Source organism: Neopsephotus bourkii, unplaced genomic scaffold (genome assembly GCF_033783945.1).
Source record: "Neopsephotus bourkii isolate Nb327-2 ecotype Australia unplaced genomic scaffold, CSIRO-AGI_Nbou_v1 NB_1434, whole genome shotgun sequence".
NCBI lineage: Eukaryota > Metazoa > Chordata > Aves > Psittaciformes > Psittacidae > Neopsephotus > Neopsephotus bourkii.
The window spans coordinates 383,903-455,991 of NW_026901911.1; the positions used below are offsets into that span (position 1 = coordinate 383,903).

At 43.5% G+C, this 72,089-nt stretch overlaps 1 protein-coding gene across 1 annotated transcript; it reads left to right on the forward strand.

Moving 5' to 3' along the window:
• Window positions 1-9,025: 9,025 nt before the first annotated feature.
• Window positions 9,026-54,387, forward strand: PRKCQ (protein kinase C theta). Its single transcript, XM_061368640.1, has 18 exons — window positions 9,026-9,385; window positions 10,498-10,623; window positions 16,262-16,461; window positions 18,332-18,392; window positions 20,052-20,211; window positions 21,199-21,230; window positions 21,322-21,407; window positions 22,582-22,711; window positions 23,462-23,571; window positions 24,112-24,235; window positions 26,542-26,717; window positions 29,350-29,523; window positions 39,710-39,801; window positions 42,035-42,097; window positions 46,038-46,176; window positions 49,094-49,282; window positions 52,072-52,200; window positions 53,660-54,387. Exons 2-18 carry the CDS (start codon window positions 10,506-10,508, stop codon window positions 53,813-53,815), a joined length of 2,139 nt encoding a protein of 712 aa, XP_061224624.1. The 5' UTR covers window positions 9,026-9,385; window positions 10,498-10,505; the 3' UTR covers window positions 53,816-54,387.
• The last annotated feature ends 17,702 nt before the right edge of the window (window positions 54,388-72,089 follow it).

A 72,089-nucleotide genomic window follows, 5' to 3' on the forward strand; every position in this document is an offset into this window, starting at 1 on the left:
TTAGGGATGCTCAGGAACACCACAGCCAGCAACAGGATGGCTGTCCCATTAATGAAGAAGCCATCTAGCACCATAAATCCCAATGAACCTTCCTCCAGACTTCTGTGAGTGCGTTACGAGCAGAAACATCTATTTTATTTCAAAAGCTAAACTTACAGATGGTTATATTTTCAGTTGGATCCAAGCTTTTTCTTCTGAGGAGTTTTTTGATGTGGTCGTTTGATTTTGCTGTGGAGTTTGTATGCGCTGAGGAGCCTCCTCCTCTTCTGATGTAAACCACCAGTACAAGTTAGGAATAGCTGTGGTAGGGGAAGAATTGGTCTGAATGAAAGTGGAGGCATTTTGGGTCTGATACATTGAGAACAGAAAAAGCAGTTGAGGCTTGTAGAGATTTGTTCTGGCTTGGTTTGTGAATGGGATTCAGACAAGGTCATACCCTACTTATCCATGGAAACCAGTGAGACAAATGCTGATGTGGGAGTCACCACGATTTGTCTTGCAGGACAGTGTGCGTGTTGAGAGCTGAATTTACTCAGGTTTCCCCCTCCCACCCTTGCAGTAACACTTGCTATTTATGTTTTGATTTATAACATTGGTGAAATAGTAAAGAATGTACATCCTCCAGGTTTCGTTTTCAGCTCCCCCATCCCTTCCTCCCCCTTGTACAAGGGAGGGTATTAATTAAGGCAACTACAGATGTTGTTACTAAAACCTCAGAGCAAATAAGGTAGAGAAGGTCTCTTGAGAACAGCTCTGTCTGCCTGTCCCTGTCAAAGGAGGGCTGTTCTCTACCAGGTATTTTCTAGTAAAATTGGAAATGATGATGAATTACCATATCTCATCATTAGAAAATCTAGTTATACAGCTTATGTCAGTTTTGTCAGTTCATAGTTATTAACAGTCCTTCTGCTGTATTTATAGACCAGATGCAAACCCCACAGAAAGTAAAATAAAGGTTTCAGTGAGTTTTAGTTCAGAGAATGGTATACTTAGGCAAAGTTCTACACTAGGCTGGACAGAGCCTTGGGTGACATGGTCTAGTGTGAGGCATCCGTGCCCATTGCAGGGTTTGGAACTGGATGACCTTAAGGTCTTTCCAATCTGAACCATTCTGTGATTCTATGATCATGGTGTCCTCAGCTTATTTGTCTCTTTCTGTAATGCACGTGTTAGTTCATTCGTTCCTTGATGCAGATGAAGACCCATAAGCTGGTCTCTGAATTCACTTAGCTGCTGGCAGGTGAGGCACCATGTCTGGGAGCTATTCCCTCTTGTCTCAGAAGCCTAAACACCAAACAGACATCTCTACCTGAATTAGCTGCCTAGTTGCTGTGGGGAGAAAGAGGCATTGGAGGTCACCAGGCATTTGACCCATTTTAGTCAGCTATACAGAGATAATAGAAATTGAAAACCCAGCAGGTCTGTTTCTTCCTGTCTTTTGTGAAGAGTGTGGGGTGAATAGTCCACATGCAGATTTATACAGGGTGGGCAGTAGAGTGAATTTCTAAAGCTAGGTGTCAGGTATCCCAGCTGTACATTGGCTTGTTTGGGCAAAGAGAAGAGGGAAGGCGACTTCAGTGTGTCAAGATCAATAGATGGACCCATAGCTCTGTGGGATAAGTTCCCGTAGTGTGATTCCTGGGGACTGTGGTCCCTTTTGGGCAGAGGACTCCAGTAGCAGAAGCATCACCATCTACAGCCCCATATGTTCATGGATCTCTTTTGCTGTGTTGGTGAATGAGAACCAAGCACAGGGCAGTGGCATGGTAGACAAGGAGGATGTAGTGTTAACTGAATGAGCTTTGGACCACAGTACTGAGGTAAGCCTCTGAATTCAATCTTTTCAGAAAGATATGAAGATATAGATTGAAGGTGTCTCAGAAACCCACCTGAGGTTCTAATGCTATAAGCAGGAAGAAGGTTTTCAGCCTAAGTGAAGCGAGAGTTTATTTAAGTGTAGTTTTAAAATGAGCTTTAGTATGACTGAGGAAGAGGGAATTACATGTCAGAGATTATTGAAGAGGTGGCTGGAATCCAGAGTCACTGGGAGTGGGAAGGAAATAGAGGTTGGTGTTGTGATGGTGTTGATAAGAGGGGGCACAGATATGGCATTTGCAGAAGGGGCAGCTGAGACTGATGGGTGATTTTGGTGAAGCCATGGCAGCAAAGACTGAAGGAGCAGAGAATGAAGGCAGAAGCTGCAGGTCTGCCAGCTTCTGTTGTGCAAAATGAGTACTTCTGCTTTTAAGGTATTAGGCAGAATAAACATGGAGCTGTGAAGGTGTGGAGAAGGCTGAATTACCTGAAATATCTGTGGTACTGTTCATTATAAAATGTGGGCTGAGTGTTCACAGGGTAGATATTCTTGCAGACTTACTGGAAGGACTGAGGGCAAGGAGAAAGCTCTGGACCACAGCTGGGTTCATGCTGTTGGTGTGCCTAAAATGAAGTTATCTGGCAGTTCCTATCTGCTGAGCCTCACAGGAAATGTTGAGTGCTGCAGAGGAGGGTGGAGAAAACACTAATTCTCCTTAAAAACTAGTGCAAGCTCTGGAGAAACATGGCACAATCCTAAAGTCCTTTGTGCCACACAGATGGAAGGTGTGGGTGTCCAGTGTGGACTCCAGTTACAACGCAGGGCTCCTCTGTGACAGATTTGGCCACGTTTCTAAGGATTATGTGAAAACGCGAAGCACACAAGAAGCTTTATTCCTGACAGGTGGCTAGACTGACATGTCAAGGGTGATGTAGTCAGTGTGCCAGGAGGCAGAGGGATGAGCAAAACACTGTTTTCCAGTCCTTTTCCATGATTCAGGGTCCAAATACCTTTAGCAGATCTCTGAATTAAATAGTGACATTAAATACCTCTACTGCTGATTGAGGTTGACCATAGTCATGAAACAGCACCTGCGGAAGGAAGGATGTTAACATGCCCTGTTATGGTCCTGCCACCATCATTAAGACTTTTTCTTCCATAAGAGAAAGAAAATCAAAGATGGATGCAGATGTTGGCACTGGTGGGAAGTTCAGTGCATTATCAACCATCCTAATACAAGATGAAGTATTTGAGGCACACTCCACCTGTGGCATTGAAATAAAAAAGAAACCCAAACAAACCAAAAACCGAAGAGAAAGACCATAGCAAGAAGTCTGTGAACCAGTGCCAAAATCATACAGAAACGCAGGAACTCTGTGCTAACGAGTAAAGAGGCCAAAGGAAAGGAGATGTTGTTAGCTACATCTCAGTTCAAAATGGTTTTATTTCTCTCGTTGCATTGGAAAGCTCTTTGAAAGAATTTTGAGTGCACTGTTTGAAAAACTGAGTGCTGTTGCTTCAAGTTTGGTTTCTGTTTGTTAGAAACCAACTAAAAGCTCAGAAGAAAAGTTAGTAATAAAAACTGCAAATAAGTACAATGGGGATGGTTCTTTTGAAAACCTTTCTTTTGAGTTTGTGTGGCCCAAGTGTTGCAGAAATGGAGTGATGCAGGAAATTACAGTGACCAGAAGCCCTCCAGAAAAATAAGAAACTAACCTCACAAATTGCTTTTAATGTTCTAGACCTAAGCCAATGCAAACACACACACACATTTACAAAGGAAAGTAAACTGAATAACTGCGTCTTTCCAATGAGACAAGCAAGTGTGCAAGTTTGCTCTGTTTCAGGACCACACATGACAAGCATTCTTTAAATGGGATGAAATAAAGGGACAGGACCTGGAGGGTTTTGTTCCAAGTAGAGATTTCATGGGTCTGCTCTGCTTTTCTTTCCAGTTTACAGAAATAACAAGGGTTTTAGCTTTAGAAGTCTTGTGTCCCCAGAGAGGTGTAAGTTCATGTTGTCTACTAGAAAACAAAAGGTTTATCTGAAAGAGATTCTCCTTTTCATGTAAGACTTTGGATACTTCTATTTAAACGAATCAAGTGCTGAGGACTGGCCCTGGGCATTGGGACCCTCTTTCCATTTCTAGAGGGACTTTTGGAGCAGATAGTTTTGGCTCCAGCCAGGCAGGACATCCCCACCAGGCTGTATTTCACTATCTTGTCATGTTATTGTAACTGTTAGACACAAATGCATCTGCTCCTGGATCAAACCCTGTCCTTTTCACTGGACATTGGAACATCATGGTAGACTGATCTTGGCCATCTTTGGGATAGATGTAATCCCAGGGGAAACAACAATTCCAGTATGGGATTGACTTAACTTATTTGAAATGCCTTCTTTAGGATGGAGTAATGCGCCCCTACAAGTGCTTATATCCCTTTATTGGATATGACAGTAGCTGGGGTGATAGCCCATATGTGCACTGCAGTTGTCTGCATATATTCATGGGAATCCATCCTTCATTTCTTTACTGGCAGCGAGGCTACAATTTCCCAGTTTCTTTATCCGAGCCAAAATGCAGTTGCTGCATATCATCTCCTGTGTCATCATTCCTGCTTAAGACAGGTCCCTGCATCCATGATGGGTCGGTCAGCTCAGCGGCAAACTAGCTTGTCAAGCAAAGAAAGAAAGGGTTGCTTTTAGAGAAGTCTCTTCCCTGATTCCAAACCATACACAGACACCAGGATGTGCTGGAAGAGCTTGGGAACTGCATTGTCAGATGAGGTGGAAAGCTGTACCATGTCTTTGTACATAGCCTGCATTTAGGTCAGGTTAAAGCAATTGTTATGCAGAGACCTAAGGATAGCAAAGCACAGTTTCTCTCTTTTTAAGACCCAACTATACATGTATGTGCTAGAATGGTGTTAGATTCTGTCCTTGAATCCATGCATTTGTGCAATGACCACTGGCATTCCTAGCAGCAATTGTCTGCATCTTTGCCACTGGGATGAATACCAGCTCTTCCATAGCTGTAAATCTGTGTTATCTCTACTGTAGCTAAATCAGACATAAGATCTGAAAATAGTCCTGAGGTTCAGGTCTTGGCTTGTGCACAACAAATGCGACAGGAAGAAACCTCATGAATTCAGCAGAGTCCAAACAGACGTGTTTATAGGCTATATATAGGAGACCAGGTCCTGTTACAGGTACACGCAGCGTGCTCTAAACATGGCATCACAAGATGTCCCAGAGGCTTTTAAAGAGCCTATACCATTACTTTGAAAGACAGAAAAATAAATGGCTATACAAATTCCTTGCCTTCTCCTTCTTTGATCCACATCCTTGTAAAAGGAAAATGTTGGAAGTGTTGAGTGGAACTCAGTGGGGTTCTGAACTTCCTCCTTTGTGAACAGCCCAGCTTGATCTCCATTGACATAACAGGTGACACAGGCACCCAAAATGAAAGTAACTCAAAGGAGTTATTTAGATCCCTGATTCTTATCGTATAGTCTTGGGATATGAGGAGTCAGAGGGCAGAGACAGACTTCAGCCATCATTGCTGGCTTTCAGTGTTGCTCTTGAAATCGTCAGGAAGACCCTGAGATGTATTGAGTTATGCTCATGTGCAGGTCTCCATCAGCTATATAAACAGCTCTTTGCAGGGTCAGGATGTGCCTTTTTGGCTTGGAGATGCCTTTCAGGGGGTGAAAGGAAGTTCATCCCCTTCAGCTATAGCTCCTTGTTTCTTTCACTCTCAGTAATGCTGATCCTCAGATTATGAATTCATTTTGCATGCACAATTTTGCCTCAAAAAGGGGAGAGAGCTGGAAGGATTCCCTCTGGCCTGTGGAAAATGAGAGGTTGATGACATTAGGAAAGCAGCATCTCAGACCCAGAGCTACTTCCCCTCCCCTCAATTGGCCCTCATTCAGTAAACTGTGACCTTTGCTGCATCATTCATGCATCCATTTTCACTCGGGGGAACAAAAATCATAAATCCCACTAAAGGCATCTGTCCTCAACACAGTTCTTCCGCTGATCTAGGAGCAGGACCTCATTCCTTCCACTCTCCTTAACCATATTTCATTAAGGATATTAAGGAGTTTATTACTTCCTGATATCATGTGGGAATGATTTCCATATGTTGCATCATTCTCTGGAGTGGGCAGAGCTCCCTCTGCCAGAGAAACAGGCTGCAGTATGGCTGAGCCCCAATTAGTGTTTTACTGCAGGAGAGGTTGCATGTAGCCCTTTATAAAAAGATGCATTTCATCCTTAGTTTTTAGATAACTTACAGTATCCTTTCCGCTGAGAAATTAAGCAGACACTCTTCATATCCAGTGCAGCTGCTTCTAGTGCTAAGTTGAACTGCTGCTATTAGAGCAAGAGGTTGCTGGAGCTGAGTTGTGTTGTTCCTTAATTGTTTATGGCTGTGGATGCCAGCCAAGTAGCAGTCCTGTAGTAGCAAACAGTAGATATATGACCTGGAAAACAGATGTTTGGGCCAAAGCCAAGGTGATTTCAGGAAAGACAGTAAAAGAGAAGCAGGAAACCAGTTATCTGTCTGATTTATTGGGCAGGGTGAAGGAATTCACCCCAGGGCAGAACGCTCACGTGAGGCTGGTATAAGAGTAAACTGATTTTAGCTAGCTTTTATCCAGCCTTTCCATAGGCAAGACCTATTTGCTAGTGCCAGCACCAGGTGTGCCAAACCTACATGCTTTGCAGATAGGTAGAAACCAAAGTCTTTTAGATCTGATACAGTGCAGGGGATTTTTGGAAGTTTAATGGCTTGAAGAATATGATCAAAATCAGATCTCTACAGTGAGTACTGAGTACAGTGAGTACTGAGTAAACAGATCATCTCTAAAGGAGAGAAACGGGTTCATCACATGCTAATGCAGGGTCTAAAAAGGGTCCAGCTCATGATTTCTCTCTGTTTCTCTTTGGAGCCCAGGAAACTGCTGCACATGGAAACATGGATGCTGTAGACATTTAAGGTTAGGTGATATCTGTCCTACCCATGTTTTCACAGAATCACAGGCTGGTTGAGCTTGGAAGGGACCTCTGAAAGTCGTCTTGTCCAACTCTCCTTCTCAAGCAGGACCACATAGAGCTGATTGCTCAAGACCATGTCCGAACAGCTTTTTAGCTCCACAGCTTCTCTGGGAAGCATCTTTCATGAAGTGCTTGATTGCACAAAGCTAAAATGAAGTGTTGCACTGGAGAGGAAGGGGAGGTGTCCAGCATTAAAGGCTAAGAAAAGTTTCAAATGACACTGTTTAGGGGACAAATCCACAGATATGAACAAGAATCTTGTCACATCCAACCAGTGATTGTTGGAGCAGTGATTTAGCAGCACAAGATGCTTTCACTTTTAACTATGTTGTAACTCCCTTGATTTCATTGAAATGACATGATTTCCAACCCTAACCATTCTATGATGCTATGGTGCTATGATTCTATGAATGTCAAGCACAAAGTAGCACAAGACACAGTACTTGAGCTAATAATGTTACTACATATTAGTGCTGAAGAGTCATCAAAAAACCTTCCTTTTAAAAACACCCATGTTCTTAGATCTCCAACACATTGACCAGTGATTCTGATTGGTACTCTGAGTTTTTAAAAGTGAGTTTTGAAAGTCCTGGAAACGGAGTGCTTACGGGTCTCCTGTGCTTCCTCCTGCTCCTGTCTATGGAACAATAGGTTCTTAAAGCCAGGACTATGGGAACTGAGCATTTGGAAGAGGATACATAATCTAATCTTCCCTTGCCCAGAAGTCACCAGAAGTAATAGTGGAATATGTAAAAGCAGAGAGAATACATCTCCATTCACACAAATAGGCATAGTGCAGATGTAACTGTTGGGTTTTAGTCTTTGTCTCTTCTTAGCTTTCCACACATGCTACATTGTGCAGACAGAACATGCAACTTGGATTTCCCCTCTGCTCCAGAGGCCCTTTGATTTGTTTTTCCTTTTGTCTTTAGAGTAATGAATTGAAACAAAGGAAATGGCTAAATAATTGCATTAAACGGGGGGACATATATATACATATGGTTGTTCCTGTTAAAGAGGGTTTTTTACTTAACTTGATCAGATGTTTCTGCTTTTTTGTGCCATGAACCACTCATAAACCATTCACTGCACTAATACACAGTGCCACAAATGCACCTCTTAACGGAGCTACCTGTGCTAGAATACCTAAACACAAGGAGTCACACCGGAAAGTTGAGGCACAAGTTACTGCCAGGGAGATTCCAACTGGACACAAGAGGAAAGTTCTTCCCAATGACAACAATCAGGCATTGGAATAATCTCCCCAGGGAAGTGGTACATTCCCCAACACCGGACACTGTCAATATTCATCTGGACAGGGAGCTGGGACATCTAGTTTAGGCCATGCTTTGCCAAGAAAGGTTGGACCAGATGATCCTTGAGGTCCCTTCTAACCTGGGATTTTATGATTCTAAGTGGCTTTACAGAGTAAGTTCACCAGGCACTTGTCTAGCGTGCTTCTGAAACAGCCCTCAGAGAGATGCTGCCTTCATCCAGAGGAGAACAGGATTATCCTGATTACCTCCTGCATCCAGCCCCAGGTGGTGCTTTGCCTTCCCCAATAGCTTCTGTAAAATTCCAAAGCACTGATGTTTTCCCACTTGAGGGCAATGCCATACTTAGAGGGCCTTAGCCAGTCTTCAGAGAAAATATAGCTGCTGGTGGCCCATGATCTGCGCATTCCTAGGGATATGTATTAGACGGGAGCCAAGTCTTTCTATCCTATCCTGTCTTCCCCAGGGACCTGATGGTTTTCTTCTAAGTGCAGTGTCCAAGGTTTCTGAGTCTTTGTTCTTTTCCTGACATCTCAGGTCAGTTGTTAGCTAACCTATCCAGGAGCTGAAACGGGAAGGAGAGTTTTCCTATGCTGTCCATTGTATAGATTTGCTTTATTTAGGGCAACAAATTTAGGGAAACCTCCTGGGAAGCCTCCTTTGCCAAAATCTCTATCAGAGAAGAGCTGCAGTTGGCTACACGGGCTGTCTGTTGCCAAAGTGTCAGGAAGCGCTGCAGTGTCAGTACTTGTGAATGTTAAGTCCAGAATAGTTGGTGTTTGAGTCCCTCTGCTAACTGTAGCTCTTTGTGCCCATTTTGTACAACAGGAAGAAAAAGATCTCACCATATCCTAACTATGATTCTATATACAGGACAAAAACAAAACAAGAACCGGCCACGCAGTATCAGAAAGTTGGACTGAGTTTCACAGCCACCCCAGACTTTTGGAGGGGGAGCTGATGGAAACTTATCGCTTCACACTGCTGGGTAAGAGAGAAGACACTCAAGCGAAGGGCTATGTCTTGGTTTCTCAAGTTTTCCTCTCCCCTTGATGGTCCTGCCTCCTGTCTCTTTGAACAGAGTCCAAGTTTTAAAGTCAGCCCAGCCAGAGCAGTTATCGTCATTCTTTCAGCTGAGAAAATCCTTTCCATGTTGTCCACCACTGTGATGAAAGGAGAAGCTCGTCTTGCCAGAGACTGAATTTGTCTGTCAGAAAACCACTGTTTTCAGGTAAGAAAGTGCCCTTCCCAGCAAAGAATCTGACCTTCTTCTGTGTGAGGTTAGAGAAGCTGCTCTTGGGATAGAGCATTTTGTGTGCAAAATGAAGAGACCTGGATGCATCCAGCACCATAAGACGTTCAACTTTTTGTTGCTGTAATGGAACAGTACGTTGTTGTCAATGTATTAGACAGGTAACAACTGGTGATAGGACTTTTTAGCTTTGGTGGTCCAAGATATAGACATCTGCAGCTGCGTTCAAAGTGCTTCTTGCACCCCAGTGAGTAGAAGGGGAGCCAGGAAAAACAAGCTCAGCAGCTGACACAGAAGCTGGGTGGTAAATCCCAGTCCTTGGACCCAGACGGCACAAGAATGGGCACCAGCTACAGCAGTTAATAACTTCTGTCTTCACCGAATGTTCTCTCTGAAAGCTCTGAAAGAGAAGACCAACCCAAAGGCTTTTTGTGTTTCTTGGCATCTTCATTTTATATGTTCCTGTTTCCAGCTGCTTAAAATTATCCTAAGGTCCTTTTTCGTTCTGCTCTCTAGACAGTGAGGCTCATATGAGCTGCATTTTCTCTTTATAGCTTCACTTCTGAATATGGGTCAGCACCCAGGCAGTTGAATGGCCAAGATCATTTTCCTGCTGCATATAAATAGCACACAGTTATTTCACAGTTTCATGTTCAGCTTGCAGGCTTCCAACAGCCTTGTGTTCCCGAAAGCCTTTCTATTCTCATTGCATTTGGGTTCTTGAACTCATGATTCAACATAAATTACAGCAGAGGTTATCCCAGCTAAGAAAGTCCTGATTTGGCTTCTGTGTATTGTCGTTCCTGATGACTGGTGTCAAGTCACCAGTACTCACAGTTGCTGTTGTGGGTCTTTCCAGCCCTGCAATGAGTTCAGCTACACAGTTGAGCTGAGTTACGCTACCTTACCCACATTAGGCTGCACTCGGTCAGTCCATCATCTTGCTAGACAATAGAGGAAGTCAGAGAGTCTCCAGCTGGATGGATAACTAACGGTTGCCGTATTCCTGTCCGACGGAGATAAGAGGCTGGTTAAAACCAAGGGAATTTTTAGACTCTTCCCAACTGTCTCCTGTCTTGTGTTTGACACAGGACTTGTCATGTCGCCCTTTCTGCGCATTGGTTTATCCAACTATGACAGTGGCCCTTACCTGCCATCCCAAGGGGAGGTGATTAACCCATACTGTGCTGTGATGGTGAAAGAAGCTGTGGAATCAGGTAAGTGGGGAGGAGTTAAATATGCGTGTGAGCTTTTGTAAGATGTGTGTGCCTTACTGTGTAATTTCTAGTATGTAAAAAGCATGTTGATAAATCTTTATGATGGTTTGTGAAGTGCTTTTCTTGTCTCAGCACAGTGCGAGTTTGGGCTTGTCATATCCTGCGATCAATCTGATTTTAAGATGATACCAAACAAATCTAGGTCTTCAATTTGAGGTTATTATGAACTGAATTACAAGTCCCAGCATGTGACATAGCAGATGAGCTGAGTATTCGGTTTCACTTTTCTATGAGCAGTTGCTGGTCTGTCAGTGGGACTACTGACAGATGAAATTCATGTGTCCTGGAAATATCCTGGGAGGGCTGTCTTTGTTTATCACAGGTTTTGAGGAACTGACAGCTCCAGCAAATTCCATCACTTAAAATATAATAGCTCTCAAACAGCCCTAGTCTTTGCAGAGAGAGTTAATTTCTCTCTAATGTATAATGTTTGAAAGTGAAACCTCCTGCTAAGCTGTTTTCTGTGTCTGGATACATGGGTTGTTCCTTTTCCTGATTGAACACCACATTCAGCAGTCATGAAGACCAACTTCAGTGTTAGGGAACTCCAGCCTCATATTGGCTGTTATTTATCTTCAATCTTTAATAAGTTCCTAACTTGACTGCTGTGATTTGTTATAAAATTAAATCCACTCAGAAACACTTTTTTATACCTTGAGGATTCCCATGGCTCTGATCTCCAGAGGATGTTAAAGCAGTTTAAAAGAAGTTTTAGACTCTTAAAATAATTCAGTATTTCATTGGGGTGTTTTCTTTTCTGTGTTGGTTTGGTTTTTAAGAGTCCTCATTTATCACATTGAACTTTAGTTTGGCTTAAATGATCTTTTAAATTAGTAAAGGAAGTGGTGAATGCTCCATCCCTGGCGGTGTTCAAGTCCAGGTTGGACAGAGCCTTGGGTGACACGGTCTAGTGTGAGGTGTCCCTGCCCATGGCAGGGGGTTGGGACTGGATGATCTTAAGGTCCTGTGCAACCCAAACTATTCTATGTTTCTATGATTATGGAAGATGTGGTAACTGATAAATCGAAAAGGAAATACTGTGTGACAAGATATCCCTCAGATCCCACTTTTTACTGAAAATGTATCCTATTTCAACAGTGTGCAGGGCTTGGCTTTAATGAGGCCTTTGAAAGCAATAATAATAATAATAATAATATCTCTATCAACAAGAAATCAAGAAGTGTGTTTGGGGGAACTTTTCTCCATTAATGCTCACTACTATAAGACAAACTACATCCTGCTATTAGAAGATTTCTCTTTGCTAGGGTGTAACTGCACTCATCTAATGATAGCTCAGAATATGGTGGGGCAGCCAGAGGCACTCCTCCTATCAGTGACAGTAGCAGGAACCTCCTGAGATTGATGCATCTCAGACTTCTCTCTCAGGGTGGGTGAAGCACCCTTAGGAGGTGTTAATCTGCTGCTGGTGAAGGGTCTTTGAAGTCGTAGATGGCTGACCTTACCTTTAAGGTGACTAAGACAAGATGAGGCTATGGTAGGACTTATTTCCTGTATAATTCCAGTATTCTGCAAGAATGTTGATAGCACAGCAAGTCAGCTATCCTTGTATATAGCCATGGGGAACAAACAGGGATTTCCGTGGTGGGATTCATCTTGAAGAAGACATCCATAATGGGTCTGATGAATCATACCCTGGAAAAGCCCAGTGCTCAAGGGCAGTTTAGATAGTACACTCAGAGGTAGGGGGTCTGACTTTAATGAAATAAGCTGACTCTAAATGCCAGAAATGCTCTCAACATGACCATCCCAAGGAGCTGTCATGCTCAAGCAGGCTTAGAGAAGGCAAAAAGCAATGAAGGTCTCAGGACAAACATTAGCTGAATATATCTGGAATAGCTGCATCCCTGCTTTGTGATATTTTGATTATAGTTTGCTCTCCAGCTCCCAGGTTTCACAAAGCACTTGCTGCTCAATGGCACTGGGATTAAACCAGAAGAAGTTATATTGGTTAAAGTAGCATGTACTAGGAGTAGGAATGGACCAGCTCGCAGCCTTGCGCTCTGACGTGTTGCCATTAAGGTTTCTTCAGGGTATATGACTGCTATTAAGCAGTGAGTGCAGAATGAAGGGCAGGATGTGCCCAAACCCAGACCTGAATCCAGGATAGATCCAGTTGCATACCCCCGCAGGCTCTGTGCTGGAACTGGTTTGGTAGATGACTCTACTTTGACTTTTGCAGTGTCCTGTTATGGATCAGATATGTGTTTGTGCATTAGGAAAGTGTGAGGGGTTGGTTTGATTGGTTGGTTTTCGCAAAGGCAGCAGCAGTAGATGGTAAATGTGTTTAATTCCCCCCAAAAAGGGAGTTTAATGTTGGCTTCATGCCGAAGACCATCCGTTGTTAACCAGCCATGATGAATAAGCCGTTGGGACAGAGGTCCCTAGGAGTCTGGGAGTAATGCACATCATCTGTAGAAACAGCACTGGCTGTCACAACAACGCCATCCTAAAGAACTTCAGAAGCTCAGGAAACATCTTGCCCAGATTTTTTTTTTTTTTTTTTTTTTGGAGGGGGTGTTTCCACTTTTTTACATTTTAAAAGGGACCTTGGTATTTTATGATATAATCTTTAAAAACCAGAAAACCCCCATTTGAGGAGTGTTCTAGCAATTTATTACTGATGAGGAGGTGAGGAGGTGATCCTGCCCCTCTACTCTGCTCTCGTGAGACCTCACTTGGAGTATTGTGTGAAGTTCTGGTGTCCTCAACATAAAAAGGACATGGAACTGTTGGAACAAGTCCAGAGGAGGCCACGAGGATGATCAGGGGCTGGAGCACCTCCTGTATGAAGACAGGCTGAGAAAGTTGGGGCTGTTCAGTCTGGAGAAGAGAAGGCTGCGTGAAGACCTCATAGCAGCCTTCCAGTGTCTGAAGGGGGCCTATAGGGATGCTGGGGAGGGACTCTTCATTAGGGACTGTAGTGACAGGACAAGGGGTAATGGGTTCAAACTTAAACAGGGGAAGTTTAGATTGGATATAAGGAGGAAATTCTTTCCTGTTAGGGTGGTGAGGAACTGGAATAGGTTGCCCAGGGAGGTTGTGAGTGCTCCATCCCTGCAGTGTTCAAGGCCAGGTTGGATGAAGCCTTGGGTGACCTGGTTTAGTGTGAGATGTCCCTGCCCATGGCAGGGGGATTGGAACTTGATAATCTTAAGGTCCTTTCCAACCCTAACTATTCTATGATTCTATGACAAAACATTTCAAAGATCGCATCAGCCCCTGAGTTTAAAAGAATCTGCCCTTTAAGAATAGCTTCTTCCTTCACAAGCCACCCAGGCCGGTGCCATTTTACCACCTGACTTGGTGACATTTGCTGCATGAAAGCTCCTGCTCCATGTTGTAACTCCGCAAGGAAAAGCTCTCCCAGCCACAGTGAAAGCTACTGCCTGGGAAAGACAGCTGCTATTTCAAGTGTCAGGAACCCAGGGTTGGGTTAATCCCTGGCAGAATTCCACAGACATCAGCAGGGATATGCTGGGGTGACTGTCTGATCCCTTACATTGGCTGCTTCGTTCACATTCCAGGGTTGTTTATTTAAAGCCTGGTGTTTTGGAGTGCGATGCAAACAAAAGCACTTGTTTTGCAAGTGCTGCGTTTCACATCCATGGGGTTTCGCTGATGTTGCAAAGAAATAATGGTCCTTACTGAGATTCCTGTTCCCTGTGGTGCTGGGAAGTTTATGCCTCATTTTTAGGTCTGAGTTTGTCTGGTTTTATTGAAAGAGTGTGTTACAGATATATTAAAAGGCTTGATGGGAATGAATTAAGTCTGCAGACAATGACCTTAATATATGATTGCCTCAACCTGCGTATGTGAAAGTCAACCCCACTTAACTGATAGAGATGGGTTCACCTTACACTGAGGTGCTCTAAACTTTGGGGAAACTGAGTTTGAACCTAAAATAGAGCTGCACGACCACTTGTCATGCCAGGCACAAGAAGGTTGAGAAGTGATTGTATGCTGCAGGAATGATCTCTGCTCAGTTTTGTGATGCAGACCAGTGCTGACGGTCAGTGTACTGCAGCTGAAATCAAGTTTATGTGATCAAACCAAGTGCAAAACCGCAACAGGTAGTCGGTCCTGGGGTGAAATCTCATCAAGTCAGTATTGGCTGGAGGTTCCTGCATGTCTCTCCTCAGGAAGCTACTTTCTCAGTGTAGAGCTATCTAGTAAGTACAATCTATGTAGTGACTCTGGCAGTCATTTCTCCATTGACAGGGTGAAAGCAGGTTTTTGCTATCTCACAGCCCTGATAGTTGTCCTCTCCCAAGTAAACATTCTTTCCTTTCCTGAGATGAATATTACACAGCCAGGAATCACTACTTCCTTTCTTCTCCTTCTCTCCTGCCTGCAATAACTTTGAAGCTTGTTTAGAAGTTTTAGTCCATCCTGAAGATGTGGTCCAAGCCTTAGAAATACTGGAGCTCCACCTCTGTAAATCAAAGCTGAGCCGAGGGAAGAAACCTGAGTTAGTCCTCCAACTGGGAAAGAGTTTTCTCCAGCATGTGTCACGTTCCAGGATATTGGCTGCATGAGATTTTCCAGCTGGATGAGGGAAAGGTTGGGATTATTGGAAACAGGAGCAGGTCTTTAGGAGACAGGTGTTGCAGGTCTGCTGCTCATACATCTGCTTTTTATTCTCTTGATCCACCAGCTTTGGCATTTGATGGGTTCAAAATCTGCAGAAAGTAACTGTGAAATAGAATTTACTTTGAGTAAGCATCGAAGCCTTTTACAGGGCTGTATGAAATAGAACAGGCTGTATGAAATAAATAGACCTAGCTGAAACTCTTTTCAGAGAGAACTGACTAGAGAGAACTCTCTATAAGATAATGTTAAGCCTCCGAAATACCCAGTTTTTACCCATCACTATGTTAAGATGAATCTGCTGTAAAGGAAGAGGAATTAATGTGTGAAGAAGAAGTGCAAGGGTTTCCTAGGTTGAAAACTGCATCACTGTGAATGTGGTTGCAGGTCTGAAGTTCATGTAGCAACAACCCAGAATTAGTGAGATGCAGCAACTGTATGGACATGGGCTCCAGCTGAAGATTAACCATGAAGTGCACCCAGCTGTTGGGGGGATTGAAGCAAACCTGGTGTTTATGCATAGCCATGGGACATATGATACATGTAGCTGGTTATCAGTGATGAGATTCATGTAATTAGGAGCATCAGAGCCTACATCTGAGGTCCACTCAAAGTTAATGGAGTTCAGAGTGGAAATTATCTTTCCTGTGGTAAATGCCTGTATTTGGTCAAATGAACATACCCTAAATCCATTAACTTATATCGACTATATTCTGTTCACTGTCTCTGAATGGAACCAACATTCAGACAGCTCAGATATGGGCATACACATTGTAGACACCTAAAGTTAAGTGAGGTGAATACCATCCTAGGTTTCACTTCACATAGTATTCTCCTAAGGCACTCTAACGTGGTCCATCACACGCCATAGAGAGAGACCTTTAAGTGAGTAAATAACACAGACCTGTCTCAGGGACTTAGTGCAGATGAGAACCAGGTCCAGGCAATTCACATCCCTTCTTGTTGACAGAAAATGGCCAAGTGTATGTGCAGAAGAAGCCCACCATGTACCCACCTTGGAACAGCACTTTCGATGCCCACATCAACAACGGCAGGGTCATGCACATCGTCGTCAAGGACAAAAGTGCTGAAATGGTTTCAGAGACCACAGTGGAACTCAAGGTGCTGGCAGAGAGGTGCAAAAAGAGCAATGGGAAGACAGAGATGTGGGTGAGCATCTTTATTTCCTCTTGTGGGATGTAATGGGGTATGGGAATGCCTTGTGTCCGTGCCATGCTGTGACTGTAACCAGCAGGGCAGCAGGAACTGGTTGCCATCCAAGGAATAATGTTTTCAGTCTGCTTAGGTATAACTTGAAGAAAAGATTTCCATGCATGTCAGAATAAAAGAGCACAGCACATCATATTACCTGCTGCTGCTGCACCAACTGATATATCAACATGGCAGGGGGGTTGGAACTGAATGATCTTAAGGTGCTTTCCAACCCAAACTGTTCTATGATTCTGTATTGAAACATAAGCCTTCTGTTAGCAAGGGTTCCGGTTCAGGGGACCTATGCCCACCCACTAATCTTTGCTTACAAAACCCACTGGGGAAATAGTAATATGAGTGGCTAAATGTGAATTATTTTATGTGTTCTGGGGAAACAGCTTTAAAAATTTAATCTAACGTCAAGTAACTGATTCAGTTGCCTGACTTCAGATTTATGTCAGAGGAGCTCCTTTAAAATCATGAGTGGGGTAGATTTGAAGTAACAGTCTTCATAAGGATGCTAAATGTAAGGCTGTATTCCCTGGTAACCCAAGCAAGAAAGTTCTTGATAACAGTCTTTAACACGTAGTATTCAGTAGTAATGCTGTGCATAGCTATAAAGTGAGAAGACATTTGGAGAGAAACTTATTTCCTTGTTTGCTTGTTTCTCATGCCAGTTCTCAGGCTAAGCTGCTTGGGTTATGAAGAGAGTAGAAAAGGCAAAAAGGCCTCAGTCACTTAGCAGACCTAAGATCAAGATATGGTAGAGATTTGCACATTTAACACATATCTTGGAAGTAATTAAGATGCTTAAGGAGGGGATTGAAAGCCAAAAGGCTTTTCTCAGCATGACTCCACTCCCCGCCTTTAAAGCCATGGGTAGCAGTAGCCTGGTGAGAACAGGGATCACATAGTCTGGTCTGCTGCTTGCTTGCATCAAAGGTAACAGATCTGAGGTCAACTGGAGCTGTGAGACCCTGAACCTGTTATGTCCCAGCTTGGTAGCATCTTCTGAGATCTTCTCTCTACTCACTCCCCAGCACAGCGTGGGGAAGGTGGTCCCAGATATCCCATCCTGCAAGGGTCATGAGGAGAGAGACTAGCATTTTTCTCACTTTTCTGTGCAAGGGCACTGGTTCCTCTGGAAGGCAGAGAGGTAACCTTCCTCAGGCTGTGCTGGAGGTGAGTGAGGAAGTCACTGTTGTGATCCTCAGGATGAAGAAGTCTTTGAATGTAGGTGCTCTTATACCTAGGCAAGTGGATACGGATTTACAAAGGCATCTATGGGTGGAGATTCAGGTAGGTGGGAATTTCCAGCTCCAGTGGGAAAGCCCAAAAAATGCCTAAGTCAACTTGTAGCACCACTCATGCTGACTGTAATGGAAGTTAGACTTGCAGAACCAAGTGTCTAAAAGATTTTAGCATCTGTTACGTACATTTCTGAAGTTGGCTTATTTTGAGGTACACTCACTTCCAACTTGCAGGATCTCCAGGGAACCAGCAGCTTACTCTATAGATACTGCTGGTCCTGCACTAGTGTCTAAAATCCTTCCTACAGCTTCTGTGATTTAGTCGTATTTATCCCTTCTATCATGCCACTCCAAGTGTTTTATAAGAGGTGATCTAGCCTCCTTTCCCTATAGTTGCTCCTACCATGCCTTCTTGCCACACATTGATATGAACAACTCCAAAACTACCATTAATTGACATTCATCAATTCCCACTGGGAAAAGGACATATTTTGAATCATCTGAAATGATTGTTGCTTCTTTGAATGACTGATTAATGGTTGCACTGATCTCTCTTGTTTTTCACTTACCTCAACCAGCTAGAACTGAAACCCCAAGGACGAATGCTGATGAATGCAAGATACTTCCTGGAAATAAGTGGCAAGTGATTTAGTTTGTCTATTGATAGATGTGATTGCTGGTTATGTGGGGCATAGCTGGTGCCTTCACTGAAAGTGGGGCCAATGCGATTACTGATTTATTCTGAGGAGCCATCATAGTGGTTTAAAATGAGCAAGCCAGAAAAGCAATTTTGGTGTGGTGGGGATGAAGACTGACTCTTCCTCTGTGATTTGCAAGGCAGATTTTTGGCTGATTTATCACTAAAATGGTAGATTTTCTCATTATAATCAGGACAGAATAGATACATAAGGATCCATCTTAGGATCCATCCATACATAAGGATGCATGTAACATCTTCTGTGGTGTGCATTATACTGCAGATGTAAAGGTTGAGGTATGATTTAAGGTTGACAACACCTAGGCGTACTTGTTAGTTGGGCATTTAAGATCAAGAGCAATCTAGGCAAAACAGGAAAAGAACCTAGAGAGTGATTCATCTGATCACATGCAGGTTTCTGCTGTGAGGTGAGTCATTCACTGGGCACCACTGACTGCTGAAGCTAGACCTCCAGGGACATAGCAGCAGCTTAGTCACCCTGGAGAGGGGACACAGAGCAGTTTATGTGTCTTCACTGGGAACCAGATCCCACCTGCAGAGTTTGATGTCCATGCGAAATACATTTTGCATGGGTTTTGCAATCCAAATGCTCGATTTTATCCTCCTGTCTTTGACACCAAAATTCTCACATCCTCAGATGTGGGTGAAGCTGTAAGGTGTAGATAAGTAGAAAGACCTCCTATTCACAGAAACATAGAAGTACAGAAAGCAGCTAAAAGCATGTCCCTACTGATATTTTCTCCATCCATTAATATGAAATAGACTGTTGTTGCCTCCTTGTATGTTATGTCAGAGATGCCAAAGCATAGAAAACACCAATTGTCTTTGTATTGCAAATAGCAAGAGCAGCATCAGATTGCACATGGGGCCAGTTTCCACAGAATACCTGTGAAACTTGTGCATTGTGTGAGTAAAAGGAAAGAGAGATTGAGAGTGAGATAAAACGTGCATATCTAGATTTGTAGACACAAGCACATATATAAGTGCATGTGTGTATATATAAGCATGTGCAGTCAGAATTGGTTCGGTTCCTGTTTAAATGTGAATAACGGCACGGATACAGCAAACAGCTAAGTACTTATTGGCATGGAAATATAACAAGACAAAGAATATCCTAGGAACATGCATAGGTGCTTACTCACACACTTGTACACATAAAGGATTCTGTTAAATACCCATATATATTATATACAAAAGTGTGTTTGTGCATATATCAATAATTATTCATTTTTATGCATTTTCATCTGGTTTAGGTCATGGTTCTTCAGCGCTATACAAAGTTAGAGGTTCCTGTTTAATTGCAAATTACCTCTCCTTGGGAAATTTCTGGTCTGCATTTCAAAAGCAGCATTATGACTGTTCAAGAAAGCTCAGGGTCCCAAGTTTAAAGTCATTTTAGTGTCCTTTTAGGGATGGCAGATAAAAACCCATACAAACAAGGCTTCTGTGGGTTTCAGAAAATGGTATGTCTTAAAAATACTCGTTTCCATCAGCGAATCAGCTTCAGTCATTTAATGTTTTGGTAGCTGCATTTTCTCAAGGCACCTTATCAGACACTTACCTGTTTCTTGTCCCCCCAGATGCAAAGGACCTGGCTGACAGTGAGACTGAAGCATTCTCCCTGCACCAGCGCAGGGGAGCCATCAAACAGGCCAAAATCCATAACGTCAAGTGTCATGAGTTCACAGCCACCTTCTTTCCACAACCCACCTTCTGCTCTGTCTGCCATGAGTTTGTTTGGTAAATGAAAATAGATCTCTTCCTTTTCTCCTTTTAATCCTCGGGACCAGTTCTTGGGTAGATATGGCACTTAGAGACATGGTTCAGTGGTGCACTTGCCAATGCTGGGTTAATGGTGGGACTCAATGATATTAAAGCTCTTCTCCAATCTAAATGATACCATGATTCTATGATTCTCCAGTGGCTATCTGTGCTCCAGCTGTCAGTAAGGCACCAGGATGAGACCTTTGACATCTTACCTGTTGAGTTATTGCATCACTTCCAGGATGTGGTTCACAGTTGTAATTCCAACTGTGGAAGCTCCCTTCATTTTTTAGTATGAAGACAGGCTGAGAACACTGGGGCTGTTCAGCCTGGAGAAGAGAAGCTGCATGGAGACCTCAGAGCAGCTTCCAGTGTCTGAAGGGGGCTACAAGGATGCTGGAGAGAGACCCTTCATCAGGGACTGGAGTGATGGGACAAGGGGTGATGGGTTCAAACGGAAACAGGGGAAGTTCAGGTTGGAGATAAGGAAAAAGTTCTTTACTGTGAGGGTGCTGAGGCACTGGCACAGGGTGCCCGGAGAAGTGGTGAATGCTCCATCCCTGGCAGTGTTCAAGGACAGGTTGACAGACCCTTGGAGAGCATGGTCTGGTGTGAGGCATCCCTGCACATGGAAGAGAGAACTGGATGATCTTAAGGTCCTTTCCAACTCGAACTATTCCATGATTCTATGATCTCTGGCCAAATGCACAGGCATTCCTTATCAGCCCAGTTTGCTCTTTGGGTATCATGAAATTCAGACTGTATGTGCTGAAAAGGCTGTGAAAACCACAGAGAATCACTCCACAGTTAGACTGAACAAAGATATTTTAATTAGAGAAGCTCTATAAAGACTGATAAAAAGCAAAGCTGTTTTATTCTGTTCCTTTTATAAGCATTGCTCTCTTTTTTTTCCCTCAAGGCTTTCAGACAATTCAGCATCAACCATTTCTCTGTTTCTTTCAGGGGACTGAATAAACAAGGATATCAATGCAGACGTAAGAAACCTTTCTGATGCTGTTACAATCTTTGTTTACTTCTTTTCTGAAGGAATATTTTATTAACACCGTGATACGCTTGTTCTTTCAGAATGTAACGCTGCCATTCATAAGAAATGCATTGATAAAGTAATAGCCAAGTGTACAGGATCAGCAGTCAATAGCAGAGAAACAATGGTATGTATTATTGTTTGGCTGCTTTTAATAAAGCTTGAGTGTCATTCAGATCTGTCCTACATTGCTGTAAAACAACTTCTGATGAAGCAAAAGCAGCTACTGAAATAAAGGCTGTGTGATCTGATCTGTGACCTTTGCCTTTTACATTCCCAGTGGTTTCATTACCTCCTACTTGTGCTTTGCTCAAATGCAGCTGCTGAATAAGCAGTTGCTGAATCAAGACTGGCATTCTTCTAATGTATGAAGTATAGCTCAGGGGGAAGTCATGGACATGAGGTGGAGATTTACTGGAGGAAATTATTCATTCTCTGATGTTAGACAGGATGCTATGTTGAATTTTCGAAGCAGCACTTTAACATCCCACTCTGGGTTATCTGAGATTTCCAAGTAGTGAGTGGAAGATCTGGCATCTCCACTATGACTAGTTTTATTTTCTCATATCACTTTATTATAAACCCTCTTTTTTGGTAGGCAAACGTGGAACTTGGTCTCTTGATAGGACTATTCCCTTTTCCTTAGTTGTGCTCCAGAGCTTCTGTTTGCTTTCAGTCCCACCCTGGTTCCTGTTCTTCTGCAGTCTTGAGAGATGAGATTCATCTCATTTGTCTTCTGGTATCTCCAGGGTAGCTGTAAGCAACTTAGTCACCACTTTTGACTCCCTGTGCACTTAAAGAAGAGAAATAGGCTCTTCCAAGAGTGATTCATTAAAACAAATGTAGACGTCCTTTTCAGGAGGAGATGAATAAATTTTAGAAGTGCCATTGTTTTTACATTGAGCATTAAGGGAAGCTGGTTGCATAGGTGAGATGCAAGCAGCTCTCTGGTCAGGAGATAAGCCCAGGGATGAAATTACCCAGTTTCCACTGAACTGCAGTTATTATTTGGCTTTGTATATTTGAAATGATAGCTAAAGATAGTTTCTTCTTGAGGGCCATACCCAAGGATAAAAGGGCAATAGACATCCCACCTTCTGTGGTACAAGTCCAAGGCCAGGTTGGATTTGGCTCTGAGCAGCCTGGTCTAGTGGAAGGTCTCCCTGCCCATTGAAGAAGGTTGGAGCTAGATGATGTTTAAGGCCCCTTCCAACCCAACCATTCTATGATTCTATGATAAGTCTGGTTTTCCAAGCAAAGCTGAGGTGGGCTGAATTGCCAACTTGGCTTTTCTCTTTCAGTTTCATAAAGAACGGTTCAAGATCGACATGCCTCACCGCTTCAAAGTCTACAACTACAAGAGCCCAACATTCTGTGAGCACTGTGGCACGCTCCTCTGGGGCCTTGCACGGCAAGGACTGAAGTGTGATGGTGAGTCCCTGATGTCATTGACACAACCTGAGCACAGGAGTGGGCCGTTGTCTTTAGAAGTTTGCAACCTGAAGAGCCAAATCTCAATTATTATACCTCCAAGACCAGTATGAGATGCCATCCAGGGTGTTGAAGGAGTGGTCCAGAGGATTAGCCTTCAAGGAGTATCATTCTTCAAAGAGGACAGTTGTCAGTATACAGAAAGATATGTGGTCCATGAGACTGAAGCATCATTTCCCAGTGGTCCATGAGACTGAAGAATCATTTCCCAAAGAGGGAAAGAACATCTCAGTGGTACTGCTGATCTTCCAAAATGACTCCCAGTATTAACTTAAATGCTCTATTTCCACTAGCAGACAAACCCAAGACACTTCATCTACATAACCCTGTATCAATGGGGAGATCCTATTCTGTGATTATGGTTCATCTCTGAGCTGATGTATTCAAACTATGAGTTTAAGTTTTGGTACCACTGTGAGTTTTGGTAGCCTGTAGCTGCAAAGGCTGATGGATGTTGAAATGGACCTTTTCTCCTGAAAGATATATAAAAAACATTGTCTCCATCGAGAAACAAGTAAAATGACCTGAGTGCCATTCCATGAGACGTAAATGGTGCCCAAGCTTTAAGCTGTTTATGTGGCTATCTCTGCCCTTGACCAACAGCAGCACATGCTCCTGCCCAACCTCATGTCAAAGCCTTTACAGCCTCACAGTCCTTTGTTGTTCTGACACCTCCTGTTCTTCTTTCAGCATGTGGCATGAATGTCCATCACAAGTGCCAGACAAAAGTAGCAAACCTTTGTGGAGTTAACCAGAAACTAATGGCTGAAGCTCTGGCAATGATAGAGAGTACCCAGCAGGTAAATACTTTAAGTCTTGAGTCACATGGAGAAAGGAGGATCAACTGTTCAGCGTTTGTTTCAGTGCAAGTAGTTTGGGCATTGAGTGGAGCACATGTCACAGAAGGCTGCACGTTCCTCTATGTTACCAAACCCCTGAACGTTAGGTACAGAGATGCTTGTCACATAGCAAAGACCTCTTCTAGATCTTGTCTTCTGTGACAGTCAGAGTCAAGAAACCACAGTGTCCATAAGATCAGAACTAGAAGAGGGTAGATTTAGATTATATTAGGAAGAAACTATTCACTATGAGGGTGGTGAGGAGCTGCCACAGGGTGCCCAGAGAAGCTGTGGCTGCCCCATCCCTGGCAGTGTTCAAGGCCAGGTTGGATGGGGCTTGGAGCAACCTACTCTAGTGAAAGGTGTCCCTGCCCATGGCAGGAGCATGGGACTAAATAATCTTTAAGGTCCCTTCCAACCCAAACCACTCTGTGATTTAATGAACATGATGCATGGCTCAAAATGTCAAAACCATGACATTAGCTGTTCTCTGTAATCCAGGCTCGCTGTCAGCGTGACACTGAACAGATCTCCAGGGATGGACCTCTTGAAATTGGCTTTCCAGTTACTGCGAAGGAGGTGACAACTCTTCAGGCATTGCCAGCATCTACAACAGGAAAAAAAGGTGATATGGGGCAGCAAGCTTTGTTAACTTTTTTGCTTGGTCTATGGTTGTGTAGAGGTGACAAAGGAATTTATTAGCCAGTGAATCTTTCATGCATCTTTCCAGCCTAGAGCAAGACATACCCTTTCTCATCTCAGGATATCAATAACTCTTCCTGACAACATCACTTGGGCATGGCAGATAGGATTTGAGCCTGATTCCTTCTCTATAAATCAGCATCTCCATGTCATCCAGCCTCTAGTGAAACGAGACACCAACCTTCAGTCACCCATCTAACCCCTAAACTCTTTTTCTAACCTGGTGCTTGAGCACATCTCATACCTCCACTGGCAAAAATATATTTGTTCCCTTTTGGGAACTTTAAAGTTCCCTTCTGAGAACTTTAAAGAAAAACCAAGCTCTAAACAGGAGATTGGGAATCCTTCTGATCACCGTGGCCAGTTCTCTTTCTGTTTTCATATTTTTGGTTGTGGGCTGACATCCAGTACCTTTGAAAACCATTGACAGATTCCCACCTCATTCATCCATTCATTCATTCATTCATTGATCAGGAGCTAATCTTGGTCTCGGAACCCTCTGTGCTACAAGAACAAATATTTAGGAGGGTGAATAAGAGATTGGGGAGAAGCTTTAACAGACTTTGGACAAAGCTACTGGGGGCTCATTGGCCTCAAACAAAACTTAAAGTCTGGGGAAATCCCTGGTTTGTCTGCTTTGTCAGACAAACTTTGTTTGAGTCACAGAACTCTGAATATTAGGAGCAAAAATGTCACCATCTTTCATTGTACCCATGTGATCCACTTAAATGGTCATTTCAGAACCCCCCCACCCTCGTGGTTCCCCTCCAAACACTGTCCTGTGACTGCAACAGCCCTATGATGGTACTGACACAATGGTTTTGGGCCTCCCACAAGCTTTAAAATGCATCTGCCAGAATGTGAAGGGAGAAAGAAGAGCGCAAGTGAATCAGTACTTAAGCCTAGCAAGGACTGGGACTGTGGATCTTCAGCTGCAACCCCAAACAAATGTCAAGCTGAGAGCCCAGGCCCCACTTTCTTAGCATCATAGAATCATAGCGTCACAGAATGGTTTGGGTTGGAAAGGACCTTAAGGTCATCCAGTTCCAACCCCCTGCAATGGGCAGGGACACCTCACACTTGACCATGTCACCCAAGGCTCTGTCCAACCTGGCCTTGAACACTGCCAGGGATGGAGCATTTATTACTTCTCTGGGCAATCTGTGACAGAGCCTTAGCATCCTCACAGTAAAGAACTTCTTTCTTATCTCCAACCTGAACTTCCCCTGTTTCAGTTTGAACCCATTACCCCTTCTCCTATCACTACAGTCCCTAATGAAGAGTACCTCCCTGGCTTTCTTATAGACCCCCTTCAGGTATTGGAAGGCTGCTATTAGTGCAAGTTAATACTATCCTGTCTGAAGATAATATCCTGGAAACCAGGCCTCGAGCAAAATGTCAGAAGGCACTGGTTAAAGCATGGCAGAGCCACTTTATACCAGTGCTCTGGGTTTGATACTATGCAACAGCAGGCTATTGAGCCTCAGGGGCTGGTCTTGGTACTATCTGAGCTCAGGGAATAGTGCAATTTGGCCCCCAGGGTTGAAATAAATGATATCCCCATCTGGGCTTACTTTCTTTCTTTTCTTCGAGTAGGATTGGCTACGCTGATATGAATCAGTAAAGCCTCAGATGGTTTCACATCTGTTTTACTTGTGGGTCTATTTGTCTGATGAGTCGTGTTCTTGCTGTTCAGCAGTGTGCATTTCAGTGCATGGGATAAATCCAGTAATGGCCAGGATATCTCAGAAGTTCACATATATCCAAGTGTATATAGTAATGAAGAAAATTGAGTAGTTCCACTCCAGGACAGCTGGAATACTTGATCAGAGCTTCACATCCATAGTAGGTGCCTAGTATGAAAATGCTGTTCCATCTTTTCATCTTGCTTTGCCAAGGGTCTTGAGAAGACCTTGAGAAAATGGGACCACATCATAACAGCAATGATCAAGAAGGACTGAAGTACACAGGCAGCCAGAAATGAAGGTGACGATTTCACTGCTGTAAGACAAAGAGACAGATGAAGGAGTTTGTAAAGTGGGAGTAAGGCCACTGAAAAAGGTGGAGTTACACTGGAGTAAACTTTGGGAGCAGATCCAATCTACTTAGTAGATGTGGCCACTGTGTATTTGAAATACCCCTTTGACACTAAGCACAATGCCTGTATGTGTTCTGGGGATTTTCCACTTGTTCCAGGGGTTTATTTGAATGCTTTGATGTGTGTTGCAGAGCCACAAGGCATCTCCTGGGAGTCTCCAGTGGAGGGCACAATGAAAGGGGAATCTCTGATAGAGTCAGACTCAGGAGAACAGCCTCAGGAGCAGCAAGAGCACCAAGTGCAGCTAAAACTAAGCATTGAGGATTTTGTCCTGCACAAGATGCTGGGGAAGGGCAGCTTTGGCAAGGTAAGCATCAGTGGACTGAGACACCATTGAATGCGTCTGTATATTGCTTTCTATGGCACTAGATAGCATCTGGTTTGAGGGCCACATAGCAAAAAACATCTCCAAGACTCCAAGCAAGGAACACTTGGTCTGGCATGGCTGACTCTTCAATCAGTCATCTTTCCTCAGACAAAGATCTTCCCTCTCTCCCAGTAGTTGCTGTTTCATGAGTGCCCATGACAGGAGAGGAAAGCAGCCAAATAAAGCTGCACCTTCCCCTGCTGTGCAGGTTGATGTGGCCTGGGTATCCATAGAGAGGAAGATCTCCATGCTGTCCCTCTCCTGCTGGCTCAGCTGAGCAAGTTCAGAGGGAGGTGAAAGCATTAGCTGGAAAGCTAAGTGTGGATCACTTCTCCAGAGCAGCAGGTCTCCAGCTGGGAATGCTAACTGATCTTTTCCATCTCCGGCTTCCCATCCAGTTTGTGCTGGAGCATAAAGCAGACTTTGTAACAGCCAAGAATTTGTGCTTTTGGAACAAGAACCACCTGTTTTCAGTGAATTCATTAATCTTGATGAATTGTGGATTGTTCCTCCTCCTCCCAGATGTCCTCTGGAAGGGGACTTGGGTTATTCAGTGACTCCGTAAAGCTGCAGGAAACAATTTCAGAGGAACTCACCATTGTATTTTCGCAGCCAATATGGAAAATGTGTATCGTTATGTATTACTCATATATCACATCTTCCCAAGGTAGAAACTGTGGCTTAAAGAAGGGCTGCTTTTTGCCTGCTAAGTGAGCTGGAGCAACTGCTTTAGCCAGTTCTTAAACTGGCTTAAATTGTTTTCACCACTTCTTAAACTGGTGAAATATTTGCTGTGCTGGCTTTCCATACTTGGAAATACTTGGCATGACTACAGTTTGCATGGGAAGCAGAAATGAGGTATCTCATTTAGAGATCTGAGCCAGAATACATCCAAAATCCATATCACAGACATTGGACTCAAGACAATAGATGTCAGAGAAGCATTCACATTGGAAGGGACCTCTGGAGGTCATCTAATCCAACCTGCTGCTCAAAACAAGTCTAATCAGATGAGTCTGCTCCAGGGTTTGGCTAGTTGAGTCTTGAATGCCTTCGCTGATACAGATTCTGTACCTGGCTTTAGCCCTCTCTGTTAACATGGACTCTGCAAGCCTCTGCATCTCTCTGCAGTGAACCATGTGGGTGTGGATGGGCTATTTCATGCCCTTCTGCAACAAACCTCACCCACAAGTTTCCTGTGTAGGTGTTGCTCCTGGTCCCCTTGTTTGCTTGGAGCAAGATTCACTTCCCCATATAGGGTGTGCAGATTTGACTGCCTGAGGGTTATCTCCAGCTCTGCATGGACCAGGGAAGTTGAGGGTCAGAGGAAGTCCTCTCTGCATGAGTGGGGGTAGCACTGCCCACCTTGGAAGCCCCAGCACAAGTCACAAATACATTGTGCTCCTCAGGAGAACAGTGCCATGCACAAAAACAGGGGTAAAAAGGGTGCCTGCAGCATCAGCACTGTTAGCATGTCTGGTCATTCAGTGCAGAGACCAAGGGAAGCTCTAAACTCTGCTCCTTCTCTGATGCTACGACGTGAAATGCAGCAGTAGCCAAAACGGTAAATAAAGCTTTTGTCAGAGGTAAAACATCTCTGATCTTACTCAGTAAATAGTGTCTGGTAGAGAACTTCAGAGACCTCTTTGATGTGTCTTGTGTATTTATTCAGTCTATGAGAAATGGTGTCAACAGGCAGCATAAAGGCACAGAAGTGGAAACTTCTTTGCTCCTTGGTCCCTAGGAGCCCCTTTTCTGCTGCTCCATGTCTCATTTTCCCTGCCCATAAAACCAGACAGTGATCCTAACTCCTCTGGGATGTATTTTGCTGTTCCTAGAGAAGTAGTTCTGCAGAAACATAGAGGACCCATCCCTTTTACTCAGGCATCCTGCTTACTGGGAGGAAGAGGAGAAAGTTGCATCTGATTCAGATCATTCTAACTACGGTGGACATCAGTTTACACCTGCTGAGGATCTGGTGCAGGGCATTTGCATTTCACATGTTGACAAAGCAAGATTCTGTGTTTTGTTATTTGAAGACATAAAAAAGGAAATGTATCTCAAGAGCATTTGCATAAAGTTGGTTTCCGTTATCAGAAATGTTTGCTCTCTGACATGCCCTGTCCATATGGGCATGTAGCCCCTGCACTTGTATTCACCAAGGCCTCCCTAGGGTTCAGCTTCATAAAGCTATTCTGGGTGTGGGGAACTAATTCAAAGTCTACATGGTCTTAAGGTCAGAACTGGGCCTTAAACATCAGCTTTTTTAAGGTCTACCCTAGTGAATTCCCCATAGCTCAGCTCCCATCCTCCTATCACACAGTATGTTAGAGATTGGAAGGGACCTCAAAAGATCATCCAGTCCAATCCCCCTGCCAGAGCAGGAACACCTAGATAAGGTTACACAGGAACGTGTCCAGGCAGGTTTTGAATGTCTCCAGAGAAGGAGACTCCACAACCTCCCTGGGCAGCCTGTTCCAGTGTTCCGTCACCCTCACTGAGAAGAAGTTTCTTGTGTTGCCAGCTCTGAGAGATTAGCATCACTCTTTCTGAGCAGCCGTTTCCACCATAGGTGTTCCTTGCTGAGCTGAAGAGCACAGACCAGTATTTTGCTGTGAAAGCGCTGAAGAAGGATGTGGTGCTCATGGATGATGATGTTGAATGTACGATGGTGGAGAAGAGAGTCCTCTCCTTAGCTTGGGAGCACCCATTCCTGACTCATGTCTTCTGTACGTTCCAGACCAAGGTAAGACAAGGACCTGACACCTAATTCCATAGGCTGAGGATGCTTTGTTGAAATACGGATACTTGGTGAAGTGCTTAAGTCTGCTACATGTTAGGGAACAGCTTGGACTAAAGTGGTGCTAAAGGAAGGGAGCTTCAGGTTAACCACTTAGGAAGCAGCTCCAGCAACTTCACCTGCCTCGTCCACATTAACCTGAGTGCAGAGTGGGGCATTGGAGGGTTATGGACTCCAGGACTGATTGATGATCCAGGCTATGGAGAGACCCACTGTTAAGATCTGTGTCCTGGTACGCTGGGCTGAGGACATGCAAAGGGCACATCCACAGCCAGGGTGCAGATGTGGCCACACTGGGGTTATCAGAGCATCTTAGACCATGAAGCAGTATGCATGCTGCAGTGAGTCAAAGCTAACTCGAGAAACCCTGGTTACTGAGAATAAACAAGCTGGGAATCTTCTTTATCCCCAATTACTGTTAAGTTGCATTAGACTTCCTAATACATGCAGGACCACTGGTGGTGAAGACTGAGGTTCCGAGGGGTAACACAAAGCATCTTCACCTGAAATCCCACTTAGGACTCCAAACCAAAATTGGAGTGACATTTAAGTTGTATGTGTATCTTCATGGCTCTATGTGGCAACAAACCAACAGATGAGCTTTCCAGAGGTTTTCTTACAGTGGTAACCTATCACCTTAATGCTAAAGCACACACAAGGCATAGGAAAACACAATGGAAGGAAAACTCAGAGATTGTCTTTTCTATCCATCCTGTTCCTGAGAGGTGCTTGCTGTCCCCGAGCTCAGATTCAGAGCTACACCACTCTCTTAAGGGTGTTTTGTGAGGATGCTCCTAGCCCCTGCTCAGTCCCAGGGTTTAGTGACACAAAACACCGCTCAGTGTGAGGTTAGGACCTGCTTAGCAATAGGCTCACTGGTTTTGCAGGGTCAGGAGGAGCAAATATAACTCCTGCAGTAGATCACAGTTGTCCAAGGGATGCGGCACCTGTTTAAAGACAGATTAAATTCATAGCAGGGAATGTTTGGGAGCTGCCATAGGTGATGTGTCACTGAGACCAGGTGTTCGCGTTTAACCTCTTTGGGATTGTCAGTGAGGACAGCATGACCTGGGAATGGATCATTGCCTGGAAAGGAAAGGAGTTAATTCCCTTCTGGGGGCCTAAACTTCAGAGGAAAATACAAACTCCTAAAGCAGAGGAAATCAAGACTTAATTAAAAAGACAAAATATTCACAGCTCTACAAGGGAACTTACGCTTCAGGAGAGATGCTTGTGCTGCCTGTAATTCCTGGGGACATGCACTGATGCCACTGGCTGCAGCAGCAGAACTGTGTTGTCTATGGTGCAGCCTGGTCCAACCTTGCTCTGGAAGTGGGAGGTCTGTTTGGGGATGGATGCAGCAGTGGCAAGTGGCATGCAAGCGTTCACATCCCCCATGAGACTAAAAAAATGAGAGACCACATGGAGCCAGATGGGATTTACTGACCACTTAAGGGAGTGACTGTGCTTCCAGTGGTGGCTGAGGCAAGGAAAACCTGCAGGATGGAAAAGCAAGGAGTGCTTGGAAAACTCATGGGTGCCAGGCTCAAAAACCCAAGTGATCTTTTTCTACTCTGTCTCATGGGCAGCATCACAGTATTGCTCTCCTGACATAAAGAACCTGCATCCATCTCATCCCAAGTCACCGTTGTCTCTTTAAAGTTATTTGATCTCTCCATTTTGCCTTCAGGTTCACAGATAGAGAAGCTGGAATGTGGCTGCCCCGGCCAAAGGCACTCTGATTGATTTCTAGCTTATGTTTTTCTCCTCTGACCTTTGCAAGCCAAGAGGCGATTACTCAATGCATGAAAGTCATCCACAGCGGGAGAGCTGTGACAAGCCATGGACAGGCTTTCACGGCTCAGAGGACATGCTGCAGTCATAATATCTTTTAGAACAGTCCTTTTAGAAGCCAGGGCACTGCTGTGTACAGCCCCTCTCTGGACTTTGGTATTGAAAACTTCAATTTTCAGTTGAAACATTGGTAGTGTTTTAAGGTTTCACTGGATAGATAAGTAGTTTCAAACAGAAATGCGTGTGTCAATGGCTTTCTGACTCCCTAATGCTTTGCCTTGCAAGGTTTCTGAGCTGCTTCAGGTACTGAGTGCCTCTGCAAAGGACAGTAAACCAGGAATAGTCCTATGCTGAAACAAGAACCCCATGTCTCCAGAGGGGGAAAAAAAAGCCACATAATCTGTTATGAGTTCTCTGGGATAGGTTTCTTCTTGGCCTCAACCCAGGTTATCTGTGAATGTTCAGATATATAAAGCTTGACAGCCCTTCAGACTGGTTTTTCTAAGGCACTGGGCACCTAATGCTCCTTTGTATTCCTGCATAGGCTGAACAATCAGTGCATTTGAAACCCAGAATACTCGTCTTGTTTTTCTACATTAGAATAAATCCAAGCAGAAAATTCCAATCTGATTTTGAACTTGACTGTTTTATTTCAGTGCACTCATCTTTGTATCCAGATATTGGGCCAACATAATTATATGGTGTGGATTTTAACAAGCTCAGAGAGTTACTCTGTTGTATTAGATTTAAAGGAATGCTGTTAGGTTTGAGAGGAGGAAAAACATGTTTATAAATCCATGAAATCCCAAAATTAGTAATGCCAAAACAGTGAGTAGCATCCCAGTGCTTCTGTTTTATTCTTCTTTTGGCATTTCACTGATATTCTGCGATAAAAATAGGCTTTCCCTTTTTGAAAATCACTTTTGTTTCTGCTACTTTACTTCATTTACTTTACCTAAATGCAAATGAAGTCTTGAGGCATTTTGGCTTATAGCACAAAAAAGCACCAGAGAACAGTACCTCAACCCAAAAGAGAAGTCATCTTTATTGCAATTTAAAAGCAAGTCTTACTGAAACAGGTTTTTTTCTGCTTACTAATGTATTCTGTCTTTTCAAAGTCCTGGTGGTGAGCCATTTTCACATGACTGACTACAAAATCTCTTACATTGGCAGGAAGGAGAAAAGAATTATACATAAGGAGTGTGATCCAAATTTAAAGATTCTGAGGCTCTGAAGCGTTATCCATGAGTATTTTTAGGAAATTTCCCATTCAAATATCTCCTCAGAGGAAACTACAATTCCTGCAAAATTTTCCAGGAGGAATTTCAGTTTTCTTCTATCTTTCTCTTGCTGTTAGAGGGACAGAGATGAATTATTTGACCTGAATCAGAGCATGTGGGTTGGCACACATGCATTTCACACCTATGTGACATTCAGCTCCACTGCATAGTTGTGCCATTGACCTTATGAGCAACCCTGGATGAGGCTCACATGCCCTTCCCAAGCAATGCAGAATCCTCTCTGACCAGAGCATGGCTGCAGGATGTTAATGTATTGCTGGAGAAGTCATCCTGCAGAGCAGTGAAGTTGCAAGTCTTGATTTCCACCACCATTTAACCACTGAACCACAACAAATTGTTGGATGGACTGAACAAAACATGGTGTGCTGGTTACAAAATGAGGGGTTTTTTAAGGTCAGACCAGATGTCTTTATAGTCAGCACCCTAGTTTTGGCATTGACCAGCAAGGATGGCTAAATAAGAGAGTATACAGCAATGCAGTGATTTTTTGCCTTGTACAAACCATCCTCATCCCTTGCACAAACCATCCCATGCCTTGGTGTTCTGCCATTTGGGAGACAGGATCTTGAAGGTACAATGTTCCTAGGTCTCCATCCTCCTGGTATTTTGGGGTGATACATCAGCTTAGAAACAGCTGATTCAAGGCCTAATGGGAAAGTTGGGGAAGAACTAGGAAGTTTAGGGAGGCTTTGAGGATTTTGCCTCTTGCAACCAGCAGCAGGAAAACTGGCAAGGTCTCATTCAGTCCTGGCCAAAATCACAACATGGTTCAGTAGAAATAGCAGTGCCTCAGCAGATCTTTGGGATTTCAACAGGGTTCTGCCAGAGAAGGTGTGAGCAGCTGTAATTATAATATCTAAAATAGGAAGTCTTTACAAGACACTTCTTGGTTGTGTCAGCCCACGTGATGGGAACAGCTGGAGTATTTTGGCAATGAAAAAGGGGGCCAGCTCATATTGCCTTCCTGTTGTCCGTCTGTAAAGAAAATCAGCCCAAAATGCATTCAGCTTTTGCCTAAAAGTCTGTTCTTTGTCCTGGAAAAAGTTGACTTCTTAAAATTAAAACATTTACATTTCCCCTCCTATTTTTCAGCTGATAAAATACTTGCTTTCTAAATCTGACTTTTTGCTTAGGTTTTGGTCTGGTGATCCCAAATCATCACAGAAATTTGTTTCTAGCCTTGAGAACACTAGTTCCTTTCCAAGATCCAAATACTGATTGCAGAACCATTGAATCATAGGACAGTTAGGGGTGGAAAGGACCTTAAGATCATCCAGTTCCAACCCCTCTGCCATGGGCAGGGACACCTCACACTAAACCATATAACCGAAGGCTTTGTCCAACCTGGCCTTGAACACTGCCAGGGATGGAGCATTCACAATCTCCCTGGGCAGCCCATTCCAGTGCCTCACCATAGAATCATAGAATAGTTAGGGTTGGAAAGGACCTTAAGATTATCGAGTTCCAACCCCCCTGTTATGGGCAGGGACACCTCGCTCTAAACCATATTACCCAAGGCCTCGTCCAACCTGGCCTTGAACACTGACAGGGATGGAGCATTCACAGCCTCCCTGGGCAACCTATTCCAGTGCCTCACCACCCTCATAGTAAAGAATTTCCTCCTTATATCCAATCCAAACTTCCCCTGTTTAAGTTTTAACCCATTACCCCTTGTCCTATCACTACAGTTCCTAATGAAGAGTGCCTCCCCAGCATCCCTATAGGCCCCCTTCAGATACCGGAAGGCTGCTATGAGGTCTCCAAGCAGCCTTCTCTTCTCCAGGCTGAACAGCCCCAATGTTCTCAGCCTGTCTTCATACAGGAGGTGCTCCAGTCCCCTGATCATCCTCGTGGCCCTCCTCTGGACTTGTTCCAACAGATCCATGTCCTTTTTATGTTGAGGACACCAGAACTGCACACAATACTCCAAGTGAGGTCTCACAAGAGCAGAACAAAGGGGCAGGATCACCTCCTTCAACCTGCTGGTCACACTCCTTTTGATGCAGCCCAGGATACGGTTGCTTTCTGGGCTGCAAGCGCACACTGAAGCCGGCTCATGTTCATTTTCTCATCGACCAGCACCCCCAAGTCCTAGGGAGAGCCACTTTCCCTTGCAAGACAGGGCTGATTGATAGCAACTCAGTTTACCACTGTAAGTGATTTACTCTGTCTGCTTGGAGCTGTGGGGAAGGGTCCTGGGATCTCAGAACTCAAATGAAAGCAGTTATTGCCAGCCATGTCTGCACCTTTATGTATACATATGTATTCTCACATATGTGTATCAATGTATTCATATTATTCATATCAAGTAGATGGACACACAAAGCTAAGCATCACCAATGAGCAGTTTAACATGCAGCCAAAAATGCTGACAGTGAAAAGATTAGAACAGAAAATAAACCATAAGATCAGAGTCTGCACTGAATTATTTGACAGCTTTAAGAAATGCTGCCATCTCCAGAAGATAGACTGATATTACACAAGAGCTACAAACACATCTTTAAATCAGAGAATAAAATTAAACCTTCAGTTTAATCAAAGCCAACACACTGGATTTGCTCATCCCCATGGCAGGGGGTTTGGAACTAGATGATCCTAAGGTCCTTTCCAGCCCTAACTATTCTATGATTCTATGGTGCAAATAGCTATGTAAATTACTCCTATGGTCACTTTCTAGGGAGGAGTGACCCTGTGTTAGCTCATCCCCATGGGAGAAGCCACAGTGAGGAGCACATGCATTGCTTGTTTTCCCACTGCTTGGGAACACTCACTGAGTGTTGCAGCGGAGAAGGCTGAGAGGTCTTTAGTTCCCATCTGTCCCATGAAATAAAATGGATCTGGAGCTGAAGGAGACCTACAAGGATGCTGGAGAGGGATCTTCATCAGGGACTGTAGTGATAGGACAAGGGGTGATGGGTTCAAAAGGAAACAGGGGAAGTTCAGGTTAGTTAGAAGGAAGAAGTTCTTTACTGTGAGGGTGGTGAGGCACTGGAATGGGTTGCCCAAAGCAGTGATGAATGCTCCATTCCTGGCAGTGTTCAAGGTCAGGTCAGACAGAGCCTTGGGTGACATGGTCTAGGGTGAGGCATCCCTGCCCATGGCAGGGGGCTGGAACTAGGTGACTTCAAGGTCCTTTCCAGCCCAAACCACTCTGTGATTCTATGCTATGCTATGGATGAGCACCCAGACAGGGCCGGCAGGAAAATACAAGACAAGAATCAGGAGCAGGAATTGTGTGGTTTTAAGCCTTTCTTGTGTCAAGGGCCACATAATTCAGTGGACATGAAGTAGGGTTAGGTCACTTAATCCAACTGAGGACCCTTCTACATGCACAGCCATTTGTCAGGGTAACTGCTTTAAATAAAGGGAGAGGCACACTGTCCTGCAGCATTAATTATTCCCATACTCATCCTGAGGAAACCCTGAGAAGAAGAAGTTTTTCCTTTCAGTAGATGGTGTTAAATGGTGTATTTGTATGTATGCAAGTGCTTTTACATGCAAAGAAAACCAAATCTGAAAATTTCTGCAAGAAAAGTGCTCTAGAGGGCTTCCAGCTGGTTTGAAAGTTTTAAGAGCCTGTTATAGGATGTACCTTCAAAAGATAAATTTAAATGCTGCCTGCTTTATACTCATTGTTTATAAAGTTGAAAGCATCTCTGATAGTGACTATTCATTCTCACAGCAGCTGTGTGCAGAACAGAAGCAGGTTGGTTTAACTCCATCTCTGCCATGTCCTGGGGAGGTAGAGGGAGAAGGTAGTTCTGCAGAGAGGAGCCCAGCACAGGCACTGAGGGACTGATGGAGCAAGAAATTAAGTTCTTGGAGTAATCAAGTCTTTCAGCATCTGTCAGGATTGACTCAGTGAGGGAACAGTGTTATTTTGAGTGCAGGATGTACATCTGTGTGTAGCTGTGCTTTGCACATCATGTTGCATGGTTCTGATGGCTGTAGGAGCAGTGCTTCATCCTCCCATGGAGAGGTTTGTGATATTCCATCTGCTGCAATGGAAGACGATCTAGAAGTAGGGAATGGCTGATACATGGATGTCCTCAAGACAACTAGTGACAACTATCCTGGGGCAGTGTCCATTGCTGAGAGCAGAAAATGCTTTTACACCCCTCCTTGAGCTCTGTGGTTGTAAAAGATGGCCCCAGACTCTTTCATGAGACCAGACTTGTTCTGTTCTGTGATGTGTGTTCGGAACTACAACCAGAAGTTGGCTTGAGCACTTGCTACCTGAGGATGCTCTCGTGGGTGGTCAGGAAGTTGTGTGTTGTCTATGCACACGTCAGACAGGGAGGTTGAGGGTGAGGGGCTCTTCCCAAGCCTCCTTCAAAGCTGTGTAGGTCTCAGCACTGAGGAACAGCATTCCTGTTTGTTTGCCCAGTGCCCCTCATCTAGGACCATTGCAGAGGATAAGGCCATGACAAAGGTTTATCACCATCTTGAGAAATACCTACTTAACTCTCTCTCACCTGGTCCAGATGCTGACAGACTTCAGAACCTCACAGCAGCAGACAGAAGTCACAGGACAAGAGGAAGTGTAGGTTGGAGACTGTCTGCAAACACCTCCAAACATGCCATTCCAGCCCTTCAGTCTCTAGCACAGAGTTGGCTTTTCAGTGGTTTCAAGTATGGGGTTTGCCACTTCTCGTTTTTAATATGTTCTACAGATCTCAGCCTTAGGAAGCTGTCTGCAATAATTTATTGCAGCTTCCACTGCTTGATTATATCTTGCTACTCATAATGACGTACTTAGAGCAGGTTTTTGCCGTGGGCCATCCCAGACACCTGACCTTTGTAAGAAGCAAGGGAAACTTCCAAGTCTCAGAGCAGACAGGATGATGCTGTCTTTCTTTTATGTACCACTCTATAGTACCTGGTAGTCCATGAACTTCAGTATTAATCATGCCTAAATCAAGTTTGTAGTCTTCAGCTTCATGGCTTTAGACAGTTGAGCAATGGAGTTCATATAATGATCTTTGGATGCTAATTAATCTGAGAGGTTGTCCACCTTTTCTTTCCTCAGGTGGTAGAAGGATGCTGGCAAAGTCCCCAGTTTCAAGTCCCCAGTTCAATTAAATAAGTGCATCACCTGGTTGCTCAAATCAATGAGCAAGTAGAGCAGAATTGCTTGTTCAGCTGAATAAACATGAATTTCAAGTTGCACTTAAAGATGTGAGATAAGGTGTAGCCAAATTCAGTGGACTTTCCAGGGAAACTGAGGGGTTTTCTCTTTCCCATTAACTGAACCTGAATCTGACCCGTCTAAAGATCCATGAGATTTCTTCTATCACAGTGTGATACATGTGGCTGCTGGTCTGTTGTTGACTAAATCTCATCACTTCCTTGTATACCTTCACAAAGAGCATCTGTTCAAGTGTTTTCCTGAGCAGGCTCCTGAAATTGCTTCCAAGATTTATGCATTTCTATACTACTAAATTGCCCAACTCTATTTGGCCTTCTTACTTGCTTAAACTGATTTATGGGCACAGACCTCCACAGATGCAAGACCTTCAAGCTGAAAACCTGCACCCATTTGGTTTATTGGCAGAGTTTATATTTATTCCCTGGGAGGCCAGTTCTGGTCCTGTGCTTGTTGGATGACATGTGTGGTTTCCAGCCAGACATCCATTTAAATAAGAGTACTGTAATTAAAAGGATCTGGCTAAGGAAATTGCACAGATTAGAGCAGACAGCTGTGATTTGAAAGGAACAAATACTGTTGTTGTTTTAAATAGCCAGCTCTCAACTTGTTGCCAGAGATCTTATGGATGAAAACTTTCATCCATTAGATCTTATGGATGAAAATTTTTCTCAAGTGTTAAAAATGTAAGTGACAAGAGCTATGTTTCCCCTTCCAAAATATGCGACAAGCAATATATAATAAAAGGAAGATAGTCATCAACTTCAGCATAGCCTGGAAATGACCAACTTAAGATGCGTACACAACAGAGAGAAGCTTTTGAGGAACAGAAATACTTCATCCGTCCTATATTATTCATGCATTTATGAACAAAAGATGGGATTCCTGAATCAGAATTTTGATCTGGGAGCATAACTCATTGCATAGATATTCTTCCAGAAAAAAAAGGTCCCCCTACTGCTTTATAGGTACAATTCAGTGTGGAAAGGATTGGTCTGAATCAGCCTCCAGCTTCTGAAGGGACCTAATGGTGAAGTAACGGGTGACGGAGCAGCGAGGGGATCAGTGTGGTCTATACCAAGGACTGGGGAGCAAACCTTGGTGATCAGTCCTGCTCTTTATTCAGTATGGAGACCCACACACCTCCCATCATTTCTATGTACCAGGAGGAACTTTTTCATTGCCCTGCTGAAACGGCTGATAGTTGCATGCAACTATGGATAATGACTGGATCTTTTTCCAAGCTTCTTTGTCCTGCAAGCACTCAATGGGCATCCAGAAATGTGATTCATTCATGAAACTTCCCACTAGCAACTTACAACTTAGGTAGTTTAAGAGAACCCTTTCAAGCTTGAAATCAAGCATATACTTAAAACAGATTGTTGCATCTTCCCAGTATCTTTGATAACTTGAAAAAGTCAGACCCAAAAAAAGGTGCCAGAATGCAGGTAACACCAGCTTGAGATCACTCCAACAATGGGGTTGGGGTTGGCTGGGGATCAGAGGAGACCTGGGATTTACTTCTGCCTCTTCTGCTAGTCCCCCAGCAAGCTTGTTCTGTCTCTCTGTTATACAAGCATTGTAGAGTTACTTGTCCTCTTCTAGCGAGCCTTGAGTTCTGATGGTAAGTATCAATGGCACCAGCTGGTTATTAAGTGGATTTGCTATGTTTACTAATACAGTTCATGCAAATCAGAGTAGAGAGGTTCATTATGGGCTTAGAGAACAGTGAGAAGTAAAGAATCTGAAAAGAAACTGCTTTCTTTCCAAAACCCTCACAGTCATCTTTTCCTTCCTCTTTTTGAGTGCTTTCTGGGTGGGTTTTTTTAGCTTTTTATTTTTAGCTTACCCTTCCCCACCCTTTATTGTCATTTATTGTCTCATTCTCTAGGAAAACCTCTTTTTCGTCATGGAATACCTCAATGGAGGAGACCTCATGTTCCATATCCAGAGCTGTCATAAGTTTGACCTTCCTAGAGCAACGTAAGATGTTATTATTACTTGCAGGTCACATTGGTTGGGAGAAGCAAAGGCAGCAGCTGCAGACACCAGTTGATTTTATACCCAGCTCTGCTACTGTCCTGCAGAGGAAACCTTGGGCACATCACCTGATCTCTTTACACCTTACCCAACTGCAAAGCAAAGTTAATATTTGTGCTGGAAGTGGAATCATTTCCTATCCCATCTCTGTCAAAACTGAACATACCAGACATGCTGTTCACCACCCCAACTCAATGATGGGATTGGAGCAAGTCACTTCCTCTCTCTGTCCTCTTTCTCCTCCCACAGAAGGCTTTTTAGAGCCTACCCACACAGTCAGATCCAGATGTCAATCAGACATGACCTTGATTTACATTAATGGTCAACCAGGGAAGCTATTTCTGTGTGGAAAAGTTGCAGATGCTGCTCATCAACACGGCATCTGCCTGCAGGCTTTTCCTTAAGCCTGAAAACCAGGGACCTCCTTCTGTCCCTTAGGCTCCCCTGCTTGCTGGATTATTCCCTTTCCCAGGGCAGCAGTCCCTCAAACAGAGAGGACATCCAGAAGCTGGGACCTAACCTCTGGAAGTGCCTCCACCATCTGTAAACAGCCCCAAGCATGCCTAATATCTTATATTCATGGCCTATAGATGAGGGTTATTATAAAGCAACCTACAGGTATCTGCTGTGAATTTGGGATTGTTCTTTGTTACTCTTTGTGTTCTTGCTCAACGCATACTTGGAGGCCCAAATAATGACATCGTGGACCCAACCTCCACCCCAGCTGTGCCATCATTAAAGAAACCCCACAGATGCATTTTCAGGCACCTGTGGAACCAGATATGTTGTTCTTTTACAGCACAGGTGGCCTGTAGCCAAGCTGCGGAACCTGCTTAAGCTGAGGTTCCCGCTCCAGTGATCAGAGGTGAAGCTGTTTGCTAGAAGTAATGGGATTTTCTCTTTTCGCCTTTAAGGTTCAAGGGGGGGAAGGAAGGGGAAGAGATAAAACTTATTGAAAGTGCAGAAGGTAAATTTAAACAAAAAATGAATACACCAACGGCAAATTAAAAATGTATTTATCTTTGATGAAAGTAAATAGAAGAATTAGAATAAATGAAAGGGGCTTTAAATCCTTCTGCAAGCAAAAGGTATTTTGAAAGTCAATATTGAAGCCACTACAAGAATTAGATTTTTATTTAATAATTCAAAAACCCAAAGCAAACCCACACTGAAATCAGTGTTTAATGTAATGGTTTATTTCAAAAGCATCTGAATGTTCAGAATTAATGAGCAATGCACTGAAGACTGAGGAAGCATCACCGTAGGGGCTCAGGATCGTGTGATTGCATTCCCTACTGGGAGAGCACATTCACTGCACAATGGTGCTTCAACCTTATACTGCCCCTTTACAGCAGGATGTGGTGGTGTGCTTCTGGCAGAGATGTGTGGAGAACAAAGCTCTCAAGCTCAAAAAAGACCCCAGAGAAAGGCCACCACACTACTGGGTAGTTCATGTCTCTGGTTAACTTTCAACAGCAAGTCATATATCTGAGCTGCAGAAAGGTCTCTTTGACAAGGCAAAGGGAATGCCTGTGGTCCCCAAACCCAGATGCACACCAGCCTGCCCATTGCTGGGATCACTCCACTGTTCGTGCAGCAGATACTGAGCATGAAAAATTATAGCTGCACTTCTGAGTTCTGAGGCATTAACTGTAATTTGCAGTTTACAACCTGGTGCATCATTAACTCATTGATTTACTCTGATCATGTAAATCAGTGCATAAATACAGACACCACAAGGTCTGGCTTCGTTGTGTTGGGGGCCATAGCTTGAGGCGAGGAAGGGTAAAACAATAGGAACTGGATGGTTGTTTTTCGCTCTGCAGTTGACACGGAGACAATCTCGGGATGGAAGGACATGTCCTCAGAGTCAGCTCCATGTGAAAAGAAATGCCTTCCAAATCCCTGAAGATGAGTAGGCTCCAGGTGTCTACCATTTCCCCAAGTGGTTTCAGCGGGAGCTGGGCTGCTAGCCCTGTGGCATGCTTTTGGAATCCTCACATCATCCATCAGCCACCTGTAAAACCCAGTTACACCAAGCTTTCTAGAGACGTCCCAAACCTTCTGAGAACTTAATGCAATATTAGCTTCTGTTGAGACCAAGCTTCCTTTCTGGGTCTAGTTGAAAACGCCTGTTGAGCAGCATCTGTTCTAACCTGTGCCTTCTGTCACTCAGGTTTTATGCTGCTGAAATTATATGTGGCCTCCAATTCCTCCATTCCAAGGGCATAATTTACAGGTAACTTTACTCTTTAGTGTCTAATATATTAAACTTTTCCTGTTTTCCCTGAAAGCACTAATGGAAACAGGGAGACTGCTTCTTGGATGTACTTACTGATATTGCATTTCTATGCTGATTTCCTTTTTACAGAGTCTGGCAGTTTTATTTCAAAGGGAGAGTGTAGAAAATGCAGTTTTGAGCCCTTTTAGAAAACCCAGTCCTGTTTCAGTTAACATTAAAAGCAAGCACTTTGGTGCATTTACACTGAGTCATTAATACAGCACCCAGCACAGGCACTCAGTTTAAGCTTCCATGTATGAAGGTCAAGCTAGCCATGAGGAATTTGGTGCATTTGCTATGCTGATCAGTGGTGACAATCTCAGCTCAAGTAACAACAGCAGGAAGACAGTGATGTACCTTCATTTTGAGGTTATTAGCAAGTCTGCTGTGCACAGTTCCATGAGGAGATGGGTTTTATCTCACCTACCGTGAATCTCAGCTAGCTGCCCAAACTCTTCTTGTAGCTAGCAGAGAGGAGGGGGCTTTTTTAGGTCCATCGAGTGTGTGTGTTTGTGTTAGAAATGCCCATTTCTACCAGCAGGCTTTACAGGGAACCGATGGGGATTAGGTGGGTCATTGCAGCTGTGTTCAGACAGGAAAGTCCTTTCCCAAAGTTACTGGTATGAACTTACTCCACAATGCATCAACCTATCAACTCCCAAGATGTCCTCTGCTGCAAACTCACCCATTCCAGCTTCTGCTTGACTTCCCTAGGAGAATCAAAGTTATGCACAGATGCTTTAGTCTAATGCACAAGTGTTGTGCTTCAAACCTATAAAAAAGGACAAAGACAAGATGGGAGCAAGAAGGGCTGCAGAAACCAGGCCACAGGCTGCTTCTCCATGGCCAGAAGGAGGGACTGACTTTCTGGGGAGCTCTAGTCCAGCTCATCTTTATCTCAAAAGTTGGTTGCTACATTGCAGGCTTCTAAAAAGCAGGAACCAAATAATTTGTCACAAACAATTGAGAAAGCTCACTAGAACAGTAATGTTTGCTGAAACCAAAATGAGCTTATTTCAATGTTTGTCATGTAGTTTGAACATTAGAACAAACACTGAAAGTGAATGGCTTGTTTACAATACACTCTCCCATTAAAATCCAAGCTTCAATTCACATAACTCACCTTATTATTCATTATTAGTACTCATGTGGGAGCCATTTATAGTCTTTATTGACCAGTTGATGGTGGCTGCATAAACATTCAATCAATATCAGTGGTATTAAGCTATGATATTTGTGATGCAAGCAAGTTTCCAGCTCCAATTATTCTTCTGGATGACTGAAGTGCCAAGATCACATTGCCATGTCTGTCATTTCTACTCAGGCTTCTCAGAAAAGTTGGTTAAATAGATCTGCATTATCAGAGACAAAGTAGTACATTACTGCATCTGTAGCCAAGCGTCCACTGAGGACAGTAGCTGATCTGTCACTGAGGACTTACCCCAGTCCATAAAACCCTTCCCTACCATAAAATAGACAGTCATCGATCTGAATGCAGCCTACAAGGATGCTGGAGAGGGGTTCTTCATCAAGGACTGTCATGACAGGACAAGGGGTGATGGGTTCAAACTGAAACAGGGGAAGTTCAGGTTAGATATAAGGAAGTTCTTTACTGAGGGCGGTGAGGCACTGGAATGAGCTGCCCAATGAAGTAGTGAATGCTCCATTCCTGGCAGTGTTCAAGGCCAGGTTGAACAGAGCCTTGGGCTGCATGATCTAGTGTGAGGCATCCCTGCCCATGGCAGGAGGTTGGAACTGGATGATCTTAAGGTCCCTTCCAACCCAAACCAGTCTATGATTCTGTGACATTGTGACTTTGTGTCAGGATTGTTAATGCTGAGTTTTTTGTTTATAATTCAGAATTGCTACACCAGCGGTGTGTCAGGGCTTGTGGCCCATTTCCTCATGAAAGGAGAGGTATGTTTAGAGTCTGGAGCCTCAAGAAATGTGGATAAATTGGAATAGGGTATCATAATGATAGGAAAGAAATAGCTCACTCCCAGGAGTCGGTGCGGCATTGCTCTGGGTATTGAGGTTTGAGAGAAAACATTTGACCAGTCGTACTCTTTTTCCCAGTTTTTTCATTGAAGACAATAACAAGGTCAGTTGAACTCACAGTCATGAGTATCTTGGTCAGAGCTAACTAAGCACGTAGGAATAGAAATCATTTTTGCTACTACATCACTTGTGATGTAGTAAGAATAATGAATCCAGCTGTTCTGTCTCATGCACCCACGTTTGAAATGTTGGCTTAAATGTGAACGTATGAGCTGAGGCTTTTTTTGGCAGAAACTCCAATCCCTGGAGCCAATGAGTTTGAGACTCATCAAAATAATGAAAGCAAACTGTAGGTGATGTTTTGCTTCGATCTTCCAGATGAACAAAAGCAGTGCTGACAGCCAGAGATTGAGCTCAATGGTGTAACTAAAATAAGTCATTCCAGATGGAAATTGTGACAACACGAGTGTCTGCAACTTGGAAGGCAAATGTTTCATTTGTCTATTTCTTTTTGATTGATGACTCCCCCTTTTTCTTGAGCCATATTCTAGCAGCAACGAACAATTGCCCCATGACAAGAATTTAGTGTGTAGACACTATGAGGTCTCCCACCCTGACTGGGATCTGGCAGAAGGAGCTTTGCACAGAGGGAGGCAAGAGCTACCGTCTTTCCTGCAGTTGTAGGCAATCATCTCAGGAGCGTCATGCATTAGAAATTACCTTACTTGAGGGAGTCAAAGCCATTATGGAAAACAAAAACACATTGTAAAACAGTTATCATCAGGAGGTAGCCTTTTACCAGCCTTGTGGTTAGGACTCTTGCCTGAGATGTGGAAAATGTGTGCAGGCTGTGAACCAGCAGAGCCTGGAAAAGACCAATTATATCCTCAGCTGTGGGCACAAGCAAATGTGTCTGTGTGCTTTGGGAGCCCTGAGAAGGAGGAGTGATTGACAGCATGGGATAGGCAGTGCAGGAACATGGGTGCTCTAAGACCAGGTGACCCAAATGCTACCTAGATCCCAGGTGAAGTGCAGCATCGCTGACCCAAACATCTCCCTGAGTCATTATTTCAATGAAAAGCTACTTGTAGATAAGATATAAAACATTTATCATAGAAGCCACACCAGCCTTCCTTTCTTTCTGCCTTTTTCTTTCTTTACAGGCTTTCCTCTCCTTTCCCGTTTTTCCCATGTAAAGCCCTCTTTGTTCTTTGTCAATAGCCATGATTCATCAGCTCACTTGCTTTTATTTCCTTCTCTGTGCATTTCTTTTTTTCCCTCTCTCTGACCTCTTTGCTTCCCACAGTAACTCAGAGACTGAAACCTCTGCCAACAGATGGGCACCTATGCTTGAAGGGCTTTGTAAACCCCCAGGTCTCAGATAGTGCAGCACAGAGGTGAAAAGGTGGTGGGTATTTTGCTGATATCTGGGATTATTCTGACCCTCTGCAAGCCATGCAGGGCTTGTGTACCTCTACTTACTCTAACATTTGTACAGCCTGCACTGAGACCTAGTGGCAGCTTCAGAGAGAGTACTGAGACTTCCAGGGAAGGAGAAAGGGAGCATTGGCTGTTCCATTCTTGCTCACTCTTTCCAGGCTATGTTAGGGCAGAAGCACACACTGGCTTCACTATTCTGCATCCTTGAAGGAGGCAGCTTTTAAGAGATGTCTTGGGTAACATCTCCAGCAAATGAATCAGTGCTGGGATGGGAAGAATGAAAAAGAAGGATGTTGAAGTCCAAGAAAGCAGCTCCTCATTCAACCCTCAGCCTTCCCTTGTGACTGCACCCTATAGGCACTACATAGAGGCACATAGCAAGTTAATGTGTAACCTGCTCAAATGACTTGTGTGGCTTCATAACACTTTAAAGGAGGGATTTCCTTCTCTTCCTCCACAGAGACTTGAAGCTAGACAACGTCCTTTTGGACAACGAGGGGCACATCAAAATCGCTGATTTTGGGATGTGCAAGGAGAACATGTTTGGAGATGCAAAGACAAGCACTTTCTGTGGGACTCCTGACTATATCGCTCCTGAGGTAGGTGTGGGGTCTAAGGGAGGTCAGCAAGATGCTGTGGGACAGAGAACATGTCTGACCCGCTTTCGAGCAGTTCCAGGCTGGAAACTGGATTTCAGTTTGACTCAGAGTCTGTGTTGCTGTCTGGCATTGCATATTTGTGTGGCTTATTCATTTTCTTGTGCAAATGGTTCTGGAAAGCAAGTGGTGCTGGACTTAACCAAGAAACAGAATGCTTAATGGAAATTCAGTTTGGGCCACGGCAGAAGGAGCTTCAAGAGGTAGGTCCTGAAATTCAGGGACAGGAACAGCATGAAGAATGGGAAGCATGTTCCCTAGCAAGCTAACAATAGGAGGCTTCAACAGCTATAAAGGCTCCTTTATATCTGGTAGGAAGCTGTGTGGACTTTTAAAGCATGATGTTCATCATAACCTAAGAGAGAAAACAGAGAAAGGTGGTATAGAATGTCCATCTGGACCTGATTCTCCCTCCTCATTGATTGACCATCTTATAGATAAAAAGAGGCTGTGTCCATGATAAAGCAGAGATGGGGGTTCACCTTCCCCCCTGGGATATGCTCTGGTGCTTGAATTGGGATAGCACCCATAAGCTTGGACTTCTTTTTTGCTCAGACAGGTTCTCAGCTGGCTGCAAACACAGCCTGTATTGAGAACATCCTCCCAGAGCTGAATAAGACACTATATGCTCTGTGGTATAAGCTTAAAACTGAGCACAGGCTTGAAGGTCTGCCTAGACAGAAAACAACTAATAGCTGCTGGTAAAAGGGATGGAGATGTTTGGAGACACAAACAGGAGGGTGGCCATATATCCTGATTTTCACTCTCTAAATGCCAGCAGTTAGGAGAGGCGTTGCTGTCTGGAGGACAAGTGGGAACTGACTTGTTGGCTCTGGGGTTTGGATTACCTGCTTCTCTGCTTTGTCTGTGCACAATGCCAGAGCACCTCATGTCACTGCGGGAATCCATCCCTGGAGCAAAAATCATCTCCTGATGAAAGGCTCTAAAACTAAACATGATGGAGGTGTATCAAGGGCAGGCTGTGCTTGAGCTACAGAAGGGGAAGGCAGAGCTTGTAGCTTGTGTAAAGGTCCTGCTCTGTTCCCCTGTCTCAGGAAGGCTGGAGTTTGCATGGAGGCAGTCTCCAGGCTCCATGGAAAACCATACCAACAGTTCCTCTTCTGCAGTTGCTATCTACTGATACCTGGTGGAGAAAAGCTGAACTTGGGCTCTATGTAGCCATGCAATAAAATTGGGTGGTCACAGACACAGACGTCAGCTTACCCATATCAAGGTCCTTGCTTCCCCTCATTTCATTCCATATCTTCACAGACAGAAACTTGTTCTTTTTTTTTTTTTCCTCTCTCTCTCTTTTTTTTTTCTCCTGGTAAATTTAGATCTTTTGGACAAGATCCCTCCAGAAAGGAGAAAGCTTCCTTAACCTGGTGACTTCACACAATGATAGATCTCATTATGGAGAGGCTTTGACTAATTAGGTGGCAAATTGGGGCCAAAGAAAACATTTTTCACCTCAGAGAAGAACGTAGGAGTCATCCATGCATCATGTCTGGCATCACTCTGAAATCCATTTATTTGCCTTTCAAGATCTCATTTCCTGACGTTAGTGTTTTCATGATGGATATTGGTACTTTCCAAATAGCTTTTAAAGCTTTTGTTTTTTCCCCTCTCCACTATAATTCATTGATCTTTTACTGTGCACCAAGAGCTCGATTCTGATCTAGGTTACATCACTGCTGACAATCTCTTCAAATCAATTGGATTTGTATTGCCTAAGAGCAGACATAAACGTGCTCTGCAATCAAGTTGCAATTGTCTTTTATTCCACTTTAGTATGCTTTTATTTAAGAATAGAAAAGGTATTTTCTGATCGTAAAGAAGAAAAAAAGAGAGAGACAACTGATAATCCATTATCTGTGATTTTACTTCATAGAAAAGAGAAAGACTAAACCAGCTCAGAGTTTTGTTTCCGCACCATCATTTATTTTAGAGATTCAGTGGGTGCACATGAAGCATTTTACCTCAAAATGGAAAGCACTGATAGAGTTTATGGATCATCTCTCCCACCAGAAGCAGGAGCACTGGACTTACTCTCAGTGTTTCAATGCAGCTGCAAGCGCTGCAATCTGTTACAGTCTCGGCAGCTTGGCTAAAGCCACACACATGAGGGGGCTTTGGGTCAATACACAGGCGATTTAGGGAAGGTCATCACTCCAGCTGACTTCCCCCTGATCCCCACACACTGGATGTAGCCCTCGCTTTATAGCTGGGCAAAAAGGAACAAACCAATGGATAGATTTGAGGACAAATTCCCACCCTCTACTCAACCGGTCTGAAGATGGCAGATCAACAACTGCTTTCTCATTGTTTTTCCTGGGGCAGGTTTTGCTGGGGTAGCTTCACACCATTTTACTGACTGATAGCCCTACAGTACCCTTACACTGCCACATTTGTGATCTTAAAATACAGTGTGAGTTAAGTCAGTCCCAAAATGCTAATGCCTGACCATTTGTCTTCTTGACTCTCACAAACCTGGTTCGAATCCTTGGAATAACTTGAAGAGCAGGCCAAAGAAGACTTGTCTCACTTCTTAGGTTTGAGACCTCCCTGGTAGCCAAGGATTCATTCAAGTAGCTTAAGAGGTACATGCAACCTATTATCTTCAGTGTGAAGGACTGTTTAGGCACCCAGAGGTGGCTGTGATTCGGATGGAGTTCCTTGAATCCCAGCCTGTGCACCACCAGTAGATGCTCTGGCTCATGCTTCAGGCAGAGGGAAGCATCTCTACTATCTCTCTCAGTGAAAAGTCAGTTGAAAGGTTAGGATCTGGCCACCCTTTAGAAGTTGAAATACTCCTCACAGACTTTTTGCATCTGACTTTGTTACTCCTCTCTTTGGGCAGATATTGCTGGGGCAGAAGTACAACACTTCCGTTGATTGGTGGTCCTTTGGTGTCCTCCTGTATGAGATGCTTATTGGCCAGTCTCCTTTCCATGGCCAAGATGAAGAGGAGCTTTTCCAGTCTATCCGCATGGATAACCCATTCTACCCTCGCTGGCTTGACAAAGATGCAAAGGACATTTTGCTGAAGGTAAGGATTACCACACATGGAATGAAACTCTTTTTGCCACAACTGTCGTCTCTAATTTGTGCATCTTCAGCTGTTGTTCAGAGAAACACCTTTAGTGTGATAGGCCCAGAGAGAATCATTTTATTGTCTGAGGATCAAAAAGCACACCTGACCTAAGTCATGAGGTTGTCTGTGTGTCTTCTTTCTCCGGAGTTGTGATGGTGCCTTCTTGCATCCAGTACGTAGGATCACAGGGTATTAGGTACCAGCAGAAATCAGTTTCTTTGCAGAGAAATAGCTAAGGCACGAGGCATGTTAAATCCTGGAAAAGCTATTCTAGCAGACTTCAAACTAGGGGTTACAGTGACTTCCTTGATAACTTTGGCTTTGAAGCAGTTCTTGTGCCTTAGATACGAGGACATGCAGGGTAGATTGCTTTGGTGTTCAGTTTGATTTTTAGTAGAGGATATTTTGCATCTTTGCACTGAGCTGAAGAGCAAGAAAACAAAGCCTGAGCCATGTCCTGAAGTGGCAGAGCTGCTCAAGCAAGTAGCACCATGTCACCTGATTTTTAGCCCTTTGGATCTCTTACATAGTAATGCATAGTGTCCTTTCTGAGTAGAGCACTCTTCTGTTTCCCTCTAATGGGTATCCTCCTCTTCTGTTAGGTTCCCTTCCAATAATACCCCGATTTTTTCATTTCCTCCTTCTCAGCTCCATGCCATTTAGCACTGTAGCTTTTCTGGCTTTGGCATGCAAATTATTCTGGAGCTGCAAAAAAAAAATGCAATGAAGTCACAACAGGTCTAACAAGTTCCCTCCCCTCAGTTGAGCTTTGGACTGATATTGGACATGATCTAATCTAAGGCATTGTAACTCAAGAGGGAGCACAGTAAGATAGCATGTGCAGAGTATTATAATGGTTCAGCTGATGTGAGGTAGCTTGTTCCTCACAAGATTTTGGTTATATTTGAGGTACAGCCTCTACCTTCACTTCTGCATTTACAAAGTGACAACATAGAGCATTCCACTACCAAAAAATGGAGAACAGGAGATTATTTTAGCATCTGTGCAGTGCACAGCAGGGCTTTGGTGTTTAAGTATAGCTATAACATAATGAAAAGAATCAAAAGTAGTTTTCCAGGAAGATATTTTGAATGTCTGTATGTGGGACTTAACACTGCCATCTTTCTGTACAGCCGACCTGTACTTCTGTTAGGATTAGAGTTAATAATCACCTCTATAGCAATCAATGAACTTCCTGCCTTAGGAAAAAAAGAATTAAACACTCCATTAAGGGCTATTCTCATTGCCACTGACTCTGGATAATTACATACTCCACCCTCCTTAATGCCTTAATGCTTAAACCACTATCAGCACAGAATTTAACTCATAGAATCTGCATTGCCTGTAGAAGACTCCAGTTTTGGCAAAGCTTTGCCCACACTGTTAACAAAAGCCCAATGCTTGGGTTCTTTTCCAATCTGGTCCTCAATAGTCCATACATCAGGTTATTTTGCTGCCACTTTTAGCATTAGATATTTCTCTTTGTCTTTGCTGACTGGTATCTCTTGTATGCTCACTTTTGGCCGAATAGAGTAGCAAGCAACTTCTACTGTGTGTAACCCAACTGCATTTTGAAATGAACTCCAATAGTAAAGTGCTTTTGAAGATTGCCCTTACCCTCTGCAGTAAGACTTATTGGCTGTGTTCAGGTCCCCTGCTGTCAAGTGTTGCCATTATCCCTCTCCATTGACTTTTGAGGGATACAGAATCTGGTGTTCTATGGGCCAGCTGCAGATGTAAAGATGAATTTTAATCTATTCACACCCACCATTACAGCAACACTTCGGGATTACATCCTGCTCACACACTTTAAGAGGACTCTGAAGCATTTAGCAATCCTGAAACTCTCCCCCAAAACCACTTCACTGCTTCCAGAGCCAAATGGCTCCTGCATCACCATAAAAACATCTATAGCAAAACAGGCTGTGTTTGCGCTGAACTGTAGAGTGGGCTCACACCTGCGTGCAACTGATGGTGAGAAGATATGCTCCACTTCTAGCTTTGCCCTATCATCTTCAGCAGAATTAGTCATCCACAGGACTTGTAGCCTGCAGTGTGCAACAAACACAAGGCAGCTCTCTGAACTGGGAGTCTTCTAAGAAAACTTTGTCAGTATCTGAGCTGGTCAGTGGAGAGAAGCAAGCACTTCCAGGGTGTCTTTTATCTCATCTTTAAGTATGTAAAGGGGGTCAGATGACTTGCATCTAAAAGATGACTGTTTTTCCTATTAGCTATTAGGTGTCAAATACTGATAGTCCAAGGGTCCAAGGCTGTAGGAGATGAATGCAATCCCGCATAGTATTTGTCACACATCATGCTTATATTTAAACCATAAAAATATTTCTGATAACAAGAAGTTGTGCAAACATTTACAAGTGCAGTATTTCACCTGTGTAGCTGCATATTTGCGTGCTCAGACGCATATGTTGTTGCTTCTGTAGCAAATTGTCCTCTTTCTCCTCCAAAGGTCTCTCAGTTTTGGCATGTTCAGCTTAGAACCCAAATTGGTTCCCCAATCAGAAATGCAGTAAGGTAGAAAAGTCCATACTCTTACCAACCGTGCTTGAGTTTGAAGTCTGAGACCCTATCTGATAGGACTGTCCCAGTGAATACACTCTTATAATAATATATTATATTATATGTTATATGTTATAATGTTATAATATGTTATATGTTATGTTATAATAATATGTTATGTTATAATAATAACAGACTAAGTTACTTCTCTTTCTTCAACGTTCTAGCTTTTTGTGAGAGAACCTGAGAGGAGACTGGGAGCAAGAGGGAACATCCGCCAGCACGCCTTCTTCCGGGAAATAAACTGGGAAGCTTTAGAAGAAAGAAGGATGGAGCCTCCTTTCAAACCGAGAGTGGTAAGGATGCTTCTTCAAACTCCACCCGTTTTATGTTTTTCTGTCCTAAATCATTCCTTCCCCAAACATTGAAACCCCCCAGGACATACCAAGACCCACAGTAATGTTATAAACCATCTCTTCAGGGGCACTGTCAAAATCTTCAGACACGGGTCTTAGATGTCAGAGACCTCAAATCCTGTTTAGATTCATGGAGTCAGCATTTTAAAGGTGACTAAATGTCTGCTTTACATTGGAACAGCTTTAGGCACCAATTGAAGGCTTTCAGAATGCCCTCAAACTTTCAGAGTTATCTTCTGGAGTTGCCCTGCGCATGCAGTCGTATGTCTGTCTAAAAGTAGATGCAGGACCTTGATCTTGGGCAGGCAGAATGGAAAGTGTTGACTCTAATGTCCAAATACAGATTAAATTGTTCACAGGCTGTTAGTATGTAGTGTACTTCAGACACAAGCAGCTGAAACCATATACAGTTTAGATCCACTACAGCCCTACTCACTGTATGTTTATTGGCTGGGCTGCCTGACCTGAGCATCATGACTACTATTACGTGATGGCTATAAGCACAAGTCTGGCATGCCCACACCTGAGAAACCATAAATTACTCATTTTCTCAGTTACCATAGAAGGGGGTGGGATGCCACTTTAAACACCTTCACTTAAACATGTAAGTACAGCCCATTCTGTCAGGATTATCTTTCATTGTACTGCAGAAGGTAAAGAAGGAAAAGCACTTCAGATAATGACGTGATTGGCTAAGTCAGGATCCTCCTGACTATTCATAACAGTCAGAATAAGCTATCCAATTCCCATTAACAATAATAATAAAATTTAATTTGACAAGTGCATCATGCTTTCATTTTACAGTCTTTCACAGGCGTTATTTAACTGATGGGTCTAATCTGCTGTCTTACAAAGCTTCCACATCCCTGCCTGGCAGAATTCACAGATCACAGTCTCAGTGCCTCCTATGTAGTATTTATTCCCGTTACTACTTCAATAGGATTGTAATAAGCAAGGGATTAGCAGTGGTTGCTGGATATTAAGAGCTCAGGCAGATGTTGACAGGTTGCCCAGAGAAGCTGTGGTTGCTCCATCCCTAGCAGTGTTCAAGGCCAGGTTGGACACAGGGGCTTGGAGCAAGCTGCTCTAGTGGAAGGTGTCCCTGTCCATGGCAGGGGGTTGGAACTGGATGAGCTTTAAGGTCCCTTCCAACCCAAACCATGAACTTCTATGAAGTTCACTGCAGTTTGGTATCTTACTGTGCCTCATTTGGGCTGGAGCAACTAATCATTGTGCAAAAGGCCAAGAGAAATGCATTTCAGGTTCCCTGGCTGAGCTGAGCTTGCTCCCAGCTAGTTAAGCTGAGCCTATAGGAAGCAGCCTGATAGGGCCAGTACCATTATAATGAAGATCTGGATATTACTGGTTTGACATGATTTTTGTCTTCCTTTTCTTGAAGAAATCTCCAAGTGACTGCAGCAACTTTGACAAGGAGTTTCTAAATGAAAAACCAAGACTGTCGTGTGCTGACAGAGCACTAATTAACAGCATGGACCAAAATATGTTCAGCAACTTTTCTTTTGTGAACCCTAAAATGGAGAAGATACTGTGCTGAGGTCTGCCTTGCTGAAAGAGCTCTCTTTAATGGTAAACACTCTGCCGCATGAAGACTGTGCATGGTGGTTTTTACCAAGAACCCTCCAGAAAAACACCTCAGTGAAAGTTTGTACCATGTCTGGAGGTGTCCAGCTTATTCCAGTCCATAGCAGATGCCAGCTACTCTTCATTATTGATGAATTTACTTTGTGATATCTTTTGGTCTCTCTTGTTCTTGAAGTTGAGAGCATCTGAATAAGAGGAGGTGCCAAAACCTGTTCCTCATTACTTGTATACACAGCCAGTGCGTTTCTCTGTAAGAAAAAAACAACTATATTTGAGTTTCTGGTGATGTCAGTGCCCATTTCTGCAATTCTCACCTAAACCCACCTTCTTCTGAAGGACAAGTGGTTAGCTTGAAGGCATCTGAAGGTATCTGGGAAGACTTTGGGCTGGATGTTTCAGTGACCTCCACTTGTACATGTGTGGAATTGTGCATGTATGCACAGTTTTGAGAAGCAATTTCGCTCTCTACACAAGTAATATTCACAAGTGTTAGGGTTCGATTTTGCTCTGCTGGGACAAAGACACTTTGCATTTGTACAACTCAACCAGAGGCACTGGAGCTAAAGACTCAACCCCAAAGGAAGATTGTCGCCATGGCAAGTGTCAAGATCAATGTAGAAAGCCAGTGGTTTACACTTAGGACTTAAGCAGGAAGGATGTGAAATTGCAGTCCAGCAGAAAGCCTCGAGAACCTCTGTTTTAAAGCTTTAACTGTCCTTGCACACACCAGACTCATAGCAAAACCTGGACTGGGCTTTCTGGAGTTTTATCCTAAAGGCAGAAGAGGTTTCCTCAAACCATTGTTAAAGTGTAGTAAAACTGTCCTTCCAGTCACAGCATTGGTATATTTCACTTGAAAGGTAGTAATCAGTCCTTGCAAGGGCTGCTATACTTTCTTTTGCCCTATATGGTGTCTGAGCTGTTTGGCATGTATGGTGGACACAGGTCAACAAGCTGCACCCAACAGTCACAGGGCAGGACAGCACATCAGGTGAGGATGATCTTATTCTTCACCTCATGGCATCTCGCTGTGTTCTACCCCTTTGCAGTCTGTGGAAATGCAGATGAGTATTTAAAAGTCTTTTCTGTGATCCTGTCATCACGGGATCCTTTTAAATAAAGATGTGCTGTTTTCTGAGGTTGGAGGGATGTAGAGCTGCCCAGTTACTGCTTGTCAAAGCCCAGATAGAGGATTCTGTAATAGCTTAGACTTAGGCAATCACCCACGTTGTTAGGCTCTAATTGACATATATACATTTGGAGCTTCATTGCACCAATCCATTCAGTCCATGGAGAAGTTCAAGAAGGTGATCCCAAAATCAGATTCCCTTCAGAGGTGCCTTTCTGACCAGGCTATCACCTTGGATCTCTCAGCAGGATGAACACAGCCTTGCAGGCAGTGCTGGGATAACACTGGCAGAGACCACAAGCATTAAGTCCTTCAGGACCAAGAGCAGAAGAAGTGCCTAACATCAACAAGAAGGTTTCAGTCCAGTGACTCTCATGAAATCCTTGTTTGTGCTGTGTGAAACTCAGGGGGCATCTGTGCTCAGTTTGTGCAGCTGGTCACCGTGTTTAGTTAGAATGGTTAATGTGGGGTTTTTAAATACCAGTGTTGTTTGTACAGTTTAATAAAACATTGTGTACAATTGGAAAATGGGCTTGGAAGTCATTAAATAGGAGCAAAGAACACAAGTGCTTAGAAAAGCCATTGAAATGGCGCTGTGCTTTCTGGGGAATGTTCCTCAAGGGAATTTCAACCTATAAATACACAGGATCAGCAAGAATTTGAGCAACTGTAGCTACTTCATAGATCAGTATCTATAACAAGCATTTGGTGCTTGCAAAGATGCCAAGGAGAGAGTAAAATGTTCTTTTTTTACTACCAGAATGTGAAATGGCTGTAAATGGGGTCTGGTATCTCAAAGGGGTTGCAGAGCCAAATGTGCAGAAGTTATTACTGTTAGAGGGTGATTCAGACCATCTTCCTTTGACACCTGAATGAGGTGTATGAGGATCAGCCAAGTCCTGGGACGCTACAGGTGGAGTCTGGATGGCCTAATCCAAACTAGAGACTGCATTTCTAAGCATGGGAAGATTGGCAGCATCCCACTCTAAATGGATGTTACAGATGTTTCCTTCGCAATGGCATAGTGGTTTGGCCTTAACACCAATGCAGGGACACCCCAAGAGGGGAGACAAAGGAATGAGGGTGCTGAGTCACCTCTTATGGTTAAGTAACTGAAGAGCAACAGGGTTTAACACCTCTCTGACCAGAGGAAGGGTTCTCTGCACCCCAGCTGTGGCCCTGTATAGATAAAGTAGCCAAACATAAGAGTGACTTGTAAAGGAGGACGTTGCTAGAGCAGACATGACGTTAGGCTTGCTGTAGGGCTTTTGATGTAAACCACAAGAAGTGCCTGCTTCTCTCAGCAAGGTGTCTTCAGCTCAAAATCCCAATAAACCCATTGAGGGTGAGGGAGAGGGAGATGGGAACGCACATGCTCTGTGTCTCACCAGTGCCACAGAATGAAAACCCTCCCAGCTGTGCCTGTGGTAGGTGAAGAGTGACGTGGTAAGCAGCAAGTGTCTTCCTGTGGTGGTGGCGACTGAGAGATAGGAGCTTGTGAGGGCTGAAAGCCAAACACCCACACGGAAATAAGCAGCAGGCCCGGTACTCACAGAGATATTCCTTTGCCTTGGATAAACCTGGCCCCTCCGTACCCTTCTTGTCTTTTCTTCTTATTTTCTTCTTTCCCCTCCTCCATAAGACATTCATTTTATGGCATGGTAGATGAGACTTGCCAGGTTTGGTTTATTCATTTAAGGAGTGATCCTGCCGCTCTACTCTGCTCTCGTGAGATCCCACTTGCAGCACTGTGTGCAGTTCTGGTGTCCTCCACATAAGAAGGACATGGAGCTGTTGAAACAAGTCCAGAGGAGGCCACAAGGATGATCAGGACCTGGAGCACCTCCCATAAGAAGACAGGCTGAGAAAGCTGGGGCTGTTCAGCTGCATGGAGACTTCAGAGCAGCTTCCAGTATTTGAAGGAGGCTACAAGGACATCAGGGACAGCAGCGATAGGACAAGGTGGGGAAGTTCAGGTTAGATGTAAGGAAGAAGTTCTTTACTTTAAGGGTGGTGAGGCACTGGCACAGGGTGCCCACAGAAGTGACAAATGCTCCATCCTTGACAGTGTTCAAGCCCAGGCTGGACAGAGCCTCAGGTGACATGGTCTAGTATGAGATGACCTTGCCCATGACAGGAGCTTGGAACTGGATGAGCTTAAGGTCCTTTCCAACCCAAACCATTCTATGATTCACTGAAGGCCAAATTCCATTCTGGAACCCCATGGGATCACAACACTGAAATAGGAGCCTGGCTCCTGCAAACATCAGAGTCTGACCTCCAACACCCTATGCTTCAGCTCAAGATTTGGAAGTCCTCACCATCCAACTTCTTCCCCAGTCTTGGCTCTTCAGCTGACTGATGCACAAATTCCTACTTGTTGGTGTTCACCAAACCAAGCATGAAGCTGATGAACAGGTCAGGATAAGTGGGAATCATCAGTGAGTGACAGCCCTGACTCCAGTCCTTCTGCAAAGGCCTCCAAGTTGCTTTCCAGTGGAGGCTGGCTGGTCTCACAGCTCCTCAGCTTGCAGCCCAACAGTATGGTTGCTTCTCCCTTAAGGAAGACCAAGCTTCATCCTGCGCCCCATCATGCTCTTTGCTGCCCATGCAGAAAGAAAAGACAACCTTGCCCAGTGTTTATCAGGCACATCTTACAATGGAGAGATATCACCAGGAGTCCCTGTCTGCCAGTACAGCTCCAAATAGTGAATACTACAGGTAGGTATACTCTTCCCTTTACTATTGCATTTGTATCTTGTACACTTAAAACCCAAGTGAGAGATCACAGCTGGGACCTAAACTGCTTTCTCACTCCAAGAGATGCCAGCTCAGCAAGTGCATCGCCTACATCAGTTAAGATCATAATCAATATGTGACCCAAAGCATGGTTTGTGGTGTTGTGAAGACAATGGAGATCTCAGTGCACACTACAGGAAGCCTTTCTACTTTCCTTGCTTACAGAGACCCTTTATCTTTGCTGTCTCACAGCAGCCAATACAGCACATGCAGAGCTGGTGAAACACGGGAATTAATGTGTTTCTGGCTCTTCTGTAACTGGCATAGGTTGCAAGCCAGTAGTCCTGTACAGCTCAGTGACTGTACCTGACATGATGGGGTCCATTCTGCTGTTTGGTAATGGGCATGATGGAGTCCTTTATCCTCTATATTAACTTGATATTTATATACACAAGGATATGAAATGATTAAAAAGAAAAGGAAAGTGAAACAAAGAAAAAAACCATCATTGAGTTGTAGAATATGAAGCAAGCACAGAAAATGAAAGTAGGAAAGAAAGGAGGGCTACAGGTTGATATAATCTTATACAACATTTCTCTTCATTCAGTGGTTTCAGTTACAGCCCTGCTGTTTTTCTTCAAAGCCACCAATCCTGCAGCTGCTCTTGTAGCTGAAGCAAAGGATTTTGGAGATATCAGAGAATCAAACAGCCTGGGCCTAGAACAGATGAATGGCTCGATCTGACCTCTTGGATAACAGAGAGCAGCCGTCCTACCATGACATCTTCCTCAGAAATGCAAGTATTTCTGTCCCGAATCTGGATTCAGATCCCAGTTCAAATAACTGCATTTAGCTGTCTACAGCATAGGGATGCAGTGTTCACTTTCAGCCATCTCACATCGTTGAGATACCCTGGGGTGTTCTCTGCTTTTGCCACTGGGTTGCAAAAATACCATCTTATTGACTCCTGTCCTAAAAACCACCAGAGACAAACAGCCTTTTCCAAGAGAAAACCTGCCCCTGCTGAGCCTATGGCAGACAGACATGGTTTATATGCATATGGTAGCTGCTTGTGGGACATTTGCTGGCACTGAGCTACTGAAACAGGCTGACCTAGGGGCAGGCAATGCCTTCATGTTTTGACCCTGTTAAAGAAGAGAAGAAACATCATAAATCAGTCATCAACATGTTTTCTGTACTTGCTAAAGAAACTCCATGGAGGAAATTCTCCATCCTTCTGGTACATCCTCATTATGGAGGACCAGATGACAGTGCATTCCCATTCCCATTGACAAGCATCTTCCCTTCTCCATGCTAAAGCAGTGACAACTAGTGAGGCTCAAAGCTCCCTATTTATGGTCTTTGGAGAACTGTATTTGCTGCCAATCTCCACAAGGACTTTCAGTTTCGAGTCTCAGGATCTGGTGAGTCAAAAATTCAAAGCTCTGCCAGAAATCTTTGTCTAGCTCCATGAAAATGCTGCAGAAGCTGACTGCAAAACCCTTAACACCTTTTGAGACTTCCTCAAAAGGCCAACAAGGCCTACACGATCTCTTGGTGGGGTTAAGTTGGAGCAAAACTGAACGATATTCAACACAACTTTGCAGAGAAGCATGTCTTACAGGAAAGACAAACCTGTGGTTAAGGTGCTAGCGAGTCTTTGTAGACCTAGATTTATTTCCAAGGTCTGCTATGCGTATCTCCTGTGACCTGGTGCAAACTACCTCGTTAGGCTTTGACTTTTCTTCCTCTATGAGCATATGCCTAGAGTATATATGTAAGTATATAGAGTATGAACATTAGTCATACTCTGTTGCTCTAAGTTGCTCAGAACAGAGGCTTACGGAATGGAGTTCAAGCCCAACTAACCAGAGTTGCCTGAAAGTCTGTAATCTTTAAAGTTCATTAAAATTTAACTAGCTGCATCCAAACTAATCATCTAAATTTCCTCTATTATCAGTGGAAAGAGTCTAGAAGTATGATTAATCCTATTCTAAGTCAGATAACTGGAAAAGTAGGCAGATGCTGCCCTCCGTTATTGTGTATCACCTTGTTCATCAATTTGAGGCTCAGTAGGGCCTTACCTTCAGGGAGATACAGCAGTGCCATTGTATAAATAAGGAGAATATAAAAATACCTCAACTGGCTGTGAATCAGGCTTGCTTCTCCCAAGACTGGTTCTGAATGGCTGTGCTGTGAGTGTCATAGGACTTAGGTGTCTGTTGTGGCACCCTGGTTTGGTAACCAGAGCCAGGAACAGTCAAGGGGTTGGTCCATCTCACCATCCCCCCGAGTAGTCTAAACTTCATCACTTTGTCTGTAACTTATGGACTGTGTTGCAAGCTTTGCTAAACTCAAGAAGAACGTCATCAGCTGCTCTCCTCTCTTTCACCAAGCTAATAATCTCATTGCAGAAGGTTTTTGTGCAGGCTGGTCAGACATGATCACACCTTTCTAAACCCATGCTGACTACACCTAATCACCTTCTTCTCCACAGCAAGTTGAAATTGCTTCCCAGAGGATTTTCTCCATCAGCTTCTTAGGGATGAAGGTGAGGCTTACCAGCCTGCAGAACCCTTACCCTCCTCTGGCCCTCCTTCAAGATAGGAGTGACATTTGCTTTCTTCTATTTCTTCTATTCTGCACTTCAGCTGAGGACCAGACTCATGGTATAGGTCTTAATCACTTCAAAATAGAAACCTCATACATGTCTGTGTGGCTGGACAGATCCTGGATGTCATCTGCCTGCAACTCATCTTAGAAAGCCCCAGCTATCAAGCCAGACATTTGCTACAGTCTATTGCCATGAAGAAGCTGAAGCCTTTTAGGAATATTTGGTAAAGCCCTGGGACAGCTACTGGTGGGTTGGGATCCACCACAACTGCTCATATTTGCCTTGCTTGAACAGAGGCTGGGTCCATGCTCACTCAGTGGGTGCACTTGGGCTTTCCAGCTTCAATGCAGCTTAACCTGCAACTGCACCCAAGGGTGAATGTGGGCTGTGAGAGACGCATTGGTTTTTAAAGCCATCCAGGACCCCAGTGTGACTGATACGTAGCACCCAGTGTGACCAATATGTAGCACCCCAGAGTATGTTCAGTCACTTATCCTGAGATTTCCCATCAAAGCAATGATGTTGGCTCCAAAATTCAAGTGATTGAAAGCTTGCCTAAATAACTTGAGTGTCATAGGAGATGCTCAGTTAAGATGAAGCTGTAGGAATGCTTAAAGGCACAGGCTCCTTTTCATTCTGCATTTTCACATATTCAGCTAGAAACCCCTTAATCTCTATTCCAAGAAGCAACTGGGTTCTGTCTGTTTGGGACTGGTCTGCTTCCTAAACAGAAACCTGCCAGTATACAGCAGCTGGAGATGTGAATCATAACTTTAATAATCACCTAGAGGAACATGCTGTTTGAGTGGAGAGAAAATAAAAACTAAGCATCACATTTAATTTATGATGTGGCTCTTTCTTTTGAAGGAACATAAACAGAAAATAGACACCAAAGGGAAGATCTCGGCTTTCACTTTGAAATTCTTTTCATTATTGTTGTTAACCTCCCAGTAGCAAAGGAAATGAGTTCTCCAGTAATCATTTCCATGTAATTCTCAGCTCCCTTCTGTTGATAGCATTGTGTATAACCCCTTTACTAACAGTGACTTCAAATTGTGTACTTTGATATTCCATTCAGCTGGTGGGGAAAGAAAACTCAGTTCTAAAAAAGCCATTTTATCTCTGCTGTGCATGAGCCCAGCGGGGTAATGTGAGATCTCAGAGAGTGTATTTGTATTCAGTCATTGGCATTTTCCACCAGGGTGACATTCTTCAAGACATCACCTCTCATTTCCCCCCTCCTTCCTTCCCCAGATGCCATGAGGGGCAAAGTAGAGGAGAAAAAGGGACAACATAGCAACCCTCATTCAAAAGAAGAAGTAATCCATCCAGTGAATCAACTCAGTCTGGTCATACTACGCAGAAAGAAAAGAGGAAAAAAGAACAAGAAAATGGGAGAAATGGAGCATTATCAAAAGGAGAGATATATGGGAGAGTAAGATTTCCTGCACCCAAAATCTGACATAGCTGAGAAGGTGACTAGGGAAGCTCAAGATGCAGGCTGGGTCTCTGAAGGACCACTGCAAGAGAAAAGATGCACTTGTCCTTGGTATAAAGAAATAATAAAGTCAGAGTGCTAAGTGTTAACCATTTATTAACCAGATAACAATCACCAAAAAATGCTGTGAAGGAAACCCAGCTGCTGTGATCCCTGTGCTATCTCTGGCTGTCTTCCTATTTTTGATTAATGTTGACTGAAGATACTACCCCAGTTCCCCACTTCCTAGCCTTGCAATCTCTGAATGAGGAGAAATCAGCCCATCCTGAAGTGACCTCATCCAAAAGCTTCAGTGTTGTTATTCCAGTTTTATACCACTGTAAGTTACGCCAGAATCCTTTGGTTCCCATCATTTTGTGTATCTCCTAGGGCCTTGTCAATGGAAGGGCAGCATCAGACTGAGACCTCTTCCCCTTGTATCACACATCTGCACTTCTGCATCCTTCTGCACGCATGCAGATGTTCATCCTCTCACCTTTCACCATGCAGAGAGGTGATTTCATGTAGCCAAAATGATTTCATAAGTTACTTCATGCCAGCCATGGAGCAGGGGGGCTGGAAACGCTCAAGTGAAGACCCTTTTTCTGCTCTAGGTTAAAGTAAAAAAACCCCAGAAGTCCCAGTAAATTAACTCAAAAGGAAACTCATTCAAGCAGCTTTAATGGATATCAGAATATTCTTCTAACAGGTAGAAGTCACTTTGATCTACTCCCAGACATAGCAGCTTCCTTCAATGCTCTCAGCAATGTCCTCAGCAGGTTTATGACTTGGATCCACAATTCCTTAATGGCCGACTATCTTGGACATGGAGATTCAGTTCCTATCAGTCTCTCTCAGACTCTTTTTCTCTCATTCACTCACTGTGTTTAAATTACTCCTTTTTTACTCAGCGGAGAATTGAAATCTGCTGATGTGAGGACCTCTGAACAGATGGGAGAGCTGTATTGATTATGCAGTTGAGAGTAGGACATTTGTTAAAAGTAAATAATAATAGTTTAAATGCTGTGTACAAACCCTTATAAAACCTGGTGAGGCAAATCAAATAATCCTTGCAGAAATCTACCTGAGTTTTTCACAAGGTGATGAAATTTGAGAGCCTTTTCCCACTTACTTATGTTAGTGCTGATACAAGAGCTGATTGGATTAACAGTGTGGAACTGCTAGAGATGAGCCTGCCTTCAACATCCCAGCCAAATGAGATGTTTGCAGCAGATGTGTGAAAGGGAAAAGAGAACTGATGAGGAGGAGAGAGCAGGACAGGAGCTGTGCAGTGCAAGCCAGTTTTGTTCAGAGTAGAGAGGGAAATTTGTCTTTCATCATAGATTCAGAGTCTGGACCCAAACTCACTCTGCTGTGCGTGGCATGCAGCTTGGGGTCTAAGGAAGGGCATGGTGTAAAGCCATGGGTGAAATGTATCTGTACTGGTTTTAATGCAAGTTTGATATGCATAAAGTCCTTATGAATTGAGAGCATTGCGAAGTCCATGCTCAAAATCCTCTGTCTCTCTGTCCACACATTACCAACTATTCTGTATGGTCATAACTCTGAATGACCATGTTAGGTAGAAAAATCAATTAAAATTTTAAGGTTAGGCAAAAAAAGGGAGATTTGGAGGAGAAGAATATAATTTGGTGCTTGGTCTGCTATATATTGCTATATGCAATCCTTTCCTGGTTTATTTGTGGTGATCAATCAGTCTCAGGGCAAAGTCTACAGCAGAGACTGAGTCATTCCATGAGGAGTGTTCAAAATGATATTAACAGCTCAAGATGGGAAACAGGGTATTTTTACCAAGAAAGTGGCATTGCAAACTATTTGTATGGGAGAAGACAGAATTTTCCCAAGGACCAGTTCCCTGTTGTTTTCACATGAACCTATTTCAGCTTCACATCAACCAACAACCAAGAAACAGTTCAGCAGCACAGACATGTTCACATACACTCAAGCATGAGGACATGCACCTGTGCAGATGCACCCCTGCATCCACACCGATGCTGGCCCTTTCCCTTAAAATGCTGGAGATGCCTCCTCCAGAAGGACATTGCTTCCCTCAAGTGTTCATCACTGCTGCTGCAGAAGGAAATATTCTGGATCATACTGCTTCATCCCCCCAGAGTCAAGAGACTGAACAGAGCAAAGACTCAAAGCAAACAGGGCTCCTCTAATTGCTAAACAAATTGAGCCATTTATCCTGAGCCCTCATTCTCATCCACCATGTGGGGCTGGACAATATGAAGTAGCTCCCTGCTTGCTTCCCACCCCAATGGTATGAGCAAGGAGGAAACTCTCTCCTTTGCTCCTATGACATTTTGAATGTCTCAAACGACTTGTTCCACAACACATGAAACACGGTATGAAATATAGTACTATTATATTTCCATATACCGTAAGCAGATCCTGATGAGAAATATCTTACAGATCCAAGATGCCATGGAAAAATCCCCATTTAAAGAAAAAGCAAGAGATTGCAACAACAATTTCAAGCTGATTTGCCCTTCCAATGCACAAGTAAATGCTTCCAGCGGAAGCCACAACCTAGGAATCTGGGATATGAATAGGCTGGAATACAGATCTGTGCAGTGAAGGAAAGATTCCTACACATTTTCAGAACAACAACAAAAATCAATTGAAAAATGAAATAACTCTGCATGTAATGAATAACTAACTCGTGGAACTCACTGCTGAAGGACAGTATGGAATTTAACAGCACACCAAATGTTTTAGCAATTTCTAGTGAAACACTTCTGGAATAGGAAAAGAAATAATGTGAAAATTCATAGCTGGGTCAGATCAATAGCCCTCATCTCATAACTCAGTGTGAGATGTCCTTGCACAGGGAAAAAAATCTAAGAACAGAGGGAACCTCCCAGTTTTAATTCCCTTTTAGCTCCAAATGAAAGTAAAGAAGGAATAGAATGATCAACAGAAAAGATGACTTTGAGACAGTGGTAATACAGGAGGGTTTGAGGTAAAAAAATCCATTTCGAAGCTTTGCCAGCGATTCCCAGGGTGGTCTTAGCAGGGCAAATATTACCTCTGCACACTTCTTTTCCTATAAGAAAGAGATGACAACTCTTCTTTAAAAGGGATGTGTGGTAAGTATAGAGCCGTAGCACTTTTGACATGCTCTGCTAATACAGTGATGAAAAATACAGACATTGCATGAAAAGACATATAAAGGAGAAGCTGTTTAAGTCATGTTACTCCTGAGTCACATCATAAATAGAAGGAAATTCCCACAATGAAGAATTCTCCTTTGGAGCAGAAGGATGCTGTGTAACAACACTAAGGCATTGCACCAACATTAAAAAGAATTGCTGCTATAAACAAGTTAGTTCAAAAACATGAGATTATTTTTGTTTGTTTGCCTTCATTATTTACCAGCAGGTGGTGGTTTTGCTAACTTACTTATTCTTCACTCAAAATAGTTGGTGTGAACATATTGTTGTCTTTATGATCGCAGGACCACAGTGGTGTTCTCATTACTCCTTCTTGGCTATTTGCGCCACATGTTGGATATTAAATCACACACCAGGGATGATGCCGTTAGAGCATCAGCTGTCTTTAGGAAGAAAAAAGCCTTCCCTTTTTTAACTTTCATTGGCAAATCATCTGCAAAAAGCTCAGCGTTGTTTGAATAATAAAAAAGCTTTTACAGATGGTCACAAAAGCAAGAGGATTCTCATGAATATTTATTCTCACCGATTCTCCTGACAACTTCACTTTCTGCGCATTCTTACACATAAACACAAGAAAACTCACAGACCATGTATTTTGAAGCACTATCTCGAGATCTCCCCCAGAGGAAAAGCCCTCTTCTGTTCAACTCTTTGGATGCATGGATGAAAAATTACCTCTTTCCTGAAAAGCTTGAAGTGCACAAAATCGGACATGATACCATCCTTATTTTGAAGACGAGGAGCTGATGTTGGCCACAATGGAGGGACTTGCCCTAAATTAGATGGCAAATGGTAGAATCACAGAATTAACCTCTGCCCTCTCAGAATTCCCATCCTTGCACAATGTTCAGATCTAGGTACTTTTTACCAGGCAGTTATTTAGGAACATTTTAGTGTAAGGATTAGCAGCTTCACACTCTTCATAACTCCAAGCAACGTGCTACCCTATACAGGGAACTCCATATAACTACTTTATAAGTAGTGTCAATGCACTTCATATCCTAGTCAAGGCATGAACTGGGATTATTCACTTCAGTGAGCACGGGCTATTTGCCTCAGCTAAATTCCACGTTCAGTCCATGATTTTTGAAACAAAGGCAAAGTCTTTTTATGCACTACCATAGTAAATAGTATTTGAATGGCATAGCACATGGAGTGCGAGGCACCCAGGCAGGAGGGATGGAGGGTGATGTGTTCAGCTGCACTACTTCTACCCCCATGGCTGTTTTACGTGGGTTGAATCACTGCAGATTATGCCTGGTTGAAAGGAAACAGTATATGCTGTGGTGTTTAAAGATGTCACACTAGTTGCAGAGCTTTTGGAAACCAGTGAGTCAGCAGGAGGAACACAATGCTGGCTCCAGCTATTAGGCAGTTATTTAAAACCAAACAGAAACAAAACAGAAAGCCACTTGTGAATTCAACAGATGCAGTGAATTCCCTGCTTTGCAAAAGCTAAAGTGTTTGCACAGAGGAGAGGGGCACTTTTTTTTAACATAAAGGTCACTGCAGTTCAATTCAAATGAATTATTCAGGGCTTTCTTTTAATCTCATTAAATGTGAATGTCTGTAAACAAATTCTGAATATGCAGAGAAAATCAAAGCCCAGCAAAAAATCATGTTCACTGATGGCAAAGCAGCAGGTCAGGCATCTTATGGATGCACAAAAGAGCACAGCCAGGTTTTAACCCAACCACGGGAACACAAATGAGAGCTCAAAATGCCAGCTGACTTCTTGTGAGCCACATCTCTTCTCATGTGTCTCTTGCCTTCCCCATGCATGGCTGCCTTGCTGCAGATGTGTTTCCAGCAGTGCTTAGACAATGGAAGTGCCTATGGCCCACAAAACCCATCCATCACCGAATCTTCTAGATATCCAGGCCCCCAGGTGAAAACAGGATCAGAGTCACTCAAGACAGGACTAGACGGCATAAGTCTTCCTCAACCCTTGTGCCTCCTCTTTCCCAATTGTGTTTTAAAGCCTTCTGGGACGCTACCTGGTCAGAAAGTTTCATGTAATTAAGTAGTTTCATGTAATTAGGTACATGTTTAATGTATTTAAGTATCATCCTGTAACTCATTGCCTTGTGCTTCCAGGAGATTGAGTTGCTTAACTTCCTTTAAATGGAAGATGGAAACCTGAAGACACCTTATGACATGACAAAACGTAATTATCCTATGCTCTCTGGCACAGATCTAGTTTCTCTATGTGTGTACATCTATAAAAACTCAGAACTTGCATGTACTCTGGAGACATAACTGGAACTTCAGAAATAAAGTTCTTCACTTTCCTATACAAGCAACTAATGCATTGCAAGGACAGAAGCTCCAGAGCTGTTTGTACAACATCTGATTGTTGGATCCTACTAAAACTATCAAAATACTATGGAGGAAAAAAGACACCACAGTTCAAGAACTGTCTGTGCACAGACTTCATTTTCACCAGCTCATCACTCACAGTTATTTGAGGAGGGCTTTGTGCAGCCATCTCATAGTTTATGTTTGTAGCCTATTTTTTTGCAACAACTGCCTTCATTTGTGCTTTATTAGCCTGGCTGGGGGGGTGGTCTCACTGTAAATCTTCCCTTCATCCACTGGTTCTGGAACCGTAACACACTTCACTTCTAGGCAGCTCTATTTAGCTAAGAACCGGGACTAGTATCTCTTGGGGTTAAAAAGAACTCTCTATTTCTAGGAATAACTATGTTCTATATCATCATATAATGAATTGACAGTGTTCAGCCATTAAAAACTCTTGGTTCTAGTTGCAGCCCTGCTTGAGCACAGAGATAAACCTAAATCCAGGACTCGCGTCCATTGTAAGCTCCTCCATAGGGTTCTGGTGGATAGTAATTTAAGGCTTGGTACAGGCGTACCAAGTTATTCTTCTCAGATTGAGAACAAACTCAAATCAAAAGAAGTATAAAACAAACTAAAATTGGAGAGGTTTGCTCATCGTCCATCTGAGCTTGTAAACAGGGGAGGGTCCCAACGGAGCTGAAGTCTTCCAGATAACTTCTTATGAACCTTCTAGTTCTTATGTGCCAGAGAAAAGTTCTCGTTTCTCAAACTCCTCTTCCTTGTAACTACAACTACTTATACACATGGCAATGGCACCAGCCTTTTTTAATTTATAGTTCACAGGTATTTTTTTCTCTGGAACAGAAAAACACAACCACATTGCAAGCAGATCACCCTTGTGTACAGTTGACTCAGATACAAAAAGAACAGACAAGATCAAAACCAAACAATGGTATGAAAGAAGGGTCGCCAGGACAGAGTTGGTTCATAATGAATCATTTCCCAATACAATTTCAGAGAAAGCTTTCAAGGAGACTAGTCTCAATCATATTCAGCTGGCACTGAATAGTTTCATCCTTAACCCTTTTGCACAGAAAACCCATCTACTGCCATCTTCTTCTCCTCAAAACACTGTTGTCTTGAATAAGTCTTACAGTCTTAAATAAGGCTTGTAAACCTGTTCTCTGATTTCTTCTGTTCATATCTCTTTCTTTGTGCTCTGTTCAGTTTCTGGACCTGTTTGAAACAAAATGAATACACTGAAAGAAAAGAGTGCTTACAACAAATGCCTCCCTGGTCAGGGCCATTCCTGTAGTACTGAGGTCCCATGCAACAACCTGTTCATCTCCATCAGGCTCAACTCTTTCACTTTCAGGAAAGTTGTCATCAAAACTGGCTTCTGAATTGCCTGTTGACTTGTGCTAAGTTTGGGCAATGGTGTCTGGAAGGATGTCAGACAGCAAGAGCTTAAAATAATAATGATGATGATTATAATAATAATAATAATAATAATGTAATATTATTCAGTCCAGTGCCCAGGAAGGTCTTTTGCTTTTTGATTTCTTACTACAGACACAGCCACACAGACTCAACAAATGTTCCCAACTCATGACAAAGGCACTAAGAGCTCAGCTATTGTGAGTTTTGCTTTGCTGCAGCAAACTGCTCAGTTAGTAAATACAGGCTGGCTATTCAATAAGGCAATTGTATTGCCTGATTACTCAGTAGTAATCTCACTGCTTTTGGCCAGTGAGAGTCTCAAAGGCCCACAGAATACTAACAAGGGAAGAGGAGATCCTGTCTGGAAGAAGCTGGTCTTCACCGCATTGCTCTAATGTGGAGGACAGCACTAGCTACATAGAGAACGCACGACCAGTGACCTCCTCAAATGGCTTCTTTCCCTATTTTCCTATATTCTTGGAATCAGTAGATGGGGATTTTCCTTCAAACTCGAATCCCAGCTGATTGCCAGTGATTACCTAATTCCTGTAAATCATTTGTAGTTCTTCCACCAGCAACACTTTCCTACTGTCACAAACTCAAGCTCACTGTAGGTGCAGATCACATGAATTGTGACCTGGTGACATTTGGTTGGAAATAGCTCTAACTTCATGACCTTCAGCTAAAGGTTTTTAGCAAAGCTTTCTGATAAGCTAAAGAGGAAGTTAAGGGGGTATTTTGTTGCTGTGGGTGATCTGTGATTGCTGGCAGGCCATCCTTGTGAGCCCAGTCAAAGTAGGTCACAGCATTTTCTATTATGCCCACCTTGGTGACTGTTACACTTAGAGCATATTTCTGTCATGATGTATTTGGTGCTTGCAGATTTGAAGTCTGCGTTGCTAATGTGTTGTTTTAATTAGCTATTTGATAGAGTTTTCTGCCAGCAAACTCATTTGCTGTAATGTGCATGGTGGCTAAATGCAAGAGGATATCAATTGGGAGAGTGTCTTGAAATCAGAGTGAATATTTATTTGATAGTAATTGCTATGATGTCTTAAATCTGGTGTATATTTACACCTGGAACTGCAGTTCCTCAATACTGAAGGTTTCTGAGTGTGCTATATATATCCACTTCACTTGTACACGTGCTGAATCCAGTTAAGATTAGGCATGAAAGAAAGTCATTTTCATCTGACACATGTTTATTAGTTTACATAAAATGAGCCAGCAATCATTTCCTGCTGCTGAGAGGCCATACCAATAATTGCCATCCCTAACATCATTCCCTGCAGAAAGCCTGGAGCTGGATGAGAGAGGGTGGTCGCACCTCAGACCCATAGTGTGGCAATCATGCATCCCCTCAGGTCCCCTCTGAGCTCAGGGAGAGTGAGATCTGCCATCCCTGCTTATCCCCCTCTGAACCATTACATGATGATGCCTTCTAATATAGGAGGATCACCGCTGATTTTCTCCATCCCCTGGGCCTCCTCTCTCCTGCCTGTGCAAGAGGGAATACTACAATTTAGTTATACTACAACCGTGTCTAATAGCACCACACACTCCTGGACCAGAAATCACTGCTTCTTCCTCCTTTTTCCCTAGCTGCTCATATCACAGGTAAGCATGACACTAGGGGTCACAGCATGGGAAAAGGCTGGTATCTCTGTCCTGCAGACTTAAAATGACTAGGAAAACCTGACTTCAGCAGAAGCCAGTCGTGAGGCTCATGGTAAATGAGAGACACTGTGCAGGCTGGAAGCAAAACCCTTAAGTTTTGCTATACTGCTCTCCAGCTGCTTGATGTTCTCCCACCCTGACATGGTCTGGTGGGTAACACGGTTGGTAACATCAGTGCAGAACCTCCTTCCCACTCATCAAAAAGGGGATTTTAGCCTCTGGAGGGGTGAGCTCTGCAAATGTGAGCACAGTTTACCTAGCACCATCCTGTTGTGCAAGGTGCCTGCAGGCAGAATGAAACTCCTGGTTGCAATGACCAAAATTACCTGCAGAAGCGGTGATGAAACCAGTTTGCACCCAAAAAGGTTGATTTGGAAAATGGATCAGTTTATCTCAGGTTTCTTATAGAATAAGATTTCTGGACAAAGAATGAGACAGGTTAGAAAGCCTGAAACTATTCAAAGACATGAGAATGGATATAAGGCCATTCCCAAAATATTTCCCTGCATTTTTCCTGTTCTTGTATCAACCTCTTCTCTCCTGTTTTCCATCTGGATGATAAAACTTCCCATCTTTCCAGTGTACTGAGGTTAAAACCATCCACACTAATAATTAAGTATGCCAGAGGATGCTCCCATGTGCTGGGACCAGCTTGCATACTGTAGCTTGGCTCTGTGCTACTGATATTCCAGTCACCAAAACAAGGCAGTGAGCAAAGTGCCAGATGGGAATGGTCCATGGACTTCACTAGTTGCCAAATGTGGGAATGGTTTGGGGTAACCTGAGTAAAAATAGTCAAAGTTTGTGCCAGGGAATCCTAACATTTCAAAACATGCACAGTGGCTGATAATGTTCTAAAACGCTTGACCAGTTATATCTACACAGCTACACATGGAGCATGCATCTATACTGGTGTAGGTATATCCAGGGGGAATCGGTGCACAATGGGAATTCCTTGTTACACCTCAAAACAGATCCCATAGCAAATACATTAATAGTACATGGTCAGTCTTATCACTGCTTCAAAACCACAGTCTCTAATCTTGAAGCTTTCACAAACAACAGGTATGACACACACATATATTGTACCCAGCAGCAAATCTGTCGTTACTTCAAATGTGGTCAAATTTCACCTGGTTTCTCTTGCAAACATCTAGTGCAGCTCCAGGTCAAAAACCTGGCACCAAGGTGGCAGCATGATAGAGATTACATAGAGTGCTATGTACAAAGATTGGTAGGAGAACCTTTTTCATGTACATTAGGTTCAGTGGGTAAGATGTAATCTGGCAGCGTTAGTACACACTTGGCTTTCTCATGGAGGTACTTTTCCAATGCAGAAGATACTGTTTTGTGATTCCAGGGTACAAGGAAACAGAGCTCCAGCACTAGGTTGAGCCTGGGAAGGTGCCTTGGGGCAGGGAGTGCTGCTAAAGGCTCAGGAGCTCATAGTGAGCTCTGCCCAAGTGGTGTAGAGCTGTGCCATGGTCCCGTTGCTTCACACCAGCAGTGTGTCATGTGGATGCACCAAAAAGAGCTTTTCAGACCTGCTCTACTGCAGATCTTCTCCAGGCTCACATAAAATTATACATTCCTTCTCTGTGATTAAAGTGAATCCATCTTTCCTATCGTCATCTCTCCTAGGTCCTTTCC

What these genes read in the sequence shown, in the direction of transcription:
- PRKCQ (XM_061368640.1), top strand. Translation starts at nt 10,506, where the DNA reads ATGTCGCCCTTTCTGCGCATTGGTTTATCCAACTATGACAGTGGCCCT. An exon ending in GCAAGGACTGAAGTGTGATG is followed by an intron (nt 22,712 to 23,461) that starts GTGAGTCCCTGA and finishes TTCTTCTTTCAG; the next exon opens with CATGTGGCATGAATGTCCAT. An exon ending in ATCTACAACAGGAAAAAAAG is followed by an intron (nt 24,236 to 26,541) that starts GTGATATGGGGC and finishes TGTGTGTTGCAG; the next exon opens with AGCCACAAGGCATCTCCTGG.